Genomic DNA, 70,282 nt, shown 5'->3' with positions numbered 1-70,282 from the left:
TGCCACGTGCAAATATGACCAACCCTGGCTCCTTCACCATGCCATCGCCAATATGCTGGTTGTCACAGGCCATCCCCATACAGGCAGGACAGCCACTCTCCACCGGGAACACCGGATGACTGTGTAGTCGCAGGCAAGCTACAGCTTTGATGGCATGTTGCCCTTGACCCCAGGTCCCGGGAGCAGGCCGGCCACCACCACTGTGCTAGGTCCCCCGAGAGAACCGCTGGGAGACACAGGCTTTGCTCTCAGTGAGGCACCTCCGCTGGCTCCTGCGGGACCCCACAGCGAGTAAGACAGGTAAGGTCTCGGTTAACGTGCCCCTGGAAGCGCGTTCCATGATAAGAGGCCTCATAACTGACACCCAGGTCCTCCCAGGAGTGGGGGGCAGGTTCCCTGTTCCCAAGGCTCCCCACTTAGGGCCACTCAGAGCACAGACACTCCTGGTAACCCATCTTGTTGGCTATTCACCAACTGAGTCTTCCTTCCTAGTGACGAGCTCCATCGCCAAGGCGATGGGTGTGAGGTCACAGTTGGGAGAACTGGCCCTGGAAGACTTTGGAGTCTCCCTCCCGCAGCCTGGCTGCAGTAGAGGCCACCACGGCCCTGGGTCAGCCCCGGTGCCGAGTCCCAGCCTTTCCTCGCTACTCCAGGTTTTTCTTTCCTGCCCCGACCTCTCGGTCTCCAGGCCCGGGTATTGATCTGTAGTGGGACGTTCTTTGTTCCTCTTATCCTGGGTTTCCTCAGATTCCCCAAGCTAATCTCCTAAGTTTTCTGAATTACTTTGACTTTCTTTGGCTCCTCAGTTTGGCCCTGATATTCTTAAATGTCTTTTGAGATTTTATTTATTTATTTTTAGAGAGAGAACGAGGGAGGGAGAAAGAGAGGGAGAGAAACACCAATCGGTTGCCTCTGGTATGTATCCCATCCGGGACTGAACTCACAACCCAGGCACTTGCCCTCATTGGGAATTGAACCGTCGACCTTTTTCGCTTTGCAGAAGGACGTCCTACAAACCAAGCCACACCAGTCAGGGCTGATGTTCTTAAATTTGGTTTGTTCTCCCAATGTAAAATGTTGATCTACCTGAAACTAATGTAAAATAATATTGAATGTCAACTGTAATGGCACACTTTCTCTAAATTTTTATAGGAGTTTATCTGAGCGAAATGACGACATGCGCCAGGGAGCGAGATCTCAAATGCTCCCGGTGTCAACTACAATTGAAAAAAAATTGATCCAACTGCTTTCCACGGGCATAACTGGGTGTTCTGATCCTGCTCAGCCGGGTTCTTCCTCTTGGCCATGTTTGAAGTTATCTGGGTTCCTGGGGTCCAGTCTGAGGTGGGATTATATCCACTCTGCTTAGGGGCTGGCTTTGAATTTAGGCCATGCTATCAGAGACTGTGACCTGCTACTAGGAGATCGTGTGTGTGGGGGCTCCAGGCAACACTCAAGTCGGATGAATAACCTGGCCAAGTAGTTCCGTTGGTTAGAGCATCGTCCCCATACGGCAAATGTGTGGGTTTGGTCCCTGGTCAGGGCGCATGCAAGAGTCAACCAATGAATGCATCAATAAGTGGAATAACAAAGCGATGTTTTTCCCACTACTTCTCTCTCAAAAAAAAAAAAAAAAAATCAGTAAAAAAGATAAGGTCAGAAAAGTAACTAGGGAATAACCACAAAGTGGATGCCAATGCTGGGTGAGCCTCTTAGCTTCATATGAGGACGCATAATTTTGATTTGCTTTGCCCAGATACACTCTTTAATCCAACTCTGCTGCTCCTGATATGGGAGCCACTTGGAAGTGAAGATAAAGCTGATGGCATGGATGTCTGAAACTAGTCCTTGGAGGCAATCACTGACGTTTCTCAGCTAAAGTCTCCCTACCGGTTCCTACCACATTCCATTTACCATCAGTTTCTACATTTACACGCTGTTGAATTTGGTAAGAGATAGGATGATGGGAAAACATATATAGTTAGTCCCTGGTTACTTCTGAAACCAAGCATCCTTATGATTTAGATTAAATTTAGTTTCAAATTTTAGCTGTAGAAATCACCTCTCTCCTCTCTCCTCCTCTCCCTCTCTCCCCTCCAGGTTACCTGCTTTTCCCCTAGATAATCAGCAATCCCTGGGGCAGTAGAAGATAACGGTCAGACTGACTAATGGTCATGTGGTCTGAACCTCCAACAAGCTAAGGGTAACACTTAGACTTAAGTGTGTGTCAGCTCCTGAGCCCTATGGTGGAATGACCCTCTGGCTACTCTCCCATGAGTCCTGAGAGGAGGGCACTGGAACAGATCTTAGCGCTTATCTTCAAGACCTAAAGAATGGTTCACACCCTTACCTCACCTCCAACCGATCAGCCCCCAGCATGACTCTGAACCCCTAACCTTGGGATTTTGCCCTATAGAATCTGTAACCTATGCCATCGGGGGCCCGGGCTTTTTGAACGTTAACTTCCCATCCCCTGGGTGACATCATTTATAATAAAATGGCCAGTCTTCCTCCATATTTATTCTCAGTTGGCTCTGGTAGCTCCTGGTGGACAAACTCTTTCTGTTCTGTAACAGTTCTGGTCTAAACTTGTGATTCTTTCTGCGAACCTGACCCTTTATGAGTCAAAGGAGGCCATCTGCTTTAGTTGGTGAATGAACTGAACAGCATGCTTGTTTTTTTTTTTTTAAAGATTTTATTTATTTTTAGAGAGAGAGCAAGGGAGGGAGACAGAGAGGGAGAGAAACATTAATGTGAGGTTGCCTCTCGTGGGCCCACAACTGGGGACCTGACGTGCAACCTAGTCATGTGCCCTGACTGGGAATCAGACCAGTGACCTTTCAGTTTGCAGGCTGGTGCTCAATCCGCTGAGCCACACCAGCCAGGGTTAGCATGCTTGATTTAAAAAACCAAGAGTATTTAGTCTATTTGATTGGTTTTTAAATTAAAGTTATTGGTGTGACTGGTTACTAAATGTATATAGGTTTCAAATGTACAATTGTGTGATCATACATCGTCCGCATATTGCATTGTGTGCACACCACCCAAAGCCCCTTCCTTCACCATATATTTGACCCCCTTTACCTTCTTTGTCCTCCCCCCGACCCCCTTCCCCTCTGGTTGATTTTGTTTTCTATTTTTAAAAAATTTACTGATTTTAGAGAGGAAGGAGAGAGAGAGAGAGAGAGAGAGAGAGAGAGATGTTCATTAGTTGTTCCACTTACTTATGTGCTCATTGGTTGATTCTTGTATGTGCCCTGACCAGGGATCAAACCCACAACTTTGGTGTATTCAGATGACTCTAACCAACTGAGTTATCTGGCCACGACCTGATTTTGTTTTTCTTAAAGATCAGGTTTGAGTACCTTTTGTTGTGACATGACAGCTGTGTGATATATTCCATGCAGAATGTGAAAGTTTACAGACCGTGATTAATGTGAGTCAACGCCGCAGCAAGAATTCTCTTGATGCCAAAAAGCTTGTTCAGACAAAAATTCTCAAAACTTGTCCGGCAAGAAAACACAGCCCTCTCTTGCATCTCAGTCTCTTTTTTTTTAAATTTTATTTTTCTGAGGAAAACTCGTGATGCAGAAGTAGGACTGGTCTCAGAAAGACTGGGAGATTTCTGTTCAGCCTGCTTCAAAGTCCCACCCCATGAGACCTTGTGGATGGAGACTTTGGGGTTGCTGTCACTTTGCTGCATTTTCAAGACTTTTCTGGAATCTCTGTTACCACGAGGAGCAAACACATCCACATCGTCACACCATCCTGGTGTTTGGCCAGGGAGAGCATGTTTTGCTGAATGGAGTACCCTAGACTGCAAAAAAAAAAAAAAAAAAAAAAAAATCAGGCCCAACTGACATCGACATATAGTCCTGCCAAATTTTGAGGAAAGAAATTATTTTATGCCCTGGCTGGTGTGGCTCAGCGGATTAAGTGTTGCAAACCAAAGGGTCGCTGGTTCGATTCCCAGTCAGGGCACAGGCCTGGGTTGCGGGCCAGGTCCCCAGCTGGGGGCGTGTGAGAAGCAACCACACATCAATGTTTCTCTCCCTCCCTCCCTTTTCCTCTCTCTAAAAATAAATAAAATCTTTAAACAAAAAAAAAAAAAAAGAAAAAAGAAGAAAGAAATCATTTTACGCCTCCAGAATCACTTTTGTAAGAAAAGTACCATTTCTCCCCCTTGGGAAGGGAGACTGGGAGCCGCAAGTGGGCAAGTGGTCTTTGCAGTGTTATTCACTGATGCATTGTGATTTTTTGACATTGAGCTCTGATTCATGTAACATAAAATTAAGCATCTTAAAGTGAACAATTTAGTGCCATTCGGCACATTTTTCCTGTTGTGCCACAACCACCCCTGTCTAGCTCTAAAGGGGTTTCATCACCCCCAACCTCATCAAGCTTTCAGTTTAGATTAGCCAGAGAAGGACAAACACGAACCCGCCATCAACGACACGGGAGGCCTCACCTCTGCTCCGCCCTCTCCAGGTCCCCATTGCCCCTGTAAGGCTGTCCCTCTCCTCTGCCTGCCCTTGAGACTCGGCCCCCAATGCAGGGAGCGGTGGCGGACACTCTCGTTACTGCAAACTGAATGCGCACCCTTTGCCGGTCCTTATTTGGTGGTCTCTGTTTACTCCCACGGCCCAGAGAGCGAAGGGGACCGGCTCAGGTGCACACAGCTTGTTAGTGGTCATGCTGCGATTTAAAGCCAGATCTGAGGCCAGAAATCCTTTAGCGTCGTTCTGAGAAGGTCCCCAGATGGGGTCCTTGGTGCCCCATCCCTTCCCCCATCTGAGCTGTAGATTCCCTTTTTTTAATTTTTGAAGATTTTATTTATTTATTTAAATTTTATTTTTTTATTTCTTTTAAAGATTTTATTTTGAGAGTGAGAGGAAGGGAGAGAGAAAGAGAGGGAGAGAAACATCAGTGTGTGGTTGCCTCTTGCACACCCCCAACTGAGGACCTGGCTTGCAACCCAGGCATGGGCCCTGACTGGGAATAGAACCGGTGACCTTTTGGTTTACAGGCTGATACTCAATCCACTGAGCCACACCAGCCAGGGGAGATTCCCTTTTAAAAAAAAAAAAAAATTATTTATTTGTCTTTAAAGAGAGGGGAAGGGAGGGAGAAAGACAAGGAGTGAAACATCTATCTATTATCTTTCATACATGTCCAGACCAGGACCAAACCTGCAACCCAGGAATGTGCCCTGACCAGCAACTGGACCGGCTACCTTGTGGTTTGTGGGACAGTGCCCACGCCAGCCAGGGCCTTTTTTTGTTTTGTTTTGCTTTAATTTATTGAACTGAGAGACAGAGAAACGTTGCTTTGTTGTTCCAGTTATTTATGTGTTCATTGATTGATTCTTGCATGTGCTCTGACCGGGGACGGAACCTGCAACATTGGTGTATTAGACCAACACTCTAACCAGCTGAGCTACCTGGACGGGGCCTCCAGATCCCCTTTGAGTTCTCTCTCTGTCTCTTTCTCTTTCTCTCCCCTAGTGCTCAAATGTGTTCATAAAAAAGAGATCAACCTTTTAACCAGACTTATTTTCTGGAAGGCAAGAGAGTGGGGGGAATGAGAGGAAGTGCCTAGACAAACTGACATCACAGGATTAAACCTGAGGTTCATTGTCTTCATCATCTCTTTTTTTTTTTTTTTTAAATATATTTTATTGATTATGCTGTTACAGTAGTTCCAATTTTTTCCCCTTTACTCCCCTCCACCCAGTATCTCCCTCCCCCAGCATCCCCCCCCAAGTCCATACCCATGGTTCGTAAAAAATAACTATCCCTCCCTCTCAGATATTAAGACCCTTTGTAATCTTGTAAAGGACAATGGGCGAAGGTCTCAAGCTCCTCTAGCTGCTTCAAGCTGGACATGGTCGTCGTCCTACCTACCCTTGGGTCCAGAAATCCCTAATAAGAGTGGGGGTGTGGAGGGGAGGGTGGCCTTCCCACATGGGGAAGGATCATGCAGACTCCAGGTCAGTTGGCTGTCTCCGGACAACGGCGTGCTTGGTTTAGCAGGCTGGCATCCTTGTTGTGTTCTGGGGGCAACAGATTTGGCAAAAAGGGTTAAAAAGCATCGTTCAATCCATAACTACTAGGTGGCAAAAGGCAGGGATTAATTTTTCAATGTTCCACATTAGGAGAAAAAAAAAAAAAAAAAAAAAAGGGCTTCTTTGGAGGAAGGTGTGCTAGGCACATCTCTCCTGTCCAAAACCCTTTTGCCCATTTTATTTAGTTTGGGCTGAGGGAAATAGTTTATGTTTCCCCCCTCTCAGACCTCTGGGCCCTTTCTGTCCAAGCCATTAGGATAGAAAAGAGAATTCAGTTTTAAAGTGAAGCCCACAGACCACCCCATTCTTCACCAACTCAGCCATTTAGTTCAGTCTTCATCATCTCTTAAAGACTTTGTACACTGCCTGAATGCTGGTCCTTTCAGGATTCTCTTGACGTCTCAGAAACCATCTTTTCCGGCAGATCGTGACATCATCCCATCCTGTACATGGGGAAACTGAGGCTCTAGGAGAAAAAGTCTTGTCCAAGCCTGATAACTGAAGCCTTCTTCAAGAGTTCAGGGCTTAGCTTTTCTTTAGGCTCTGGGCCACATGTTTGTGATATCTAATACAAGAGAAAATGTTGTATATTCACACAACAGAGTATTACACAGCCTTAAAAAAGAAGGAAACCAAGCTTTGGCCAGGTAGATCAGCTGGTTAGAGTGTCTTCCCAACATGCCAAGGTTGCAGGTTCGATCCCAGGTCAAGAAACATATAAGAATCAACTAGAGAATGCATTAGTAAGTGGAAAAACAAATCAATGTTACTCTCTTTCTAAAAAATGAATTAAAAAATACAACGGTACAAATCAACCCTGGCTGGTGTGGCTCAGTGAATTGAACACCTGCCTGCGAACCAAAGTGTCACTGGTTCAATTCCCAGTCAGGGCACATGCGTGGGTTGGGGGCCAGAACCCCAATTGGGGGCATGTGAGAAGCAAACACACATTGCTGTTTCTCTCCCTCTCTTTCTCCTTCCCTTCTCCTCTCTCTAAAAATAAATAAATAAAATCTTTTAAAAAAATTTAAAAAGTAGTACAAATCAAAGAGGGAACAGATTGAATTCTCAAGTCATTATCCAGAAATGGTACCTGGAACACAGGTGAAGAGAGCCTGCAGGTGGGGTGACTAACCCGATGTCCCTCTCTCCTCAGCCTAACCACAGAGGAACAGCCGAGGACACGCCTCCATTCACCACCTCTGAAAAGGCAGAGCTGGGAGCGCCGTTTAGTTTGACTCAGTTTGCAGGTTTTGTCAGGAGTGCTTGGTGTTAAAATCCAATTACAATCTGCCGTAGTGCAGGTCTGATCGTTGCAGGTGTGTCCCGTGTGAGACACGCATGTCCTCCGCTGTCCACATCCTTCTCACTAGTGCTTCCTCCTCTTCCATCCCTCTGCCCCTTGGCCAGATAACCTCCAGGATATCCCTGCCTCCTTTATTGAGCAGGAATCAGATGACTCAACTCTTGTGCTGGACACGTGTTGTGCTTGCACCCTGGCCAGGTGGCTCAGTTGGTTAGAGCATTGTTCTGATACGCCAAGGTTGTGGGTTTGATTCCTGGTCAGGGCACACAGGAGAGTCAACCAATGAGTGCATGAATAACTGGAACAGTAAACTAATGTTTCCCTTTCTCTCTCTGTAGGAACGATGAATAAATAAAAATGAAAAAGAAATACAGTACTCACTTCGGCAGCACACATACTAAAATTGGAACAATACAAGGTTGATTAGCATGGCCCCTGCGTGAGGATGACATGAAAATTCATGAAGCGCTCCATGTTTTTAAAATGGTGGTACATTTACACAATGGAATACTACGCAGCAGGGAAAAAGAAGGAGCTCCTACCTTTTGCAACAGCAAAGATGGAACTGGAGAGTGTTATGCCTAGTGAAATAAGGTAGGAGGCAAAAATCATATACCATATGATCTCATCTAATACAGGAACCTAATGAACAAAACAAGCGAATGAGCAAAATAGAAGCAGAGGCATAGAAAAAAGGAGCAGACTGACAGTGACTAGAGGGGTGGGGGAGAGGGGAAGGGGAGAAAGAACGGGAAGGGTTTAGTCAAGGAAATAGTACAAATTACCTATGGTCATGGACAACAGGGTGGGGACTGACTGTGGGAGAGGGGGAAGGTGGACAGGGCAGGGGAGAGCAATGAGGGGGGGAATATGGGACAACTGTAATAAACCAACAATAAAAAAAATTAAAAAAATACAAACTCACTTTACATATGTGATAAACTGAGGCACAAAAGGACAAGATAATTTCCCCAGGGTTCCAAAACTTATAAGTTGTGAAAAGGGAATTCCGACCGAGGTCTACCAAGTGTAGTTCCCCGTTCTAAACTGTGCCTCACACAAAAGCCCATGGGAGCCTAATGGGAACCCAGTGGGAACACGTGGCCCTTTAGCTTCAGGCACAACGTCGTTTGCTTAAGTGTGTCCCTGGCACTTGCTCAGCAAGGGCATGAAGAGACCACCCGGAGGTCCTCAGCAGCAACCCCACCCAGGGCACATCCGATCCCTTCTGGAATACTCCTTTCTTTGGTGGGCCCATGAAAGAAGCTTCCAAAAATGCTTCTCAAGGACCTTCCAGGCCAGACTCTGAGGCCCCATCCTACCGAGCTCTTTCTCCCAGAGACCCCTGGGGTGTGTGGCCAGCTTCCTCCCCACTCCTGATCCAGTGTCTGAGTCTTGTCTCAGTTCTTTCTTTCTTCTTTCTCCGTCATTGCCACCCTCTGCCTTCTGGACTCCCTGAGCTGTGGACAGGGACACAGCCCCACCGTGCCTTGGATCCAGTGGGAAGAAACCCCCTCTTGCCTCCCAGAAGCAGCCTCATTCCTGGGGGTGGGGACCAATGAGCATCACCCCAGGTCCTTTCCCTTTCACACTTTCCTCCCCTCCCCTCTTTACTCCACAGGTCCGGTTGAAGAACCACCGAGCTGAATGGAGAACTAGTGAGTGGACAGAGCAAGGAGGACTCCCAGCCCCTGCGGGCCCCAGACAGTGTGCCAATAGAGGCCCTGTTTCTCCAAGACTTTTGGATCCCCAAGGCACACCTCTGCCCTGTCCCCCAAAAGCCTTCGTGGGGATCCCTGACTGGACCTCTCTATGGCGTGACTCCGAACTGGATCGCCCGGTGGCCACAGCCCCTGACTTGTTTCCCACTCATTATGAGCAGCCCAGGTCATAGAAGCCTGTGGGCGTTTGCACGGAAGCAAGCTGAGAATTCCCAGAAGCCTTCAGGATGGATAATCCCACAGATTTCAAAACCTGTGGCTTTGGTCACACCAGAATTTAGAGAGGAAATTTCTGCCCACCCCCCCTTTTTTCTTTTACAAGTCTTCCTCTGGGTATGTTTCCAAAGCCAGTCCTGTTTTTTTCCTGGTAGGAAATATGTTACAGAAATCAGAATCTGTGGACCCTTTGGACCCAAACTGACAATTTTTAAAAAAAGACTTCATTTATTCAGAGAGAGGGGAAAGGAGGGAGAAAGAGAGGGAGAGAAAGAGAAATCAGTTGCCCCTCTCACACCCCCAACCGGGGACCCGGCCGGCAACTCAGGCATGTGGCTCTCACCAGGACCAGCAACCCTTTGCTCCGCAGGCCTCCACTCAATCCACTGAGCCACACCAGCCAGGGCTGACTTTTTTTTTTTTCTATGAGAAGAAACTAAGCAGCCCTGGCCAGGTAGCATAGTTGATTAGAGAATCATCCTGATTCTCCAAGGTTGTGGGTTTGATTCCCAGTCAGGGTATATACAAAAATCAACCACTGGATGCATCAATAAGTGGAACAACAGCCCTGGCTGGGCTGGCTCTGTGGATTGAGCACTGACCTGTGATCCAAGGGGTCACCGGTTTGGTCCCCAGTCGGGGCGCAAGCGTGGGCTACAGGCTGGGTCCCCACTTGGGGGTGTGTGAGAGGCAACCACACATGGACGTTTCTCTCCCCCTCTTTCTCCCTTCCTTCCCTTCTCTCTGAAAATAAATAAATAAAATCTTTAAAAAGAAAAACAAAATCAACTCATCCTTGTATTTAAAAAAATAAAATAAGTGGAACAACAAATCAATGTCTCTCTCCCTCTTTTCTTCTCTCTCAAAATGAACAAGTGAGTCACCCCCAGCCACCCCCCTGTGGTATGCAGAATATTCTGAGCTGAAAATCTTGAAGACCCAGAAGGCTCAGAAAGAACCTTTGGTCTTTCCCACCTACTGTCTAAAAGAATGTAAGATAGAAGGCCTGCTCCAGGAAGGAGAGATCAGCAGAGATAAAATATCATTTACTATAAACAAGTGTGTGATAGGGAGGAACCTAGCAAGGCCCTTTGGTCACAATGTTCCCTGTTTCCCATAGTTTCAAGATGACCCAGCAAACATTTCACTAAACATCAACTCTTTTCATCCCCTATAAATGGCCTTACTTCACTTTGAAGACCTCAACCCCCGCTTCCCCTTTCTTGGTCCAGAGTGACATACATACCTTATGTTGTCTTTCTGCTTTTGGAATTTTCACGCTTATGTGAATCCCCCATGCACACGTATTAAAACTTGATGTTCTCTTGTTCATCTGTCTCATGTCATTTTATTACTTTTTTATTTTTTATTTTTTTACTAACTGATTTTAGACAGAGGGAGAGAGAGGGAGAGGGGAAGAGAGAGAGAGAAACATCGATTTGTTGTTCCACTTAATTATGTATTTATTGATTGATCCTTGTTTGTATGCTGACTCAATGGAACCTCCAACCTTGACGTACTGGGATGCTCTAACCAACTGAGGTACTGAAACCAGAAAAGCCAGCATTCATGCTGCCTGTCACCTCCCAGCCCCAATAAGCAGAGACAGGGACTGAATCTCTATGGGCGCTTTACTCAGATGGTTGGAGATCTGAGAAGACAGCAGATTTGTACCCTAACAGGCTCTCTTCAGTTCCATTGTAAACGGACCTTTTAATAAGGAGGAGAAAAGTGTAGGTAAGGGGTTTGGAATTCAGGGAAAAGGTTGATCAGATAAAAGCTGCAGCATTCCTTCATCCGAGTCCTGGGCAGTGGTTGGTCGTCACCTGTCCTTGGAGCACAAGGGCTCAGATACCGTCCTGATTGCCTCTAGGCCTCCTGGGGCTCAAGGTGGGACCGCTTATGGTCTCCTGGAGTCAAGGTGGGACCTACCTCCAGTTCCTGAAACAACAGCTTTTTATCTACATTGGTTACTAAGCTTATTAGCTGTTACCTGAAACTAAAATTTTCCAACATTTGAGTCCCTTGTCAGTACCTGGCCAGGGCTGTGCCTTGTTTCATTTTAATTATTGGACCGGTTAGAAGAACTAAGAGGAAGAGGGAGAAAGTTTCCCCATCCCTGACGAGTGTAAGAATATGGGGAGAGCAGGGTTGCAAGCAGGGTCCCAGGTTGTACAGCCTTCCTGCCACGGTCCTTCATGTAATGGCTTCATGAATTAAAAAAAAAAATATCTTGGAATCATGTCACCCAGCAATTCTATTCCTGAGTTTATACCCCAAAGAATGGAAAGCAGGGCGGCCCAGAGGTATGTGTACACCCACATTCATAGCAGCATTACTGACAACAGTCAGAAGGGGGCAGCCACACAAGTGTCCACTGAGGGGGGAATGGATAAACACACGGCCCATCCACACGGGGCATTGAATTTGGCCTTAAAAAGGAAGGAGACTGTGACACAGGCCACAGCATGAATGAGCCTCGAGGACCTTACGCTCAGTGCGATAAGCCTGACCCAAAGGGATGAGTATTGTATGACTCCATTTCCATGAAGTACACACAGCGGTCAGATCCTTAGAGACAGAGAGGAGATGGTGGGCCCCAGAGGCTGGGTGGGGGTTAGTGTTTAACAGCGACAGAGTCTCAGTGTTGCAAGATGAGAATTCTGGAGTGTGAGGGCACGGTAGTGTGCATGGACTTAACACTACCAAACACAACACTTTAAAATGGTTCCAATGGAGAAACACCAATTCAGAAGAATCTGTGCACCCCTACAATCATAGCAGCGCTACTCACAATGGCCAAGTGCTGGGAAGAGCCTAAGTGCCCATCAGTGGACAAGTGGATCACAAAACTGTGGTACATTTACACACTGGAGTACTACATAGGCAGAAAGAAGGAACTCCTCCTTTTTGCGACAGCGTGGATGGGACTAGAGAGTATTATGCTGAGTGAAATAAGCCAGGTGGTGAAAGACAAATACCATATGACGTCACCTAATACAGGAACAAATGAACGAAACTAACAAATATGCAAAATAGAACCAGAGGCAGGGAAACAAGGAACAGACTGAGAGTGGCCAGGGGAGATGGGGGAGGGGGAGAAGGTGGGAAAGAAGGGGAAGAGTTTAGTAAAGGAACATGTATAAATGACTCATGGTCAGGGACAACAGGGTGGGGGATTGACTATGGGAAGGAGGGGGAGGTGGGCAGGGCAGGGGAGAGCAATGGGGGAAAGATGGGACAAGTGTAATAGAAAAACAAAAAAATGGAAAAATAAATAAAACGGTTGAGACGAAAAATTTTGTGTCGTGTGTATTTTACCAAAATTAAAAAAAAAAATCTTCAGCAGAGTGGTGCCTTGAGGGGAAACAGAGAAGCTTCCTGATCTGATCCCATCACGGCAGAGGCCCCTGGCCCCGCCCTGCCTACCCAGGGGAAGAGCAGTTCTTTTCTGTTTCCAGCTCTGGTTTTACAGATATCATCAGCTCAAGCCAACCTGGCTTGGCTCAAACTCCCTGACTCCGGCCCGGTGATCCAGGATCTGCTCCCGCAAGCCAGTAAGTCTAACCCCCTCCTGTCGGAGACAGGGAGCGTGTGTTCTGATAGTGCTAGAGACCTTGGCAGTCGGAGTGGGCACGTAGTTACTCAGCCTGGCTCCATTTCAAGGGTGGAAAAGACCCATTTTCCAGAGGAAAGAAGGAGGTGGGTGTGTGTGAGACAGAGAGAGAGAGGGAGAAGGGGTGGTGGTCAGGGAGATAGCTGTGTCCATAGGTTCTGAGGCTGGTTGTTGTTTTTTTCACTTTTAAAAATTTTCTTGATTTTTGCCCTGGCTGGTGTGGCTCAGTGGGTTGAGTGCTGGCCTGTGAACCAAAAGGTCACCAGTTCAATTCCCAGTCAGGGCACAGGCCTGGGTTTCAGGCCAGGTCCCCAGTTGGTGGGGGTGTTTGAGAGGCAACCAATCTTCCCTCTCACATTGCTGTTTCTGTCATTCACTTTCTCCCTCCCTTCCCCTCTCTCTAAAAGTAAATAAATAATATCTTTAAAAAATTTTTTTAATGTATTGATTTTAAAGAGAGAGGAAGAGGGAGAGAGAAATATTGATCTGTTGTTCAACTTATTGATGCATTCATTGGTTGTTTCTTGTATGTGCCCTGATCTGGGATCGAACCCATAACCTTGGCGTTTCAGGACCACACTCTAACCAACTGAGCTACCCAGCCAGGGCGAGGGGGCTGGTTGTTTTGATTCATGCAAGCAATATTAAATGCTAAAAGGTATTCAGGGTTTAGGATGGGTGAGTCACCAATTTAGGCCCTTATATATGCTGATTTGTTATGCCCAGCAACCCTATGAAGTTGGCTCTATTATTGCCATCAGCACATTTTTAAAAAAATGGTGCTAAAGTGTCCTGGCTTGTGTGGCTCAGTGCATTGAGTGCCGGCCTGCAAACCAGAGTTGCCAGTTCGATTCCCAGTCAGGGCCCATGCGTGGGTCATAGGCCAGGTCCCCAGTTGGGGGTGCACAAGAGGCAACCACACATTGATGTTTTTCCTCCCTCTCTTCCCTCCTATCTAAAAATAAGTAAATAAAATCTTAAAAAAAAAAAAAAAGTAAACATGAACCCCATCCTGGCTGGTGTGGCTCAGTGGATTGAGCCTTGGCCTGTGAATCAAAAGGTTGCTAGTTCGATTCCCAGTCAGGGAACATGCCTGGGTTGTGGGCCAGGTCCCCAGTTGGGGGCATGTGAGACACAACCAATCAATGTAGCTCTAGCACATTGATAGTTCTCTCTCTTTCCCTCTCCCTTCCCCTCTCTCTAAAAAATAAATAAATAAGATATTTTAAAAATATAAATAAAGTAAACATGCAGATCTGAACCTCTTGATTTGCATGATTTTGTGGGGTTTTCTGGGTCAAGTGAGTAACAAACCATTTTCAGAGGCTGCCTCCGGCTGCTTTCGGGAAGAGGAAGCGGGACACCCGCGATGACTTTCTGTCTTGTTTTCTCCACAGAGCTCAGCCTCCTGCTCAGCTCCATCTAGGATGCTGTGTCAACAGGTCCGCCGCTTCGGGCAGAAGCTGGTTCGCAGGCTGCCCCTGGAGACGAGGGAGGGCTCTGACGACCGCCTGGCCCGTTGCCTGAGCACCCTAGATCTGGTGGCCTTCGGCGTGGGCAGCACCCTGGGGGCAGGCGTGTACGTCCTGGCCGGTGAGGTGGCCAAGGACAAAGCTGGGCCGGCAATCATCCTCTGCTTCTTGGTGGCTGCCCTGACTTCTGTGCTGTCTGGGCTCTGCTATGCGGAGTTCGGGGCCCGGGTACCGTGCTCCGGTTCTGCATACCTCTACAGCTACGTCACGGTGGGACAACTGTGTGCCTTCACCACTGGGTGGACGCTCATCCTCTCCTATGTCATTGGTGAGAGGACGCGGCCGGTGTGAGGGAAACAAAGGGCTTATAGATCAGGAAAACAGGGGTGGGAAGTGGGGTCTCATCCTCATTCATGAACACTTTGTTATCCACCTCGTGAGGGGAAGTGGGTGATAGCGTCAGGAAAAGCCCCCAAACTTCAATCTACTCAGCTCTATCCTGCTTTTCCTTAAATGACCGAACTAAGAACCAGGAAGAATTGGGAACTACAGGAACTGGGGAAGAATTCCTGTGGGTGAGACACACATTCCCAAAGCTCCTTCCTGCACCATTGTGACATCTTTGCTCAGCCGTTGGCTTCATGAGATTGTCCCCTGACCACCCACACCCCTGTTTTTTTGTATAACACTGCTCTCCTTCTAACATACGATGTAGTCTACCTGTGTTATGAAACACCTGTGTCTGCTCTCTTTACCCCATGAAAAGAAGAAAAGAAACTCTTTGAGGTTATGTATTTGGTATGTTTGTTCGTTTTTCCCAACAATATATCGTATGATGCCTAGCAGGAGCGCAGACTGTTTGCAAATGAAGGTGACTTCCTGTGCCTTGCAGGGAGCGCCAGTGTGGCCAGAGCCTGGAGCTCCGCCGTGGACAACCTGGCTGGGAACCGCATCTCTCAGGTGCTGCAGGAAATCTTGTCTCCGCAGGTGCCCCACCTGGCCAAGTATCTAGACTTTTTCTCGCTGGGCCTGGTGCTGCTGCTCACCGGTGAGGCAGGGGCTGAGGCTGGATGGGAAGAGTGGGGCATGGAGGGGAAGCTGGGAGGGAAAAGGCTTGGAGGTGGTGAAGGGGTGGGGGAATTAGAGACCAGAAAGGAGGGTTTGCGGTGGGAGAGACAGAAGGCAAGGCAAAGACCGTTGTTTCCTACCGTTGGAACTCTTGACATTTTGAGCTGGATCATTCTTTGGTGTGCGGCGATCATTATAGGACATTGAGTGATTCTCCAATGATCTAGTCACTAGGTGTCAGTGGCACCCACCCCCAAATGTCCCACGGGGGACAGACTCACCTCCAGCTGAGAACTGTTGACTTAGACAAGTTGCTTCCTCTGTACTGAGACTGAAGCTTTAAAAATATTTTGTTTAAATCAAAACAACTGAAGTGAAATTCAGATAAGGTAAGATTAGCCATTTTATTTTATTATTTCCCCCTGCTTTAGTGAGATATAATTGACATATCACATTGTGTAAGTTTAAGGTGGTGATGTGATACTTGTGTATACTGTGAGATGGTTACCACGATAAGGGATCAACCATTTTATTTCATTTTAATTTTTATTTATTGACTTGGGAGAGAGAGAGGAAGGGGGATAGAGAGAAAAATATCAATTTATTGTTCCACTTATGGATGTATCCATTGGTTGTTTCTTGTATATGCTCTGGCCGGGGATCAAACCCGCAATCTTGCTGTATCAGGACAACGCTCTAACCAACTGAGATACCCGGCCAGGCAAAATAATTCAATTGAAAGTGTACAATTCAGTGCCCTTAGTACTTTCACAAGGTTGTGTAACCATCTATTTCATCTAGTTCCAAGCATTTTCATCACCTCAAAAGGTGACCCTGTCACCATTAAGTGTCCCTGCCCATCCTCCCCGCTCCCCTCCCCCAGCCACTGGAAATAGTCTGTTTTCTGTCTGTATGGATTCAGTGATTTTTATTAATTGAATTTTTTTCGAGAGAAAGAGGGAGAAGCATCGATTTGCTGTCCCATTTATTGATGCATTTATTGGTTGATTCTTGCATGTGTTCTGACCAGTGATGGGACCCGACCCACAACATTGGCATATCAGGACGAGGCTCTAGCCAAATGGGCTACCGTCCAGGGCTGGACCCAATGACTGTGGATGTTTCCTCTTCCATCTTCCCCACAGGTCTACTGGTTCTGGGAGCTAGAGAGTCGGCCCTGGTTACCAAGGTGCTCACAGGCCTGAACCTTTTGGTTCTCAGCGTCATCACCCTCTGCGGCCTCATTAAGGGAGATGTGCGCCACTGGCAGCTCACAGAGGAGGACTATGAACGGGCCAAATCTGGACTGAATGACACCTCCAGGTCAGGAGGGCGCTCCCGGCCACGGTCCTGTGTGTGGAGTGCAGAGCTGGGAACCTGGTGGGGAACAGAGAGCTGGGCAGGTGGCTCTGCGTGATGGGGCGGGGCGATGGAGTCCAGGGCTGTGGTTATTTGTTTGTTTTTAAATTGATTTGAGAGAGAGATATCCATTCTTCCACTTATTTATGCACTTACTGGTGTATTCTTCAGTGTGCCCTGACCCGGGATCTGAACCCACAACCTTCAAGTGTGGGGATGACGCTCTAACCAACTGCACTACGGCCCCAGGGCCAGGGCGGGACTGCGGTCTCCACCGCCCTCCAGCAGAGATGGCTCCCTCACCCCGCTCTTCCTCATACCTTCTCTCGCCGCAGCTTGGGCCCTCTGGGATCTGGAGGGTTTGTGCCTTTTGGCTTTGATGGGATCCTCCGCGGAGCAGCCACGTGTTTCTATGCGTTTGTGGGTTTTGACTGCATCGCCACGGCAGGTAACACGGCCATTCTCGCCCATTCGGGGTCTGGGCACCGTTTGGGCTGCCCCCAGGCACAGGGTTGGAAGAAGGCTGGCCGGCTCTTGGAAGAGCACCCTGTGCCTTCCCTCGGCCTGTTTCCTGAGCCAGCACGTCCACGCTTCCCGCAGGGGGAGAAGCCCGCAATCCTCAGCGCTCCATCCCCCTGGGCACGGTGATCTCGCTCTTCATCTGCTTTCTGGCGTATTTCGGGGTCTCCGCCGCGCTCACCCTCATGGTGCCCTACTACCAGATTCACTCCGACAGCCCCTTGCCGCAGGCTTTTCTCTACGTCGGATGGGCCCCTGCCAGATACGTCGTGGCTGCCGGGACCCTCTGTGCTCTTTCATCCAGGTCAGTGCCTAAAGCTTTCTCCCAGTCTGTTCCAGTCCTCAGGCCTAGCCTCAGACGGAGAGGTGAGAGGGAGAGAGAGCTTACTTACTCCGTGCAGGCTAGGGAGCAGAAGCCCGGGTCTGTCCTGCTCTTTGCAGCCTCACACACTTCGTTTTTCTTTTCTTTTTTCCTTCTCTTAAGATTTTATTTATTTTTAGAGAGGGGGGAAGGGAGGGAGAAAGAGAGGGAGAGAAACATCTCTGTGTGGTTGACTCTTGTGCATCCCCAGCTGGGGACCTGGCCAGCAACCCAGGCACGTGCCCTGACTGGGAATCGAACCTGCAACCCTCTGGTTCACAGACTGGCGCTCAATCCACTGAGCCACACCAGCCAAGGCTGTATCCTCATAGACTTTTCCATGTTCTCTTCCAGCCTCCTGGGAGCCATGTTCCCCATGCCTCGAGTGATCCTCGCGATGGCGGAGGATGGGCTCCTTTTCCGCGGGCTTGCCAGGATCCACCCCCGCACACGCACCCCCATCAGAGCCACCCTCGTTTCTGGAACTCTTGCGGGTGAATAATAAGAACCGAGCCCTTTGTTGATCAGTGTGCTCAGCTGTGTTCTCATTCCTCCCCCGCCCCACATCCTTTGTGCCCTCATTGCAGCGCTCATGGCCTTCCTCTTTGAGCTCAGTGACCTTGTGGACCTCATGTCGATTGGGACCTTGCTTGCTTACTCCCTGGTGGCCTTCTCTGTGCTTGTCCTCAGGTGAGACTTCCCTACCGCTTTTTTAAAAAATTGGTTTGAGAGAGAGAGGCATGGATTGGTTGTTCCACTTATTTAAGCATTCATTAATTGATTCTCTTTAGTTTCAGATTTTATTTTTTTAATTTATTTTTAGAGATAGGGGAAGGGAGGGAGAAAGAGAGGAAGAGAAACATTGATGTGAGAGAGAAACGTCAATCAGTTGTCTCTCACATGTACCCCAACTGGGGACCGAACCCGCAATGAAGACATGTGCCCTGACCAGGAATCGAACCGAAGAACTTTCACTTTGCAGGATAACACCCAACCAACCAAGCCACACCAGTCAATGCATTGGTTGATTCTCGTTTGTACCCTGACTGGGGATAGAACCCACAACCTTGGTGTATTAGGACGATGCTCTAACCAATTGAACTACCTGGCCAGGGCTCCACTACCTTTTGAACAAGGGTCTTGAACTGATAGGTATTGATGGAGGCTAATGCTCTTCTCCTTCCATGTTGTCTCCTAAACATACTGTCACGCTCATGGTAGGGAAGAGGTGGATTAGGCTGTCTGAAGTTGGATGAGTAGAGGCTGATGTGAATGTTGCCATCATACCTCTACTTCAGGTACCAGCCAGACCAGAATGTAAGCGAGAACAAGGAAACGAAGGCAGAAATCACCAAGACAAAGTCTGAACTCGAAACAAGTTCTTTGGAATCTGTACCGGAAGCAGGAACCTCAAAGACTCTAAAAAGTCTGTGTAACCCTGTGAACACCGTCCCCACTCGGCAGTCCGGCCAGATCGTCTATGGGTGTGCCTTGCTGATGGGTGAGCACTGGGCTGTCCCTTTGGTGGCATTCTGAAGTTGACAGGGTGAGGTGGGATGGTGCGCCTTTGGGGTCATAGAGATACAACGGCTCACTTTGATGTGGGCAGTTTGTGGCTGGGATGTGAGCCAAGATCTTGACACATTCGGCTTCTGGAGTTACACCTGTTGTCTTCCAACCTGCCCCCACAGCTCTCCTGCTGACTATCCTGTGCCTGATACTGGCCCAATGGCCCAGCCATCTGGGGTCTGGAGACCCAGCGTTCACAACAGTGACGGTGCTGCTGCTTCTGCTCATTCTGGGGATCACGTTCATCATCTGGAGGCAGCCCCAGAACCCAGCTCCTCTTCATTTCAAGGTAGGTGACTTTAGGCCCCCAAACTATCTACCTTGAGAGAATGAACTCTGTAAACTTTGTTGGACCAGCAAAGACAAGGGGAGTTGCTAAAACCAACGGACCATCCCCTGAGCCACACTCTACTTGGGAACATCCATCAGGAGATATGAGCAGGCATCGAATGCTCTGCCCAAGTAGGAACAGGGCCTTCCTTCCTACCTAGTGGAGCAGGGGTCTCTCTTTTGAGCATCTGTGGTGTGTTCACAGATGTACTGACTCTGCCTATAGGTCCCTGCTTTGCCTGTCCTCCCACTGGTCAGCATCTTTGTGAACATTTACTTGACGATGCAGATGACCCCTACGACCTGGGCCCAGTTTGGCATTTGGATGGTGATTGGTAAGTGGCTTTCTGGGCAGAAGAGGCCTCCTGGGTGACTGAACCCAACCTTATTCCCATGACCTTTCCCCCCAAACTGTCTCAGATGCTGTAATTGGTGGGGAGAGTGTCCACTCTCCCTTCTCATTGTCTCATTTCCCTCCTAGGCTTTGCCATATACTTTGGATATGGGATCCGCCACAGCTTGGAGAAGACCAGTGACCAACAGCCACTAGCCTCAGGCTCTCAGTAGCTGTCTTGTGAATTAGCGTAGCCACAGAAAATAGATGCTGTGTGGATTCTCCATACACTGGAGATATCTTCTTGTTCAGCGGGGACTTGGGGCCTCTCTGGAGTGTGAGTGGGATGCATTTAGATGCAGTTAGCGCTCTGAACGTATTGCTGGGAAATGCCTTTAGTGGAATATCATTTTAAAGCAAACTTTTAAAAAGCACAATATATATACAGAAAAGGTACATACTTTCTAAGTGTGGAGAAAGATGAATTTTCACAAAGAAAGTACGACAGGTAATCAACCAGTAAACACAACAAGAAATAAAATGTTACCTGCACCTAAGACGTGCCCTCTTACTTGGGGTGGTGAATACACAATACAATATATAGAGGATGTATTGTAGAATTGTATACTTGAAACATGTACAATTTTATTAACCGATAGCACCCAATATATTCAATTAAAAATAAATTTAAAGAGAAGTGCCCTCTTGTGCCTATTTCCAGGGAAAACAGAGATCACCACATGGGAAGAAAAGACGTGTTCCAACTATATATTGTGTGGAGAGTTGTGATTTATTTTATAAATTTTTAATTTTTTTTCTATTTTTCACATTATAGTTGACATTCAATATAAGATTCATTTCAGGTGTACAGCATAGTGGTTAGACACTTATATAACTTGTGAAGTGATCCCCCGGCACCGTACATAGTTATTATAATATTATCAACTATATTTCTTATGCTGCACTTTACTTCCCCGTGACTATTCTGTAACTACCAATGTGTACGTAATTCCTCCACCCTGTTCACTCAGTCCCCTATCTCCCTCTCATCTGGCGACCATCAGTTTGTTCTCTGTATCTATGAATATGTTTGTTTTCTTCATCGTACATTTTGTTCATTAAATCCCACATATACGTGAGATCATACGGTGCTTGTCTTTCTCTGACTTATTTCCCTGAGCATAGTACCCTCTAGGTCCATCCATGTTATTGCAACATTCTTTGTGTTAACAGTCGCACTTTAAATATTGGACGTACATAGATTACAAGTAAAAGGGAGGGAAAAGATGGATCACACCGAGAATAACATATGAAGGCTGGCACGGCTGTATTATTATCAAAGTAGACTCTAAGAAAAAGAGAATGACAATAGATAAAGTGGATTGGTCCATACTGACAGAGAGAAATGATCAGCTTTATTCTCCCCCAGCTTTATTGAGATGTAATTGACAGCATTGTATCAGTGACCATTTTTCTTTACATTTCTGCCCCAGACTCTTAGTTACACAATGCAATTGAGTTCTTCACTGAAAAATGGCAGCTTTGCTAGAGGTGGGGGGCGGGACATGAGAAATACTGGTGTGCTGGTTAAATGCCTGTAGTTGGGCATAATTAAAAGCAAGTTCAGCCCTGGCTGGTGTGGCTCAGTGGATTGAGTGCCGCCTGTGAACCAAAGAGTCACTGGTTCGATTCCCAGTCAGGGCACATGCCCAGGTTGCAGGCCATGTCTCCAGTTCAGGGCATGCAAGAGGCAACCACACATTGATGTTTCTCTCCCTCTTTCTCCTTCCCTTCCCCCTCTCTAAAAATAAATAAAAAAAATATTTTTAAAATAAATAAATAAAAGCAAGTTCAACTGGAAAGAAAGGCAGGATGGTGATGTTACCGCATTTCAGAAATTTGAAATTGGGACTTATGCATGTTGAAGGTGTTGGTAAGAAGTGCAGGCTTGTCTGTGGGAACGAGTCACTGTGGTAGGGTGAAGAACATAACCGTTGGTGGGACGAAGGTCAAGAAAGTGAGCAGCAAAGTTATTAGACAAATTATGGAAAATGGGGGAGGATTAATGGAATTAGAAACCCTGGTGAAATTAGGGGGTTAGGAAACATTAATTAAGGGTGACTGAAACTTTAGGTGGAAGTTTATGGAAGAGGCTGCCATCGCCCTAGTCATCATTCTTAGCACCCAGATGTGGGAACAGCCCTGCTGGGTTATGACAGACAATACAGAACACTACCCATAAAACATTCTTGAAAAGTTGAATCACAGTCTAATTAGCCTCTAGATAAACTATCAGCTCATAGAAGAAGTAAGGGGCAGAGTCACTTATCAGCTGAAAACACAGTCAGTCAAACCTAGAATGTGAGCAGTTCTCCAGGAAAAAAAACTTACTTTTTTAAAAAAATTGACTTGAGAGAAACATCAATTTGTTGTTCCACTTATTGATGCATTCATTGGTTGGTTCTGATATGTGCCCTGACCAAGGATCTGCAACCTTGACATGTGGGGACGATGTTCTAACCAACTGAGTACCTGGCCAGGGTGATTTTTATTTTTAAAAGGTTATAAACTAACAAAAGGAACACGTGACACACAGCATATGAGACCCGCAAAACTGAACTATTTACTATTTGGCCCTAAACAGAAAAGCCTGGCAACCCCTGATCTGGTGTAACTGGATGTACTCAACTTCAGTCTCTTCATCCGCTATGTTGATGTGTTCAAATTTGCCTTGTTTTTTGATGTTTTACGTTGGTCACACATGCCTAGAAAAGATTGGAATGGTCTCTAGTGATCTTTGGTTTTTCTGTTGTGTTTACTTTCTTTCATAGTCAATCTGGCTAAAGGTTTGTCAGTTTTGCTGATCTTTTTTCTTTTTTTTTTGAATTTATTTATTTATTTTTATAGAGGGGAAGGGAGGGAGAAAGAGAGGGAGAAGAACATCAATGTGTGTCTGCCTTTCACGTGCCACCAACTGGGGACCTGGCCTGCAACCCAGGCATGTGCGCTGACTGGGATTATGTACGGATGCTTCATCGGTCAGTGAGAAGAAACTTTTCCTGTATAGGGAATGGAGGTCTGAGGCAGGAATACAGGAAAGGCTGAACTCCTGGCAGGAGACTGTCTACCAGGCACCAAAAATGGAAACGCAGGTTGAGTAGCATGGTGCTGGACATGTCAGCAATTTTTCTGGCAAGCAATGCCAACCGTTGGAAAAATTGAATTCTGTGCAGATGCTAATGAAATAATAGTATGCTGAAGCCCCAGAAATGAGGGCTTCAAAAGTATATAGAAAGTATGGTATTAATATGAACTGTTCTGTGTAATTTAATTTTTTTATTTTTAGAGAGAAGGGAAGGAAGGGAAAAGGAGAGGGAGAGAAACATCAATGTGTAAGAGACACACTGATTGGTTGCTTCTCACACGCCCCTAACAGGGGACCTGGTTTGCAACCTAGGTATGTGTCCTGACTGGGAATCGAACCAGCGGCCCTTGGGTTCTAATGCTGGCACTCAGTCCACTGAGCCACACCAGCCAGGGCTATTTTGTGTAATTTTAAAACTGAAAAGAAGAGAAACACTCAAAGGACTGGAAGGCTCAAGACGCACACACACAGGCGGGGTGCTCCTCTTCTGAAACTGCCCTCATCTGAGCATAGGCATGTCCTGGTACTGCTCTGCCATGGCTGGCTGCGCATTCTGTCTGTCCAGGGTCTGGTCAACTCACGAGCGAACTCCTTGTGTTCTTCGTTAAACACCTCAGCCCCATCCTCTGTCTGTGAGCCTCACGTGAACTCCAGGGTGCTTATGAGGCTCCACTGGCATCGGAGATGTTCTGATGCCACCTTGCCATGGGGACAGTGTCCAGGATAGACTTCTGAGCCAGTGGGTCTGGGAGACTCCACTCTGCAGAGCCTGGGGCAGTGTTTGGGAAGCTTTCTCTTCCTGATCCCGCACGCTGGACAATGTGTGTTCAGGGATCCTACATGCAGCCTCTGCTTAAAATCTTACGAAAGCAGAGCCCTGTCTGGGTGGTTCAGTTGGTTAGAGTGTTGACCCAATATGCCAAGGTTGCAGGTTCGATCCCCAGTCAGGGCACATAGAAGAGTCAATCAGTGAATGCACAAATAAGTGGTGCAACAGATTCATGTTTCTCTCACTCGAATACGTTTTAAAAATGTCTTAGAAGTTTAGTGTGAAACCTGGGCCCACCAGGGGCTAAACCAGTGGTCCCTCTGTAGGGGTCAGTCACTTATCCTCCCGCCTGACTTTGAGTTGGGTTTTTGCTCCTGACGGACACTTCCCTCCCATTTCCTGCTGTTGAGGAGCCGTGCCCGCTACTCTGCCGTGTTCACCAGGGGCCTGCCCAGTACCAGCTGTCTGCACAGCTTCACTTCTCAGTATTGTCCCCGCCACCGTCCCCAGGTCCCGCCTCCCCCCTCACACTGTTCGTCCTTTTTATGGCCCTCCTCCCTCTCCCTCACAGGCATCTTCCGATGCCTTCTCCTCACACATCTCTCCCACCTCATACCCCTGTCCTTGCCCTTCTCTCCCTGCCCCACCATCTCGGCTTATGCAGAACAGTTTGGAAGGGCAGCGCCCGCCTATGCCCACAGCCTGAAGCAGCAGGGCCTTCTGCTGATCTTGGCATAGCGCCCGCAGGAGCTGGGGGACTAAGAAGGACGCTAACTCCAAGAGGGTGATTATCAGGGGTACTGGAGCCGAATCCAGAAAGACACCTTCATGTGCCCTCATTCCCTCCTTCCAGATGATTTGAATCCTTAACCTGAACCCAACACAGAAGTATATGGAACCCAAGGACAAACTGGCTTTAATTGACCCTGACCCTGAGGTAAACCAATCATAAGCCCTATTCACTTCGATTCTGGATCCTTTGTCGACTGTTACTATTATTCCATTTTTAATTTTTTTTCAATTACAGTTGAAACTTATGTTAGTTTCAGGCATATGTCAGCCTTCATAGTACACTCCTCTGGGCCGTGCCCACCCCGCATCCAGGCTCTCCCCCCACTGGCTTTAGTAGCCCCCCCTGGACTCCCCGGGCCCCACTCACAAACACTCAAGTCCTCCTCCAGCTCTCCAAGGTGCCTCCTAGACTCTCCTTTCCTTCTGGCTCCCAGGACCTGTCTCTCCTCAAGCCTTCAGCCTATTTGCTCCTCCCCCAGCCTTTCAAGCTCACTCCCATGAGCCCCAGCCCTCCCCACCGGTGTTCTGATTCCCACCATGGCTCTGGTTCTTTCCCCAACATAAACCTTCACTCCAGGGCTGACTGTCTAAGATGGCTCAGGTCCCTCCTAAGATGGAACTGCTCCTTCAGCTCTCCCAGGACTCCACCCAGGGCCCTGGCCCCTTACTCAGCACAAGTCCACTGCCTTCTCTTGAGTATCACCTCCCTGTCCCTGTTGCAAGATCTCCAGGTCGTGTAAGGGCTATTGTGGGCTGGCTCAGTTCCTTCCTGAACAGGTCACGAGTGAATATCCAACAGAGACGAGCTGACATCCAATTTTAATTTTAGCCGTTCTGTTGAGCGTTTAGTGACTTCACATGGTTGTTTACTTGGCATTTCCTTGATGGGAAATGATGTTGAACGCAACTTCACTTACTTGCTGGCCAGTCTTCCCCACCACTCTTCGACTGATTTGTTTTATTCACTTGAGGCGTTCTTTAAATATATACATATTTTTTATTTTAGAGAGAAGGGAAGGAGGGAGGGAGGGGATAAGAGAGAAGGAAACACTGGTTTGCTGTTCCACCCATTTATCCATTCATTCATTGATTCTTCAGGTGCCGTCACCAGGAATTGAACCCACAACCTTGGCATATTGGGATGATCCTCTAACCAACTGCGCTACCTGGCCAGGGCTTTATATTTTCCATGTGAGTCCTTTGTCAGGTACATGCAAATATCTTCTGCCAGTCTGCTTCTTGCCTTTTCACTTTGTTCATGGTGTCACCGATGAACAGAACTTTGTACTTTTGGTGAAGTTCAACTTATTAACCTTATTTTATGGTTAGTGGCTCCAAAGTTGTGAAAACTAGATTTTCTTCTAGAAATCTGATAGCCTCTTCTAAACTTGTCATCCCCACACAGGGTCTTCCTGTAATAATAATTCACTAATAGCAACACTGATGGTAATGACAATAAGAACGACAGCAGCTACTATTTATTGAGCTTACACAATATTCCAGGTACACTTTCAAGGAGTTTACACATACCAAACTCGTTCAGTCACCACGACAGCAGTATTAGGTAGGTGCAATTACCCCCTTTTCACAAACAGTGCACGGGAGGGGTAACAGCTGATTTTGCCAGTGTCTCACGGGGATCAAGAGGTGGGATTGTGATGACACCTGGCAGGTAGGGTATGTACCGTGATGAAAGGCTTTTGCGTGTATGTTACATTAGCAGTCATCCCCCAGAATGAATCTGAAAGGAGACTGAAAGGTTCTGGAAAGCTTCTGTGCATCCATTAAACTAACCTATCCAGTAGAAAAGTTGTCTGCACAGAGTGTGCTGTGATCATGGACGAAAAGTGACCTCTCCAGTCTCCAAATCAGCTTCTAGCAGGACTATCCTGATGTTCTATAGGCAGAAGAGAGACCAGTGAAGACTTTCTGTTGTTAAATCATATCACGAATTTCCCTCATGTTGGGGAAGAAATGGATGCTGTTTAGAGGCCTCTGCACAGTCTTTGTAGTCAAAAGGTTTGCCAACGGTGTGAATTCTCTGCTGTTCTCTGAAATGGTTTACAGGGTTACAGGCCTTTCCACATTCCTTACACTCCTGGGGTTTCTCACTGGTGTGGACTTTCTGATGCTGTGTAAGTTGATGGCCGTGACTAAAGGCCTTCCCACACTCTTTACACTCATAGGGTTTCTCCCCTGTATGAATTCTCTCATGTTTAACAAGGCTTGACCCGTAAATAAAGGCCTTCCCACACTCCCTGCATTTATAAGGCGTTTCGCCAGTGTGAATTCGCTCATGTTGAGTAAGGTGGTAGCCACAATTAAAGCCCTTCCCACATTCTGTGCATTTATATGGCTTCTCACCCGTATGGATTCTCTCGTGTTTAACAAGGCTTGAACCCCAACGAAAGGCCTTCCCACATTCCTTACACTCATGAGGCTTCTCGCCAGTGTGAATTTTCTGATGCTGAGTAAGGTAATTGACGCGCGTGAAGGCCTTCCCACATTCTTGACATTCATAGGGCTTCTCACCGGTGTGAATTCTTTTATGTTGAGCAAGGCTTGAACCACAGATAAAGGCCTTCCCACAGTCTTGACATTCATAGGGCTTATCACCGCTGTGGATTCGCTTGTGCTGAATTAGTTTATACACGCGGCTGAAGGTCTTCCCACAGTCTTTGCATTCGTAGTCTTTCTCGCCAGTGTGAAACCTCTGATGCTGAGTGAGCTCATCGCCACGCCTGAATGCCTTGCCACAGTCTCTGCACTCGTAGGGCTTCTCGCCTGTATGAATTCGCTTGTGAATAACGAGACTCGAGCCCCATCGAAAGGCCTTCCCGCAGTCCTTACACTCATAGGGTTTCTCACCAGTGTGAATTTTCTGGTGTTGAGTCAGTTGGTTACCCCAACGGAAGGCCTTCTTACATTCTTTACACTCATAGGGTTTCTCACCAGTGTGAATTTTCTGGTGTTGAGTAAGTTGATAGCCGCGACTAAAGGCCTTCCCACATTCCTTACATTCATAGGAATTCTCCCTGTTAGAAAGTCTCTGGTGTGGTCGTGCAGAGGGATTGTCTCTAGCAGAGGGCTTTTTTGCACAGCTGGTTTTCATTTGGCTGAGATATCTCACTCGAGGGCCCTGTGCTCCTTCCAAGTCACCGTCACACATCCAGTCAAGGCCAAGGGATTTACCTTTCCCATCTGAGTTCCATTTGGATATACGTATTTCATAAATGCCCTTTTCTGTGGGTAAATTCTTTGTCTCATATGGTGACTCCAAATCTGGGGAAAAAACCATATTTTGTTTCCTCTTAGAAAAAACAAAACAAATAAACAAACCTAATTACAAACCACAAACTTCTCTAGTAGAATAAATATGAATCAACTAGACCTTTGTTAAAATGCAAAGTTCCTATCTGACGTGACCACATTTAATGAAGAAACACTGAAGACTATCAGCCCTACAATTTTGTACCAGCTGACACAATGAAGCCAAAGACTGTAGAGCGGTAAATCTCAACAATGAAGATGAAAAAGAACACAATTTATAGATGTTGTGATGACAAACCTGGAAAATCCACTGAGCCACACCAGTAAGGGCTTGACTCGTTTCTCGAAAGACAGGCCTAAAGTTCACAGTGGAGGTGGCTGACATTGCAGGAGCAGAGTCTTCAGTTATACAGTGCCGACAACTTACCCAGGGAGACCAAGTTACTGTAGTTTTCCAACATCACATCCCAGTACAGGTCCCTCTGCGTCGAGTCCAGGCAGGCCCACTCCTCCTGAGAGAAGTCTATGGCCACATCTGAGAACGTCACCAGACCCTGAAACACAAACCCACACGTCCCTGATGACATGGAAGGGCAGTTTCAAGAGGAAGGAGAGGAGAGGAAGGCCTATGCTCTGGGCAGTGGATAGTGCACAGACTGAAAGCCTGTGTTATGGGCAGGGGACAGTGAGGACAGGGCTGTGACAAGAAGAATCCCTCTGTGTCACTGAAGAAATTCCCATGCATCCCACCCTGCCAGAGCACAGATAAAACAATCCCAGATTCGCCCCCACTCACAAGCGCGGAGCCTGCCACGTGGCTGCCTCACATTCCCACACATTCTCACCCGGAGAGCATTCCTGTGGCACCCTTTGCCCTTCCAGGGGAAAGAAGACAATTCCTACGGTTTTGTTTCAGATATGTAATGTATGATCCTTTTTTTTTTTTTTAACTTCATTTCTGATTTTCTCTTTATTTTTTATCTTTAATTTAATTTGGCTTATCTCTCAATTAAAAATAGAAACATTATCTGCTATCCTATTAGAATAACTTATCATGAAATTTAATTTTAATTTGCTGACCAGCTTCATCTTAACTCTTTGTTCCAAGATAAAGCCTCTGAATTCTATATCCAAATATCTTTTCAACCTTAAACGTCATTGAGCATTGAAAGCTTTATCTAGTTCTCTAACCCTGTCCAGCTTATCCTATCTCAGGTTACTAGAGCCTTTAAAGTCTTTACATTCATGCCATGTCTTTTGACATTTATAACAGGTGCAGTAGAATGAGCTTAAAATCAAACGAATTACACTTATATGCTAGCTATAAAACCTCCCTCTGACAAGGTTCTTATCTTTTTAATAAACCACAGTATTAATTGCCTATGTTGCTTCTGTAACATACGATCTTTTATCTCCGAAAATAGCGTTTGCATGTTTGAATGTTTTAAAGCCTCAAGTTCATCATTTTGCCAGGTTATCTTTTAATCAGTCTTCCTTCTTGATGACAAAGACATTTTTTATATTCCATCATGCAGAGGGATTAGACTTTAGTTACTATATTTATACACTTAGGTTGGACAGAACGACTAAGGTTTCCCCCAGTTCCGGGAGCATATGACCATCTACTTCTCTGTCCCGGACGATGTTAGCTGTTACCCTGCCGCCCCTGCCCGTCCTTGGTTCCTGATTTGGAGAACACTGGTATCAAATGATGCAGAAGCACAGAGGTCTGGCTCTTCGGTTTAACCGCCACACTGACTTCTCGGGTTCCCTGGCAAGAGCATGATGGCTGAGCCCATTGACCCATCACAGGCCTATCCAATTCTAGAAGCCTCATGAAGCTTGGGCTGTCACCACACACTAAGCCCAAGACCAGAAAAAAGGTGAGTGCAGAATTTCCATTTTCTCCTGTGGGCAAATGGGTCTACCATCTCTCACTCATCAAACCATAGACCCCACTCAAATCTTTCGCTCCAGACTCTCTTCCTCCACTGCTCCAACATTCCCCTTCACAAAAAAACCTGAGCACAAGGGAGATACTGAATAGTTAGCTCCACGTTAGGTGAACATTAGCCACAAAGGCAGGCATGAGGCTACATGGCTTCACCAGTCACTGGAACAGGAAGAACTGGGGAGTAGGTAATGAGATGGGATGCGCTGGGGCAGGAGACCTCTGGATAATTTGTATAAACAGCCACAGGACCTGAATGTCACATTTCAAGAAGGAAAGAGAAATACACACTTACGTGGGCCATAGTTTTAGAATCAAGAACTGATCGGCTGGTTGTCTAGGGCTTTCCTTTACTGAAGGCACAGAATCCAGAGAAGCCAGAGCTAGACAAGGAGAGAAAGACATCAAAGTAAGTGCACCTTAGTTCCCAAAATGACTGAATAAACCTTTGTGCTCCTCCATCTTTGCTTCCAGAGAACCCCCAGCTCCTTCCCCAATACCCACACACAAACACTACACATCTGGAACAGATTAAAGGGATTCTGGGGGAAAAAAACCCAAAAAACAGAAATAAGTTCTCTCTCAAACTCCAGGAAACCCAGTAGCACAGAATGGAACAGAGGAGTTTCTATTTATTTTTTGCCTTGACACCAGACCCAGACATTTTAGCAGGAGAATTTCTGACCAGTTCCCTGTTACGGGGTAAGTATTAAGAATCTGGCCTTGATCAAAGACAGGTCTGGCCTTTGTCCTCAGCTTCTGAGAGGTAATCTGCCTCATACTTGATAGGAAGGTCTTTGTTTTGGGTACCAACTAGCCATACTGCATCTTAGGATGGGACTGGTCATACCCAACAGTCTTGGGGGTGGGGATGGCCATTGCCAACAGTCTTCTGGGGGGCAGGGGGGGGCAATGCTGGCCATACCCAACAGTCTGAAGGTAGGAGCTGGTCATACTAGAAGGACAAACCAGGTGATTGAGGATAGGGGTTTCGGGTCATGGGGTATCAGCTGACCTGGAAACTGAGGTTAACATCTGAACAATGAATCAATCTATCAGTCATGTCTCTATATCTATATAATCAATCAGTCAACGGCGCCTACGCGATAAAGCCCCAGCAAACCCTGGACATTGGTGCTCAGGTGAGTGTCCCTGGTTGGCAGTGCTGTGTGTACTGTCACACACTGGTGCCATAAGAGCAATCAGTCCTGACTCCTTGGGGAGAGGACACTGGAAGCTTTCGTCATGAACACCCCTGGACCTCGCCTTCAATACCTTTTTCCTGGGCTGATGCTAGTCTGTATCCTTTCTGGGTAACAAACCACACCCCTGAGTAAAAGAGCTTCCAGTGAGTTTTGGGAGTCCTTCCAGTGCTGAATTATTGAAACTGAGGCTGGTTTCCGGGCACTCCCAAACCCACACTTGGTGTCAAACCTGAGGGTGTCATGGGTGGAGGCTGTGCCCTCAAACCTCCCAGTAGGGCTAGCTCCAGGCACTGGGGCTGTGATCTGGACCCGAGTGGGTGTGTTTAGGGTGCTTAGTGTCACTGAGTCCACGCTGCTCCTCCAGGTCACACCATCCAAGGTCAGAAGGGGCTGCATCATCTGAACTTGAATCTTTTCTGGCCTCTAGACAGAGTGATGTGGGTCAGGGCACGGCAGGTGGCCCGGACGGAAAAGGAAACGTCCGGGCAGCACCAGCGCTCTGTGTCCAGAAACGCTGACCGCAAAGCATTGACATTAGTGGCTGCTCAGTGCTAAGCTGGAAGGAATACTTAGCTACGAAAAGTATTTCAGATATGTTGTCAGCAGAAAAACCAGGGTACCAAACAAGACGATACATTTGTAAAATTCTATATATAAATACATATGCACACGTGTCCATATATATGAACACACACACATAAAAACACAGATACTGACAAACCAACCATAAAACATCAACAGAGAGACATACAAAGGGAAACAGAGGAACGGAAGGAGACGTCCTAGAAAGTTATACACCCCTTGCACAGAAGAGAGTGAACACAGCAGGTCTGAAACTGCTCTCCTTAAGCATGCCTCCAAGGCTGGCCTTTGGCGGGACTTCCAGTGTCCCCAGCATTCCCTAACAGGTCTCAGGCTTCCGGAATTTTGGTAGGTGCTAGGCGGAGGGTGCCTACGTGGCGGACCCCCGATAAAACCCTAGGCTACCAGGCTGTGAGCATCCTCGTGGACAGAACTGCATCCGCACGTGTAGTGGGGAACGCGATGGCGGAGGGATTAAGCACGTCCTGTGAGTTCGTCCTGACGGTGTTCTGTGCGCCTTTCCCTCTGCGGACTTTGCCGTGTACCCTTTGTATCCTTTTACTGTAATAAATCTTAGTCATGAGTAGGGAGGTGGCTTGAATCCCGAGTCCATGTAGACCAGTGGTTCTCAACCTTCCTAATGCCGCGACCCTTTAATACAGTTCCTCATGTTGTGGGGACCCCCAACCATAAAATTATTTTTGTTGCTATTTCATAACTGTAATTTTGCTACTGTTATGAATCATAATGTAAATATCTGATATGCAGGATATATTTTCATCATTACAAATTGAACATAATTAAAGCATAGTGATTAATCACAAAAACAATATGTAATTATATATGTGTTTTCTGATGGTCTTAGGCAACCCCTGTGAAAGGGTTGTTCGACCCCCAAAGGGGTCGCAACCCACAGGTTGAGAACCGCTGATCTAGAGAATCACTGAACCTGGTAGTGGCTGTGGGGAACCTGACACACTCTCTGATGTTGAGTTAGTTTCCTTCCTTCCTTCCTTCCTTCCTTCCTTCCTTCCTTCCTTCCTTCCTTCCTTCCTTCCTTCCTTCCTCCTTCTCTCCCTCCCTCTCTCCCTTCCCTCCTTCCTTCCTCCCTCCCTCCCTCCCTCCCTTCCCTCCTTCCTCCCTCCCTCCCTTTTTTAAAATATAAGTATACCTCACTGGCTGTTTGTAAACAATGACTAAAATCCCAAGTGATGCCTTAGTTACGGGCAGTTCTCTTGATGCTGCTTAGTTTTCTTTCTCTCTCTCTTTTTTAAAGATTTTATTTATTTATTTTTAGAGAGAGGAGAAAGGAGGGAGAAATTGAAAGAAACATCAATGTGTGGCTGCCTCTTGCACACCCCCAACTGGGGACCTGACCTGCAACCCAGGCCTGTGCCCTGACTGGGAATTGAACTGGCGACCCTTTGATCCGCAGGCCAGCAATCAATCCACTGAGCCACAGCAGCCAGGATCAGTTTTCTGTCTTGATGGGAGGGTGCATTGTACTTCTGAACTTGTCCGTTTGTCCAAGGTGTCCTCCAGACAACTGCTAAATCAACTGACCAATTAGCCTTCGCTTTGCACCTAACAGTATTAGAAAAAATATCTAAGGTATAAAACTTAGAAAATCAATTCTATTTCTCTTTGCCTAGAGCCTGTGCACTCAAAACTCTTTGGTCACGACTTGCCATCAGCGGCTACTGTGAGAATGATGCCTTGTTCCTCGTCCCTCTCAGGGCAGACCACCTGCAATTTGTCCCAGGCCTTGACCACCGGCTGCCTTGTGCTTCTTCCATTCAGTTTCCCTTCTTTGCTGGATTAAAAGCATTGGACAGGCAACCATGTCTCTTCAGTCACTCCAAGCACCAGATTACACTCTAAAATAAAGTGCAAACACTAACCTCCCAGTAGTATTCTTCTATACCATCAGATTCTTAAAAAGGGGAACATACAGGGGGATGTGGAAAACTGGCCCAACATATAGGTGAATGCTCCCCAGAGAGGGTGGGTCAGAGGGGAGTACATGGGGGACCACACCTGCACAGCCCGTTACACCTCTTGGGAAGGAATGACTGGGATAGGTCACTGTCAGGGAGGTCATTTCGGGTCAAGTAAAGCAAATATTCTTAAGCCCCATAAACAAGACATTTACTGAACAATAAAATGAATCTTAATTTTAATTAAGATGTATAAGGATTCTTCTCTCTCTTGGGGGTGCTTTTTCTGAAGGCTGGCTGGCCTGGGGGGAAAGAGAAAGATAGAATGAGACATTGGGGCTTTTCTGGAGCACAGACTACATCAGACCATACCCTCCAAGGCCACACCTGTCCCCATGTCATATTTAAAGCCAACCAGAAACAAGGGGGAACTAGGATCTGAGTATTTCAGACATTCCCAGGGATTAGGCTCTAGTGATCTGCTTTAGAAATATGTAGCCCCCCTGTGCAGGTGTAGCACCCCCCCCCCCCCACTCCTCACTGACCCACCCTCTCCCGGGAACATTCACCTACTCATTTGGCCAATTTTCCACCCCCCCCCATGTGTTCCCCTTTTCTAAGAATCTGGTGGTATTGAAGAATAGTTCTGGGAGGTTAGTGTTTGTGCTTTCTTTTAGAGTGGGATCTGGTGAAGAGGATATTCGCTTTTAGGCGGAATCAAACACTAATCAGAGACCCTTCCCTCGGAAACAGGACTCTTGTTCCTGAGGCCCTTCCATCCTGCCACTCAGGAAGTCTGCATGAAGAGCACTTTTAGCTCTGAAATTGCCACCTCGGGACTAGGCCCCTCTTTGTTGGTCATCTCAGTACAGGGCGCAGGCTCTGACCTCCCTCTGGGGCCGCTGCATCTGGCAGGTGCCCGCTGGCCGGCAGGCGAGGGCAGAGGAGCGGCAGAGACATGCCGGCTATGGGTTACACTGCAGCCACGGCGGCGCTCCCTCAGCGGTGGCCACTCACCCGCTCACCTGAGCACGATCCCGCACTGGCCACAACGGCTGAACAGTCGCCCCGTCGGGAGACACACCTTGGCGCTGTCACACCCACCGACACCCACGTCAGAGTCACGGTGCCGGGCCCTGACCACCCCACAGAGAAGCGAAGGCACATCCGGGCCCTGTCACCCCCGCAGAGCCCACACGCAGGTAACTCTGACAGCGCGGCGTCACCGAGTCACGGCCCGGCCGTGTCCCCCTACAGATTCCCCCGCGCGCGCGTCACAGTCACGGGGAAGGGGCCCGCCGCGTCACCCCCCCCCACACACAATCACGCTCAAGTGCGTCACAGCCATGGGGACAGGGCCTGTCACCCTCACCGACGCTCGCACGCACACCAGTCCTGGGGACGTGCCCGGTCCCTGACACACACACACTTCTCTCTGCAGCCGCTCCTGCAGCCACAGGCCGAGGCTCCGCTTCAGGCCTCCTCGCCCGGGGCGTCTCGCTCCCCGCCATCCCTCGCAGCATCCCGCGACAGTTTCCACCTGAGATGCTAACAACCTACCGCTTGGAGCTCAACGACCAACAGGGCGTCGGGAGGCGGCGCAGGGTTGAACTTAACTCTGGATGGCGTCCCGGGAAGCCAGAGCCTAAAAAACCCTGAGCGCTGGAAGCGCACCTCCCAGCATGCAACTCGGAGCGCTCCTAATACAGCCGTGCCTCAGAGATTTCTGGGAAATGTAGTCCAGAATCCGGGAATCCACGGGGATGGAAGCGGGGGACTCGCTTCCTCAGCGTGCGACTATACAAGGCTTTAATGAGCTTTGCTGCACAGACTTCTGGGAAATGCTGTTCACAGCCCGGGAGCTCTCACGGCTGGAAGCACCGCCTTCAGAAGGCATCTTGCCCCGCCCCCTAAAGGACCTGTGCCTTCAGAATCTTTGGGGTGGGGGTGAGGGGGACGTGTTAGAGTTGCAGAATCTACAAACGAGGGGAGCCCTGCCCGCCCTTCAGATTTCTCCTATATGAATTTCGGCCCACTGCTAAGGACAGTGATCCATCAACTCCTGGAAAATGTAGTTCAGCGTCAAGGAAAGACTCAACAATCGTAAATCATGTTGACACTTTGTACTCTCTGTCTGTGATCTTGTACCCCCAAACCCAGGCATGTGCCCCCACCAGGAATCCAACTGGCGACCCTTCGGTTCACAGGCTGGCGCTCAACCCACTGAGCCACACCAGCCACGGCCCCTTCAACTTCTTGCTGAGCTGATGTGGATTGTCTTTGTATTTACCAGATGGGCTTCAACCTAAAGCCATGATGATCGCTTTGTTTTTGCCCCAAAACACCCGGTTTTGCTTCCAGGTGTTCTGTGTGTCCTTCAATTTGCTGTTCCTCATACTGGCCCGGAGAAGATGGAAAGGTACTAGTACGTGCCCATACATTTTCGAAACTCTTCTATCAGGATCGTATCAGTTCTAAGCCTTTCTTAGCAGTTTTGGTTAAGGAAATTTTCTTGTCACGCTTGGATTTAGGAATCACTCTGCAGGCACATGTGGGCAGGTGATGCTGCCTGTTAAATAACCGATTTTAATATACAGATTAAAAGGCATCAGAGGGCTCTAAATCCTACCAAAGTCTGATTCGTTTTAAGCAAGATATAGCTGCAGTGTGATGTAAACTCTTCGAAGGAAGAACAATAAATTTGCTATTAGTATACATTAGACTTAAAAAAATGAATAAAATGAAAACAGAAAAGAAAATTAATGAGTCTCCATGAAATGCATAATGTAAAGGTAAAAATATGACTCTAGCCGTTAACATTAAGCCAGTTAGCAATCAATATTCGTCAATTCAATTTATTCTGTTAATTTAGAAAAGATTCAATTTAGGACATCATTTTATGTTATACATGAAAATAACAGATTTGAACAGAAAAAGATATTTAAGCATTGCAATACATTCTTGAATAAGACAATTGAGAATTAAATCATGCCAAATATGAAATTTTTTAAATTCTTTTTAAGCCAGAAAGTTTCATCATATATTGTGATCAGCAATAATACTGGGATCATTTCCATAAAAGTGAGGCCGAGATGAGGGGCCATCAGGGCTCCTGTCATTCACCACCGTACAGGACCCAGAGAAAAAGAAAGAGGAGAAAACAAGAAAGAAAATCAAATAGCAAGAACTGTTATCATCCACAGATGACGTGATTACAAACCTGAAAGAGCAGAGGATTTATTTTAACTGTTAAGGCCAATAAGAGAATTGAGAGCATGGGGCAAATCCTTAACATACTAACATCAATCTTTCTTCTTTACTACTGTAGCAGTGAGTAAAAGAACAACACAAACAAAAAGAGAAACAGTTCACATTCCCAATAGGAAATATACTGTGACCTCTTCTTACAAGGCATTTCCAGATTTGTGTGAAGACATAAAACTACATTAAAGGATATAACAAAGACATGATTAAAGACTGAAAAATATTTACATTTTAACAGACAACACAGGAGAATAACTAGAGCTGTGATCTAGTTAGTTTTTTTTTTTTTTAATCCTCACCTGAGTACATGTTTATTGAATTTAGAGAGAGAGAGCCACCTGGCCATGGCTAGTTAAACTAGTTTCTGACAGTTAATATAAAAGATAACCACTAGCCTTACTATTATGTGTTATATTGTGTGCCCTCCAAAGAAGATATGTTTAAGTTCTAACCCTCAATATTTTAGAGTGTGATCTGGCTTGGAAATAGGGTCGTTGAGGGTGGAATTAGCTAGAATGGGATTATACCGGAGTAGATCAGGTCTCTAATTCAAAGACTGGTGTCCCTGTAAAAATAACATCATATAAGAGACAGGCAAGGGAAGAATACCTTGTAAAAGATTGGGGTGACACACTTAGAAGCCAACGCACCTCAAAGATTGCCAGCAAGCAGCAGAAGCTAGAAGAGGCTAGGAAGAATTCTCTGTTAAAGGTTTTTAGATGGAATATGGCCCTGCCCACACAGTGGCTTCACGGAACATTTAGCCTCCAAAACTGAGTCAATGGATGTGTTATTTTAAGCCACCCAAATTGTGGTACTTTGTGATGGCACCCCTGCACTTACCAAATGCACAGTGAAATAGTGTTACATTACTTACCTGGCTGGTTTGGCTCAGTGGATTGAGCGTCGGCCTGCGAGCTAAGTGTCGCTGGTTCGATCTTCCAGTCAGGGCACATCAGAGAAGGAAAACTCTGACTCCAAAAAACCTCCGCTGCCTTGCGGCATACCTCTTCAGGGGAAAGGCTAAGGGAGTAAACCCCGACAGAAAATCCGGAGCCGGAGTCCCTAAGGCGGTTTGACGTTGTAGTCAACACCGGCAACTCCTGCGGCGCACCTGAAGCCAAGCTGTATTGACTCCGTCTTTCCCTTGGGCCCTTCAGCTGCGAAGAGAGGGGGGGGTCTGCTGCATGGGCAACAGCAGACCTCCATATCACCCTGCCCAGGCTCTGTAGCTTCAGCTTCACTGGAGAGGACACTCCAGCGTCATTGCAAGATGTCGATTCAACACGGGAGGAGACAGATACCGTGTCACTCCCGAGTCGGACTGCACAACCATTCTCGGCGGTGCAGATAGACTCTTAAGAAGCTACACCATCGTCTCTCGAGACGGACGGCTGCCACCGCCGCCGCTGACTTACCAGACATTGAAGAACAGTTTCAATTTATTGATTAGAAAGCCATTGACTTGACTTGGGTGATTAATACACACTACAGTTCACAGATGGTGTATTACAGAGTCGTACACCTGAAACCTGTATAATTTTGTTAACCAACGTCACCCCAATACAGTCAATAAATTAAAAAAGGCATGGAGACCGCATCTAATTCTGATACTATATTAAAAAGGAAAAAGTAATTTGGAAATTAAAAAGAAACGTTTAATAAATGTGGTGAAATTGAAGCCAAACTTGAGGGTACAGGAATGGAATAAAGATGCCCCCTGCATGGGAAGAACACAGTCCAGGGGAGGGGATTGGGGCTTTAAGCACACCACCACTACCCCTGTCATGGGATGAGCCTTGGAATGAAAGAAAACAGGTTTCACAGGACAAGGCGCCTGTCTCCTCGCCCAGGTCAAAGGGGAAGAGAGGGGAGTGGCAGATCCCAGCGGAGGAGAATGCGATGAGAGAGAGAGAGTGTGTGTGTGTGTGTGTGTGTGTGTGTGTGTGTGTGTGTGTGTGTGTGTGTGTGTGTGTGTGTCAGGGCAGGATGAGGTCTTCAGAGTCCCAGGACCAGGGAGAAGATGCAAGGGGCTGACACCCAGGAGAGAGGCGAGAACCCACATACCGAGTGAGGGCTTTACAAGGCATAGGTGTGGGTGAGGAGGGTCATCAAAGGGTTTTAGGCAGGAAAACGTTGAGGCAGGTGGTGTCCACACCACCCGAAGTCAGAAAGGGAACAGGAGTCGGCCTCAGAGTGATTTTAACCGATAACGCACGTGGATCTCAGGATTTGGAAGGTTTCACGGCGACATGGGGACTCACCATGGGAAGGAGGAGTGGGTGCAACAGTTTTTCTATATTTTATTTATTTTTAGAAAGAGGGGAAGTGAGGGAGAAAGAAAGGGAGAGAAATGGCAATGTGTGGTTGCCTCTAGAGCGCCCTCAAGTGGGGACCTGGCCCTCAACCCAGGCATGTACCCTGATTGGGAATTGAAGAAGTGACCGTTTGGTTCGCAGGCCTTGGCTCAATCCACTGAGTCACACCAGCCAGAGCGGAAGTTTTAACGTCTGTAGCGACCCCTAAACCTGAGCTGTGGATGTCTGGGGACCAGAAAGCCACCAAGCACAGATTTGAACCAGAAAGACTGACGCTCAACAGAACATGACCTTTGGAACTTGATCGTCTGTGCGTTTGTTTTTCTTTCTTTTTTCCTTCCTTCCTTCCTTCCTTCCTTCCTTCCTTCCTTCCTTCCTTCCTTCCTCACTCCCTCCCTTCCTTCATCCCCTCCTCCCCTCCTTTCTAAAGATTTTACTCCTTTAGAGAGATGGGAAGGGAGAGAGAAAGGAAGAGAAACATCTATGGGTTGCCTCTGGTACTGCCACAGGACACCAAACACACAACCCAGGCATGTGCCAGGACCAGGAGTCGAACTGGAGATCTTTTGCTTTGCAGAATGAGGCCCAACCAACTGAGTCACACCACTCAGGTCTGCGCTTGAATTTCTTTGGTGTGATGTAGGGCACGGTTGCTTCCTATTTTAAGTAACTGTTTTCAACAATGTAAGGTACAAATTTAGGACAATGCGGACCACTTATATTTGGAAGCTGAGGTGTTTTCCTTTTAATAAGCTGAAAACCATTTAAGTCAAAAAGCTGCTTTTGCTGGTGAGTGGAGACACTGTGAGTTCAGTGGAGGCGCTGGGATCTTGGTGGGATAGATACAGAGCAGTTGTTGAGGTAGGAATGTTCAGACTTGTAGGGAATTTTAATGAAAATGTAATTGAACCAAACAGGATATGCTCAGAAGCAAGTTCTCAACAGAATGAGAAAAATGCTTCATAGAGTGACACATTGCAACTTTTATGCACTTGGAATTAAGGAGGGAAAGTAAAATGAGTTACCTGAAGGCAGGAGAAAGCAAGGTGGCAATTGAATTACCAGATTAACAAGATTGTGTGCTCTCTTGAGAGTGATTGTTCTTATTTCAATGGTGTGTTAACCTATCAACAGATGGCATAGAGACAATCAACAGGGATTGCTTAAGGCAAAGATAAGTCTTTTATGAAAGAAATTAAAGGCCTAGGATGTGATTATCCACTGTGATCCGCTCAGTTAGGAATTTATGATCAAAACGGTTTCCTTAGAACCCCCTTTTCTTTCACAGTGGTTTGATCTGGGAGTATCTATGGACCAAACAATTAGACCAGGCCATTTAATTGATCAAGGACTGGAACTATCTGTAGGAGGATAGAAACTGGAAGGGGAAATGCAAAACTTTGCCAGTGCAGAATGTTCAATTTTATTTTTTAAAATCTTCACCTGAGGATATGTTTATTGGTTGTAGAGAGAGAGGAAGGAAGGGAAGGAGGGAGAAAGAGAGAGACAAACATCAATATGAGGGAGAAACATCCAACCTTGCATACCTGCCCTGACTGGGACCAGGGATCTAATCCACAACCTTTCAGTGAACAGGATGACGCTCCAACCAACTGAACCACTAGGCCAGGGAGGAATGTGAAATTTTATATTTATTTCCACCAGTACTTAATTTATATTTCTCTGTGCACTATAAGGCAGAGAAGCAACCCTGGAGCCTCGGACCTGGACGTTGTGGGTGGAGAGGAATCTAATAATTTAGGTCACCAATGCATTGCTTTAAAATAGCAACTTAAAAACTTTAACAATAGATATTAATTCCTTGGTTCCTCTTTATCTTCAGTTTCTTGACCTATTACATGCTGGAGAAGAACTGTAAGTCCATATATTTGAAATAATGTTGGCTAGCACCTACTTTTTTTCAGTTTGTTGAAATTTTCTTTTGCCCTACTCTAATTTTTTTGATGGATGTTCTAGGTGTGCATTGAAGAGAAATAAAGAGCACGTCTTAGGTAATGATTTCATTTGTGTTTACTAGTTTAGATATACTAAATCTTCAGTGTGGACTTCACTGCAGGGTTACATTTAGAACTTCTAGTAGGTAAGGTAAGAGTTTGGAGGTAATTTCAAGTTCAACATCTATTTGTACTCCCTTATACCCAATCTGAATGAGAAATCCCTTGAAGTTTTTTTTCCCAGCTCTGAGGAAATGATAGTTCCTTCTCCACTTTAATAAAAAAAAAACCCAACAATTTTTTTCTTATCTGTCTCCCAATCTTAAAATGTTGCTTTGATTGCTAAGACATTAAAAGAGAGACTTTGATCTCAGTAGATACTTTTATTGAAGGCACTTAAGTCCATATCTATCCCATTCAGAGTTATATTTATAACCCACTTGCAGTTTCCATGTTTAACAATTATTTACCAGTATGTGTGATAGATTGCTTTTATTATTTGTGCATTCAGAATTAATATTAACAGTCATAGCTTAAAAACATTGTTTATCAAATTGTAAGAATAACATTTAAACATATACTTTGTTGTAGAGAAAAATCCTAAGCTATTAAGTAAAAGTATTTCACCAGAGAAAAAAGTTATTAGTCCATAGTTCTTTGGAGGAGAAAATTGTTCCCTAATTTCCAGAGAGGAAAATGTACTATATTCATTACTCCTAGGATGCCAGAATTCCACTGGAAGGAAACCAACATATTTCTCACTAATTTGAGTCTTTCACAAGTTTTCCTGACAATCTGGTGAGATATTGGAGTTTTAAATATCTTTAAAATAATTAACTATACTCAAAAGAAAACATATTGTATAAATACAAAGGCATGAAAACAGATGGAAAGTATAATTCATATTAATGAAGCGGTCCCAGTTCTTAGTAGCAGAAACATTTCCCATGTGACAACTGCTATGAAAGCCACATCCTAAAACTTTTAAAACTTCAGTGTAAGAGGAATCCCCAGAGAAAATATGACAAGATATGTTTGAACTTGACAAGCACCGAAGTCCATAGGAGTTTTAAAATTGTACTTTTAAATGTATTGGGGTGACATTGGCTAATAATAACATATGAGTTTCAAGTGTACAATTCTGTACACTCCATTGTGTGTTCACTACCCAGAGTCTCATCTCCTTCTGTCACTATATACTTTACCCCCTTTACCCTCTTCATCCCACCCCAACCCCCTTCCTCTGGTAACCACACTGTTTTTTGTGTCCATGAGTTTGTTTTGTTTGTTCTTTAGTTGCTTTCTGTTTTATATCCCATATATGAGTGCAGTTATATGGGTCTTGTCCTTTTCCATGTGGAAGTCCATAGGATTTTTGATATGGTCACCTAGGGCAGTACATCTCAAAACCCCCCAATACCAACCACATAGAGCAATTTCTTCAGAGTCTCTGGTAATTTTTTTAAACTTCCGATTGAGAAATAGCACTTAGGCTGCCTTAAAGAAGATTCAGTTAAGGACTAAGCTTGTTTCTTGTGGAAACCACTTGAATATAACTGTTGGTGCATAGGAAGCCCTGGGACACTCCTCTCAGTCTGGGACCACATATGGTCCACACAGAAATGTGAAAGCCTGTTCTATCAGGTTGCTCATGTCTACATCAGGAGCTGTAGATAATCCAGAGACTAGGGAACTCTGAGTGATTGGGTGAGAAGGCCTATCTTCCTGCTTCCATGTAAAAGGGCATCATCAGGGATTACCTCCAACTGTGGTGAGGGTTAATACCTGGTACTGAGGGAGAGGGTATGGGGACAGAGGAGAGGATTCTGTATTTGGAAGGCAGATTGAGGCCTGTCCAGGTTTAGTTTCTTATGACTTTGTCCTTCACACCCAAGAGTGACCTTTTAGGATTTCCAAAAGCTTAGGAGGAAGGAAACTAGATTCTTTCCAAAAACTGCAGGCTTGATGATTTGGTGGTTTTCCCTCCTTCCAAATGTTATCTTCCAGACAACTTGAGAGCTGGTCCATTTAATCCAAAACTCATGGCTCTGGCTGGGTAGCTAAGTGGGTTAGAGTGTTGTCACCATACACCAAGGTTGCAGATTCAATTGTGGTCAGGGCACATACAGGAACAAATGAATGCATAGGTGAGTGGAACACGTTGATGTTTCTATTTCTCTCTCCTTTTCATTGTCTCTTTCTCTCCCTTCCTCTCTCTACAATCAATAAAAATAAAAATAAAAATCTCATCACCTTTCACACTTGCATTTCTCTCAGCATGTAACCAAGTCAACAGAAAACACTTTGGATATCCTCTTATTATGTACCTTGTTCAAACTTCCTAATATTTTTCCCAGTCTATTCCAGTAGTGTCCTAATGGATCATTCTTCTGTAAGCTTCACTTCACTTGGCAGTCCTAGGGAAGCCTTCTACAAACACAAACTTCATATTGTCACTTTCCTGCTTGATTCCCCTCCAACCCATGGTCTCTGATTGTTCTTAGTTTGAAATCCAGATTTTACCAAAGTGGCTTTCTATATTCTGGTCCATGAACCCCTGTCAGTTTTCTTCACATACATTTCCTTTCCATGCACACACACTCCTGGCTCACACAACACATTTCTCTTCTTCCAACACACCTTGTCCTTCTTCCTGGCAGGGACTTTGCATAGTTCTGCTGTGTTTGGAATGACCAGCTACTTCCTCTTGCCTGTGGTTGGCTCTGGCTCATTTAGCTTGTCTCAGCTCCAGTATTGTCTCCTAACAGAGACTCTAAAGGATATCTTTATGCAACCCCTTAGGTACTCCAGGAGAACCACCTCCTGGTCATTTTTGTGAAATTTATTTATAGATTTTTCATTTTTGTTTTATCCTTTGGCAGTTGTAGTCTACGTTCCATCATAACCAGTAAATATTGATTTTCCATGTGAAGACTTGTCTTCTCTGCGCTGATGACATAGTCTATTACTTTTGGAGTAGTATCTGTTTCCCTCAATTCTTCTGTGCTTCCAGGTATATAATTTTGTTATCTAAAAACAGAGAGAGTCTTAACACCTTTGTTTCCAATTCTTATGATATTTGAAATAGCCTTGACTATATTTCCAATATAATGTTAACTAAATATAACAGGCACTCTTGTGCTACTTGCTGTTGCTTAGTAGGGCTTTCAAAAGGTCCATAAATTTTTAATTTTTTAAAGTTGCCATTTAACATGAATGCATGTTGAATTCTGCCAAATAGAGGTCTTTATTTTTATGAAGTCATATTTGTATTTACAAATATGATGAACTATATCTCTACAGTCACTCAAATTCTAAAAATAAACTGCACTTGGTTTTCATTTTTAATTTTTTAAAAAGAGGTGAATTTTTAAAAAAGATTTCTAAAATTTATTTTCAGAGAGGGGAGAAGGGAGGAAGAAAGAGAAGGAGAGAAACACTGTTTGGTTTCCTCTCACATGCCCCCAACTGGGGACCTGGCTGGCAATTGAACTGCCTACCTTTTGATTCCCAGGCCGGCGCTCACCCCACTGAGCCACACCAGCCAGAGCTGAGCTTACCTTTCAACACTTGACATCCCTGCTGAAGGCAGCCTAGGGCACACTTAAGTCTGCTACCACACTCAGGATTTTTAGGGTTCCAATAAAGTCTACCCTTCACCTTGAGTAGTGCTTAGGAGTGTGCTCTGAAATCACACTGCCTGATTTGAATCCTAAGCTGTGTGCCTTTGAGCAAGTTACTTAACTTACCTCTCTGTCTCATTGAATCTTTAAAATATTATCTGCCTCAGGTTTGTTGGGAGAAGTAGATGTAGTTTTAAAACAGTGCCTGCCAAACAGGCAATTAATTAAAGTATCATTATTGGTCCTAGTTAGGGAGGTATCCCTCTTCCCTCCCATCTTCTGAGTCATTTTCATCATCTTCAATTATCGCTTTTCCAGGGAAGCCCGTGGGCCTTGATTTTCAGAGACTGGCCCTCACCATTCGTTCCGCCCCTAAAACTGGCGTCCGATGAAGGTCGTTCAGGCCGGCCTTTCTCAGTTCCCCCTCCGCGGCACTCCTTTCCCAAATGTGACCGCGGCTGAAGTTCTCCTGTGTTTTGGCCGCAGTCTCACGGCTGCCCCTGAGGTCGCGGCTCCACCCAATTCATTGTTCGCAGGCTCCTCAAGACCTCCGCTCCCCGGGTGTTCTCGGCGTGGTGACCGCACTTCCTGTAAGATGGCCGCCCCCCCACGGGGCTCCTCGGACAGAGCCACGGGCGCCGCCATCTTCCCGTTTCCCCAGGGCCTAAAGAGAACACAACCTGTTCACCTCGGCCTTAATAGGCTCCCGCCTCTGAAAACTCGGCACACAGTTGTCGACCAAGCGGGAGGCTACCACGAGTCCAAAAAGGGACTTCAGTTTCTACTGGCTGTCCCGAAAGGTGGGGGCCCTGATGGCCGTTAGGTCTCCGTCGAGGTTGTGGGCGTGGTCACACGAGCGTGGCCACGTTACGTCATAGAGCGACGCCGCCACGCCCGCAGCCCGAACTTCAACCGTTCAGAACCTTCTGCAGTGACAGCCAGCGAGGGGATATGGGTGCCGGGGCACCGGGATGGGACTCATTTGGAAGAGAGGGGCGTCTTCGGCAGCTGCCAAGAGTCTTGAGAAGCTCGGCAGCAGGTGGGTCGGCGTCTGCGCGGGGCTGCGGACGAGGGGCCTGTGAGGCGAGAGAAGGGCCCCTTCTGGGGAGTTTTAGTTCGGTCACTGGGATGTCTTGGCTTCGGTGACACGACCTTCGGCGGTGACTGTGATGAAGAATACGAAGACAGTGACGACCGAGGGCCCGACTGTCAGGTGTGTTGTCGGATGGGTGGTGTTGTGCGGCTCAGTGATTAAGACCTAGGGTGGCAGGTGTGAGTCATTGAACGTGGTGCTGTCTTGGCCGAAATAGCGATTTACTGGGAGTGTGGGGTTTGTTATTAGATGGGAGTTTCTGGTTCAGATTTCACATTTAATTTGGAATCAGGTCAGCGATGGAGGGATTGTGGGGTCAGCTATGGCATGGTGAGTCTGGGGTCAAAACCAGAGGCCTGGGGGGCAGTGCTGAGGATTGGAGAGGTCACTGATCGGAGCTCCTGTGTGGTCATGGAAAGGGCTGTGGGGTTAGGGACGGGGCGCCCCGAGGTCAGTGAAGGGAGAGGCTGTGGGGTATTCATAATGTGGAGGTTGTGGGAATCTAGGAGGAGGTATTAGGGGACTGGGGTGGTGTCATTGGGGGTTACAGGGGTTGGGAGAGCTAACTGGTGGGTGTGGTGAGGAGTACTTATGGCTGTTACTGGCGCAGGTCTGGAACGGAGTTACATGAGCCACTGAGTGGGCGCTGGGACCTGGTCGGGACTGGGAGACCTAAGTTTAGGCATCTGACTGGTGCGCTGATGGGAGCTGTTGCTTTGGGAGGCCTGTGGAGACAGTGGTGGGAAGGGCTCTGGGGGATCCTTGCTGTGGGTCTCCAATCTGTTCACAGGAAGGAACTTCATCCGGGGATACCTCCGCCTCGCCCCCAACACTATACCAGCAGTCCCCACCAAGCCAGGGCTCCAACCCATTCCTCTGTCCAAGTTGCCCCTTCCCTTGATAATTCATTCACGAGTGAAATGTTTTTAAATGGTAAGAGCTGAAGGAAATCCAAACTAATACACCTAAACATATTTGCTTGTATATGCATAGAATGTGACTGGAAGGAGTCACCAAAGTCTAGGGAAATTGCTTCCTGGGAGAGGACCTGGGTGGCTGAAGGATCACTCAGTTCCTCTGGGTGAAGATGGAGACTTCATCCCATGTCCTTTGTAGGTTGTGACTGTTGAACCATGTGAACTTACTTGTTTTTAAAAATATTAACTGGTATGCTTATTAGAGATTTTGTCTGTTATTACATTAAAACTAAAAGTTACTTTGAGAAGATAAGACATGTATAAAGCACTGAATTATTTTTTCTTTTTTTTTAAATTTTCATGTAGAACAGACGATACCTTTGTTCACACCTAATCTTTTTCCATCCTGTAATCACATAAATAATCACAATTATTCTGATTATGTTCATACTTTTCCACCATATGTTTTAATTTTTAAATATTTACTTTTACTTTACAAACATGCAGTAATTGCCTAGTCTACACATAATAGGCATTTAGGATAAATTTTAAATTTTGTATTTTATGATTTGTTTGGAATTTTTTGGTTGTTATGTTTCTTGTTATTTGTAATTCTACCTAGAGAAATTTATTAAGCTTTTATTGTGGCTTAACATATGATCTTTTTTAAAAAGGTACACATGAATATTTGAAAATAATGTATATTTTCATTATGTAGACTATGAATTTATCCACTGTAGATATTAATAAGATTCCAATCACATAGGAATTAACATGGTAATCTTATATTTTATTCACAGTTGATATTCAACTTACTGATTATTTAGGAACTGAAACTATCTTGTTCACTACTCTCTTATAACTGTTTCAGAAATGTGCTTAAACTCTGAGATGATTAATGGATAGACAACTAAACATTGTGAAGATACATACAAGTTACATTTTTCTGGTGATTGCAGGGGATTTTGTGTTCCTTCTCCAGGCAAAGCAGGGCCACAGCCCTCTGGAGTCACAGCTCATGAGAATGTAGGAGCTGACAGCTGGGAAGCACACAGCAATCAGGACACTGCTGTTCACCAGCCACACACAGGGCCTGTAAAAGAGCCAAACAATTGTGAAAGCTGGAGGAGACAGAATAGAAAGACACAAAGGTGCTCACCAGGACAACGACGTTCTGGGTGCCTCTGGATGCAGAGGATCTGGGGGAGAGACTGTTACTATGGATCTGTTGGACCCACTGCTTGTGCCTGTACAGAATGAAGACCGTGGAGACACTAGCTCAGATCAGAAACCCCAAACAGAAAACGTCATGGAACACTTCCAGTGCCAAATACGCTATATACAGTGACTTTGTGATTCTTTCATGAAGGACAGAGAAACAATAGCCATAATCTCTTCTCTTTGTGATATTTTTGTGGTTTGGATTGCCAGCCACATACACAGGAACCATACTATTTATTATCACATACAGAACCCAGCAGAGGGAGGTGGAAGTGCCGATGTGCTCAGCTGCTTTCCCTTTAAGCCTGGCCCACCTGTAGTTCATGGGGCTGATGGTGATGGCCTGGGAGATGCTCAGGAGGCAGGTGGCGCCCACAGACACATCCCTGCTCATGCTGTGAATATAGAAAACTGTTAGGTCCCACGAGAGTGAGAGGAGAAATGACAGGAGAACAGGCCATGCGTCTAAAAGATTTACTTGGCCGGCCGCACGGGCGGGCTGAGATCAGGAAGGTGGGAAGGTTTCAGCAGCAGCGGACAAAAGAAAGGGAGGGTTTTTTAGAAGGGTAAGGGTAAGGGAGAAGGGAGTTGAAGGGACTCTTTGTTGATGGCTTTGCAGGGGAGTCTGAGAACAGAGATACTTACTAACACAGGGAAGCTATTAAGTTCTTGCTGGCAGGCTACGGTATCTTTGAGGGATACAGGCCTCGCCAGCAGGCTGAGTTATCTTAGAAGGTCACGGGCCTTCACTGGTGTCATCAGTTACTGCGGGGACAACAGATTTATTGGGTGTCAGGCAGCCCCTGACATCAGCAGTTACTGTGGGGGCTTGCTAAAACCAGACCTGGATTCCCAGAGCTTGGGTCTTATGCCTAAGATTCCTGCCTTTGTTTTATTGATTGTGTGGAGTTGGGCTGAAGATCAGTTCTTCTGAAACTTCTTCAAGCTGAGATTTAGGGCGTAGCGCTGTCCCTGTATTTCTTATTGAGATATTGGTTGCCATGGCAGGATAGGAGCATGTCACTAGACAGCTTGATTCGGGGCAGCCTGTAGTGTCCTGCAGACAAAACTTATGAGAAGGCTTGGGAGACAGGGGCCTACTAAGAGAAAAAAGCAGATGATTATTACTGGGGTTATGAAGGGTATTAGCATGGCTCAGAGGAGAGAGAAGAAATAGAAGATGATCTCAAGCCAGGGGGAGTCCCTGGCAGTATCTGTTTCTGCATGTTTTATGATGCCAGTGTTTCCTTTTAAAACTTTTAAATCTTCTACAACCTGCTTATTAGTCTTGGTATAAGAACAGCACATCTCATTTAACAGAGCACATGTTTCGCCTGCCTCAGCAGCTAAGGAGGAGAGGCAGGCTATCTATAAAAATTCCAGTGGGGGGAGGTGGGCTTGGAAGTAGGCTGTTCTGTGCAGAACAGGGGTGGAGACGAAACAGCCCCTGGCTGTTTCTGCAGCCAGGAATGAGTTTGAGTAGCAAGTTAATTGCCCTAGGTCTAGAAGTTACAGTGTTTCAAAGACTTATTTGCTTACTTTTCCTTCTTTCTTCTTTTCTACTTCTGATGTCCTTCCTTCCTGTGTCACACACATGGATGTGGCATATGTCTCTTTATTTCTTCACCTTCTTATTCCCTTTCTTTTCCTGCTTCCTCACAATCTTTTTCAACTTATACAGACCATCTGCGACTTACACAAACCCTCTTCAGCATGCTCAGATGCTCTGCAGCATATGCAGCCCTGCAATATAATACTCTAAAATAATTATTAGAATTATAAATGAAAGTACATTAGAACTTTGTGGATGTTGAGATTCTTTTATAATGCCCTTATTTGACAAAGCTTTGCAAGCATTTCAAAATGTATTAAACAAGCCTGATTAATCTAAAATTTTCTTTTGTGTAAGAGGAAAAGAATAATTCTTGAGATATTTCCAGGGCCCTTTGAAATACCTCAAAGCCATAAGGAAAAGTCTTTAAAATTTAAAAACCTGGTAATCTTGTCAAACATTTGATTTAAAGAATATATATTATGAAATGATATTTGACTATTTAAAGTTATAAAAGGCATGTGACATCAACATGAGCTGACAAAACTTCAGTTCTTTGCATTGAGAGACATGAATTTTTTGAAAGTTGGTTAAGTATTTGAGTAACATACCATGACACATGATTATTTTACTAAACAGAAAGCAGATAGACATGGGAGTGGTAGAGATGTAAATGGAGTGGTCAGAGAAAAAGGAAAAAGACTTATGAATGAGGTGATTTGAACGAGGAGGCCTATTTAGGAGAACAGGACCTGGAAAAGCCAGGACTTCTCACTGCAGACTAAAATCTTGCTTCAGCACCATGTCTTCCTTTATGGCGAGTGCCCTAGTGGCTTTTAAATGCTCAACCCATGCTGGTGAGGTGCAACTGTTACCCGAGGAGAGAGATCAAGATATTTACCTGACAATATTAATTTGCCAGTTGGGTTGCTAGAAGTCACCTGGGGTGGAGAGAAATGCTTCAAGCTCCCAATGATTTAAACTGGCTGGAGACAAAAAGTGGAATCTGAGTCACAGCACCATTTATGGTAAATAACGGAGGGAAGAGAGTGGGAAGTGGTGGGTGTTTGAGGCAGAGAGAGGAGAAAAATACCATGTGAGCTCTGAGAAGAGGGAAGTGTAACAGAGCACAGTGGGGGAGGGACCCCCAAATTCCCTATAGCCTATGTTTTTGGGGATGGGGGAAGGAGACAGTACAAATTTCAAGGCAACTTTCATAACAATGACGTATAGTGCTCCAGGTCAGCAGTTACAATTAGGGGGAGACCATGAAAGGGGGCCATGTGGTTTTGAGTTAAAGCCAGAGTAAGAAAGAGGAGACCCACTGGGACATCTGCCTGGAGAACATGGCAGCATGGCTGATGGGGCTGGAATTGCGGGGACCTGCTTAACCAAGCATGGATTAGTGGGAGATGCCTGAAATGCTGAACTGTGACCAGGGATGCTGAGCCATGGACTTCTGCTTTTCTGAAAGACAGTACCTCTGACTGGCATATTCTGAAACTGGCCTGGTTTGGCAGGAGGGGGCAGTTAAAACTTTTAAATAAACCTCCTTTTCCCAAACTTTTTATTGACAGTTGCGCTTCTTGGAGGCGGGCAGTTGGACCCCACAGCTGTTCAGAACAGCATAGGCTGGGCTTCCGTAATTGTATCAGTATCTGGGCTTAAAGCTTGACTAGAATATCTCGTCCAGATATTGAATGGCATTGGACAGTGAGGGAGGACTAGAAATGAGTGGGCAAAAACATGTTTTTCTAAGGAGCATGGAGGAAGGGGAGTAGTGATGGTTGTAGGACTATGCTGTCAGCCCCAACAATTGAGACTGAGGAATTAGTAAATGGCTCAGCATATGAATAAGAAAAGATATCGGCTTACCTGCTTCTACAGGAGTTACCCGAGGCTCTGTCCTGGAGACAGACCTGAAGGCTTGTGTGATCTCTGGGCAGCTGCAGTCTTCCACTGCAAGTCCCAGAAGCTCTGGGAAGTCAAAGCCATGGGGTCCATTCTGGGTGGGGAGCCGATATCTCCGAGCCTGGAGGGGCCCGGAGACAGTTGACCTTCCTGTGCCCTCTAGTTTGCACAGCAGGCACAGTGCCAGAGAGGCTTGTGGCTCTGGGCACTGTTTAGCCCGATGCCTGGGCTTGCCATACTTGAAGCAGTTCTCTGGGGGTGGGGGGCAGTCTGACTTTTGCCTTTTGACAGGTTAGGTTTGCCAGATTCTTTGAGAGCAGAAGCCGGTAATGGGAAAGCCCAGGTTCGTGGCTGGGCATGTTCCTCATCTCGATTGTTGAAGACCTGGAAGGCCGGGGTAACTATTGGTATTGGGTCTGACTGGTTGGAGGGCCTGTCTCTGGTTTTTGGAGTTTGCAGCATAGTTGGGAGCTGGCCGGGAAATAAGATGCCATGGAGAAGAAGGATGCCCTCTGGGGAATCAGGACTTAGGTTAGTGAAACGCTGGAGGGCTTCTCCCAATCTAGCTGGAAAGGCGGGCCACAGCGTTTTCATGGATTCCCTGCTGTGGCGTCTGGGCCGCCAGCCAGCCTGCTGGGCGGGTTGGGGGTGAGAAGCACAGGGAGGGCCGCCTGCCGAGCGAGTTAGGGAACCGAGAGAGAGCCCCTCAGGCGGACCGGTCTGCGGGGCGCTGCGTACGAGGAGGGCCAGAAGGGACGGAGAGGAGGCGGCCCTCCGCAGGATCTGAAGGCGTCGAGAGAGGGAGTCAGAGCGGAAGCAGTCGGGGAGGAGGCCGGGGGCGGAGGAGGGAGGAGGACTGGCACAGAGAGAGGAGCGCCCGTGCAGCTCACACAGGGAGGCGTGCACTACGGGGCCTCACTCCGTCCGCCCCGACGGCGACGATAACTGTCAAGGTCTGTCAGGATGTGTGTGTACCGTGCCCGAGCCGTATTACTGCAGTTCAGACAGACGTGTCCTGGGCCCTGAAATGTGCACGGTACGGAACGGCTTGGACAGATCGCTCCCCGTGATTGACAGCGAGTCGGGAGTCAGGCGGTCCTCTCCCCGCTAAAGGGGACTCACTCGGGGCGTCCCACCCGAGAGGTTCGTAAGCCGGCGGGGGTTTGGGAGAGAGGAGGGAGGCGGCCCACTGTCCTCAGTTCCCGAAGGCCCTGGACCCGGCCGCCACTCTCACCCAGCGCTGGGACTTCCCGGCGGAAGCGTCCTGGACGTTGTCACCGCACCTCGTACCGAGCGGACCGAGTGCTCTTGGGAGAGGGCAGGCTCCTTACCCGCTAGCTTTCGATGGTGGCGATGCAAAGGTCAGGCCGAGGAAGGCGGGCCCTGGCTTCTTGGCTGCTCCTTCTCACTCTCCTGAGTTTCAGCACCAGAATGTTAGGTCCGCGAGAGTGAGAGCAGAGATGACAGGAGAACAGGCCATGCGTCTAGAAGATTTGCTTGGCCGGCCGCACGGGCGGGCTGAGATCAGGAAGGCGGGAAGGTTTCAGCAGCTCGGACAAAAGAAAGGCAGGGTTTTTAAAAGGCCACGGCAGAAGGGTCTGATGCGTAAGCAAAACAAGTTTGCATCCAATATCCCCGAGATGTGAAATCTTGTGTGTTTTATAAATTGAAATAGTATAGCTTGTAATTGATATTACTTTTTAAATCTTAGGGTTCTTATTAGCATTTAATTTTACTTTTAAAAATTTATAATTTAATCACAGTTGACATACAATATTATATTAGTTTCAAGCATACAACATAGTGATTAGATATTTATACACCTTGCAAAGTCATCATTCTGAAAAATCTAGTACATGCCTGGCACCATACATACCTATTACAATACCATTGACTATATTCCCGATGCTGGGCTTTACATTTCCATGACTTTTTATAACTACCTATTTGTACTTCTTAATACCAGACCCCCTTTCACCCATCCCCCCAATGTGAGAATATTTTTAAATCAGAGAATATCTCTCAAGCGATATCTGTGCCTACAACCGATATTGGAAGCTCATTTTTGTAATGTGTCCTTTTCCTTAAATGCTGCTTCTCTAAACTGATGGCAAAGAGCCTCGCCAGAATCAGCACACCATGGGTGTTCCAGGAGGAAACAATTACTGTCTCCACAAGCACTCTATACTCATGGGTAGATAAAACATTCCCATTCCAGCAATTGCCATTGGTCAATTAATACAGTCAGGGGTCCGCAACCTCCGCCTGGACCCAACCGGTCTGGGCCTGTTTGGAACCAGGCTCCACAGCAGGAGGTGAGCTTGAATGTAATGTGCTTTAATCATCCCGAACCCATCCCTCCCTACCCCATCTGTGGGAAAATTGTCTTCCACAAAACCGGTCCCTCGTGCCAGAAAGGTTGGAGACCGCTGATATTTCTGCAGAGGATTACATGATGTCTGCAGATTGATTTTACACTTTTTTTTTTTTTTTTAACCAGGTGAGATGATATACATGCACCTGTGGTAAGCCTGGAAATTCAGCCTCTGGTTGCTGTAAGGTAGATTGGCAGAACTACAGATTCCAGAGCGAGTCCAGACCTGCAGCCCTCAGGCGGTAATCAGGTCTTGTTACCACTGGCACTGAACGCCAACTACCACTATCAGTGAGGGTTCCAGTACTGTGTGCGGGGGCCATCAGGGTTGGTGTGGGGCTGGGGCCTCCCCTATTCACTGGCTCAGCTCAGCCTTCAGGTATTATGCTGCCTCCTTGTATTGCTGTAGCGCTGAACCAGTTTCAAACCCAGAAGGCTCCTTTTTTCCAATAGAATCGCTAATTATCCTGACTCCTGCTACCCTTCCTTACTTTGCCTTTCACACTGAGGTAAAAAATACCCGTGACTTCTTCCAGCTGCCAGGGTGACGGTCAGTGTGGTGATCCCCACAGCTGGTGGGTATTGTGGGAGAGGGAGGCACGAGATAGGGGTCGTGATTCTGCGACCTCCCCTCCCACCAGGACAGCAATGATCTTCTCATCTGTAGTGGCAATAAGAGGACAGGCTGGGGATGCTGAGGATATTTGTGAAAAGCATTTTCCTCAGTTGCTAGTTACCGAAAAGAAAACAAACCCAGTTGCATGTATGTAGTTACCTCCAGAGACTGTTGCGTTGTTTGGGGGAGGCACTTGCTCTTTCTTGGTCTGTTGAGGCACAAAGGGAGTCATATGGCGACAACAAGAAACACTGAGGCCTAACATATGAGGGATTTTCAGGGAAGCACGTAGGTGTCTCATTGAACTTTTTGCTTTCCTGAATTTTTCTATCCCAGAATGAGTTCTTTCCTAATATTTCTTGATGGCTATTTGGAGAACTGTGTGAGGTACCAAGGTGCCTACTTTGAAGGGGAGAGAAGCATCATGGTCCTATGTACAATGCTTCTTATATCTTGTATTTTCTTCTATAAATGTATTTTTCATATTAAATGACTGGATATCTCTGGACAGACCTTGTATTTCCTGAACTGGGATGTCTTGATCAAATGGTTTTTCCTTTTCAAATATTTTGTGGAACTTTTGCAGTTATTTATAGTGGCTTCGCCAATTTACGTCCCCAACACCAGCGTGCTAGGATTGCCATTTTCCATCATCTTGCTTACAGTTGGTGTCTCTGCTGTGTTTGAGGGCAGACATTCTAAGGGGTGGGAAGTAATATTTCACTGTGATTTGGATTTGAATTTTCTCCAAAGGAAGAGCAGGGAATTGGGAAGCCCTCTTCTGTTGTATCTCACTGCAGTGTCCTGAGCAGGGCAAAGTCAAATGTGAGCAAATTGCCTTCAACTTGCCTATAATTTTTGTTTAGTGTGTTGAGTGCTGCAGCTTCTTACCCGGATTTTAGAATTTTCCCCAAGGTTTTTAGGTTGTTTTGAACTTGGTGTGTTCACAGGGTCATCAGTGGACCAGAGACCTCTGGATACTTCCTTTTTCTTTTCTGAATGGCAAAGTTTATTGAGGTGTTAGTGTTGTGTTCTATCATAATATACTATGTGAGGAAGAATCTACTTAGGGCTTTGAATCAGAGGAGTCTCAGTAGATGCCTATATTCATTTCTTAATAACACACAAGGAAAAAAATCCTGAATACCAGACACTACATTTCCAGGGTCTGGTTCAGTACTTCTTCACTCTAGTTGGAAGAGTGCACGGAATGAATTCATTCAAGGCGTCCTACCCTGGGCAGGCTGCTGTCCATGGACGGGGCATGCATGGTGGGAAGAAAACCCATATAAAGATTTTCTGGTTTACTATTATCAATATTTTGGAAAAAGTTCCTTTTCATAAAAGAGCTGATAATTTACCTGTTTTTCTAAGATGAATCTTTCTGAAGTAGGGCATAGAATAAATTAATTAAATAAGTGTACTGGAAAAAAAGCTCAAGTGTGTTTTGTGTGAACAAAAGCCGGAATAACTTCTGATGGAAGCTGCGCTGTCATATTCAATATGATTTACAATTATCAATGTCCTGTGTGGGTTATACATCTGTGCCCATTGATATTAAGCTTGACTTAGGTTTAAGATATAAGAGACATAGTTATAGCATGTGGAAGAAATAAAGTTTTGTAGTGGTAAGCCAAAGAAAATTTAAGTATATGCTTTATCAGTGAAAGTTTTTTCTTACTTTTTCTTGTTTCTTTTTTTCCAATGAGATTTTCTTTTTTTCCATACCTACCTGAACCTCCCAAAGTCAAGGCTGAAAATGGGAGCACTATATCCTGGGTAATTTTACCATCTTTGAAATCTCGATTTCAAGTATTTTCTTTTGATACTATTAACCTTGTTTCTTCTATTTTGAATTCTCTATCCATTATAATAGCCATTTATTTTTATACAGAAAATCAAAGCAAACAAAATGAAAATAAAAGAATCTTTATAGGTGTTTTGCTAAATTGCTATCGTTTCTTGATGTTTGCTATTGTAAATCTTTTCCTGATGCAGAGGCAAATTATAAATGTTGATATGTTCTCTTTTCATTTTTATTTTATTTAGAATACATTCCAACTCCCCCTTTAATTTTTTTTCTTTGTCCCATGCTTATTCATCCGCATGTTATTTTTGTAATGTTTAAGAATTTCCAAGAGATTTTTCTGTTACTGATTTTTATCTTCAATCCATTGGGGTCATAGATATACTTTGTTTGACTTTAAAATTTATCAAGAATCGCTTGAGAGCCCAGGAAATGATTTTGTCCACTCTAGGTTCGAACACCAGGTTTATTGAGAATAAACGGAAGAAAGACGGAGTGGGATGAAAAAAATGAAGAAACTCCCGCACTAACCCAAAGTCCAGAAGATCCGTAAGAACAAGAAAAAGCATAAGAGTAACTGCCGGTCCACCTCGCGGGGTTGTTGGAACAAAAGAAAAATGGGAACAGGAATGAACAAGAAAAAAAAAAAAAACGGGAGAAAAAAGTGAGTAAAGATTACTTAGCGCCCGGTCGTGTCCATAAGAAATTCCTGTTCACGCTGTTGCAGACTCCAGCTCCACATCTTTCCAAACGTTCATTACGGTTAGGGTGAGTTTACCCATCAATGCTTTCGGCAGGTTAATTTGCATACAGGTCGTTTGCATATGGTTCGTTTGCGTACATCAAAAGTCGGGACGGGCAGTCCAGCCGTCGCCGTGTTCCGACAGACTTGCCTTGCTATAGTATCATATATGAGTATTTAAAGATTGTGTATCGTTCTTTTGATAGATGGGGTGTTCTTATGAAGAAAAACGCGGTTTTCCTTCTCTTTTGTAGGGAGAAAGTTTCTAGAGCGTTTTCTTTCCTCTGTGTCCTTTTTCACTCTCACACCAGTGTTACGAGGCTGCACTTCTGAGACTTCTGGGCGTCGGATTGTGGGGTTTTCCACCACTCCAAGCGACTCTCTGGGGCACCAGGTGGGTATTAATGGATGCGGGACCGTATTTAGCTGAGATTCAAACAGTACCGAACATCAGTCAATATAAATCTAAGTGTATCTTACAAAGACAATGTATCAAATATTTCACTTAAAAATTTAAGTTTTAGAGGCGCATCATACTAATTTTTGACGGAAATCTCAGATTTTGTAATTATGTCAAAGCCGTACAACATTACCGAACTCAAACGCAGTGATTAAGGAAAGGATAGAACCCACGAGAGCCCCCGTGGACAGGAGTCCCGGCGCAAGCCCCGACTCGACTCTCCGGGTCTCCGCCCACGCGGGGGTCTACAGACAGAAGCCCCGCCCACCGCGGGGAGTGCTCCGCGCAGGCTCCTCCCCCCGCGCGGGTTCGGGCGCCAGCGCGCAGGCGCAGCGGCAGATGCGCAGGGAGGCGGGCGCGGAGCAGCGCCAGGGGTCCGACTTGTCCTGCTTTCGGTCTTTCTGTTCCAGCCTGACGGTCGCAGCCCACGCTCCTGCGCACCGGGGCCCCTGGGCCAGTGCGGGGTTCGAAGCGCTCGCTGCCGCGCGTCCGACAGCCGTGAGACCTACAGGTGAGACGCCCCCAAAGCCTGAGCGGGTTTCCTTGCGGCGGGTCCATTTCCGCGGACACCCTGAGGCTGTCCCGCCTGAGGTTGCTCCTCTCCCCCGTGGGACACCAATCGTTTGCGCCCTCCTCGGCGCCTCGCGGCTCTGGACCCATACAGCGCGGCTTGTTTCCCGGTCTGGGTATCTGCAGGGACCCCCTTTAAAGACCCCTCTTTCCCCGTTTAGTAAGAATCGCTTCAAATGGAGGGGTTCGGAGGGACGGGGGTGAAGGAGCCACTGCAGGAACAGAAAGGGGATTTGGGGGAATGGAGCAGAGGGAGAAACTGCACTGAGAGCCAGCTGGGGGGGTGACAGGAACGACTCACAGGGGCTGCCGAGGGGACACAGGTGCGGGGGGTGGGGAGGCACGCAGACGCGTATGGAGATGGGAGGGGCGCGATCAGAAAGTTCTTGAAGGAAGAGCCAGTGAAGGTGAAATAGGTTTCAAGACTTGCGGGGAAACAGGGAAAAGGGGGAACGAGCAGGGAGGGGGGACGGGAAACACAGGGAAGGACAAAAGTGCAGAGGAACGGGGACGAGACAAACGCATCCGTACACAGAAACACAGAGCGGGGAGCAGGGGAACCCAGATGTACTTGACTATGAAGTTGTGAGATACAGCCGTCCGTCTCTATCGGGGTTCACTTATCGCGGCCTCACTGTGTCGCGGGATTTTAAAAAATATTTATTTATCGCGCACTGTTCGCTATATCGCGGGATTTTGCGGTACTGTATACGTGTGGTAAAGTGACGTAGGTTTAAGACTACAGAATATGTTTAAGAACATAAGTAGTGTTTATAAAAGTGTGGAAAAGGTTAATAAGGGACGGGGAACGGTTTATAAGTGTGTGGGGAGGGTTTATAAAGCCTTAAAATATAAATAAATACTAAAATAAATGTAAGGTGCCTACTTCACGGATTTTCACCTATCGCGGGGGGTCTAGATAGTAATACCCGCGGTAAGTGAGGGAAGACTGTGTCGCCTTGTGGCTTTATATATTTAATTAAAATTTGCCGAATTGTTTCACTTAGTCTCCAGTTCATCAGGCTTGTAAATCTTACAACTATTTGATTCCACTGGCAACCCTTGGTCGCTCAGAGGAGAAAACCTGTTTGTCAGCCATTCCATTCATATTTCCTGGGAAGGCAAGAGGGAGGTGGCCTGGGGCAAGAAACGACCGAGCCTGTCAGGACATGATTCTTTTTCAGGAATATTCAGAACATTGAGTCTTTTTTTTCTCTCCTATGACTTGACTTTTTTCTTTCTCTCACATTTCGTTCATTTTTTAAAAACGTACTGAGACAAATCCTAATTGGTTAAATATCTGCTTTTCTTTCTTTTTTCTTTTTTTCTTCTTATTTTACTACAGTTGTCCCATTTTTCTCCCATTGTTCTCCCAAATATCTACTTTTCTGTAGATAGTCATGAACTTCTGAAAAAACATTGGTGACATCTCATGGCTAGCTCTTATCATGCTTTTCTAAGTGTAAGGTGGTCTTACCCTTTTAAAATCTTTAAATCTAGAAGTCATTAAATTTTTTAAAAACCAAAACTTATGTTCATCAGTTTTTTTTCCTTCCCTTTATGTGATTTGTTGAATCGGTGTCTGTGAGCCCCAGAGCAGCGGCTCCCCTCAAGTCCCTCTTGTCCTTCTCTGAAAGTATAGAAGGAAGCACTGGATTGATCTGACGTGGTCCCCAGAGAACCCATCTATTTATGGTGAAGTGGTTTAACAGGCATATTTCAATAGCTAACTTTTTTCAAAGGTTTCAGCATAAATATCTCTATTCTTTGTAACTTTCTGGAAAAGAGGAAGGCAATCCGCCTAGGGTGCCCCACTTCTAGAAGTTCCTGCTTCAACACCTCATGGTCTCAGGTGTGCTGGGTCTGTTTTCTGTCCCAGTGCTACTGAAACAGGCACCACAAGGCAACTAGATAAAGATGCCATTGCACGGGCCCCATAGCTGACCTGCAGAATTATAACTCAGAGAGGGGCCCGTTCCCCAAGGGATCTGCATGCTTATTAAAGCTAAACTGTTCCCCTCTGGGTTCCTACTAGGTCACTTGAGTTTTAAGAAATTACATCAGGCCCTGGCTGGTGTGGCTCAGTGGGTTGAGCGCCGGCCTGGGAACCAAAAGGTCCCTGGTTCGATTCCCAGTCGGGGCACATGCCTGGGTTACAGGCCACGCCCCCAGTTGGTGGCATGTGAGAGCCAACTGAATGGTTCTCTTGCTTCCTTCCCCCTTTCTAAAAATAAATAAATCTTAAAAAAAAAAGAAAAAATGTTATATCAGCTGTGTGCTCCCCCATAGAGTTGGTCAGGTGTTCTGGTGGGGCATCTTTGTTAATGAGGTGCCCAAATGATGCTAAGGTGAGCCCAGGGATTAGCAGGAGGGTTTCCACACGCATCTGTAAGAGTGGGGAGCAAGCTTTGGTCAATGGAGGTAATATGGTGCTCTGTGGGTTTGGGGTTCAGGAGAGAAGCACATATTCTAATTGCACTATGAGTTTGTAGCTGTCTGTCAGGGGGAGAGAGCCCCTGAAAAGAAGAAGGAAAAATCTCACAGTGTGGTCTCCATGTGAGAGCTTATTGTTCCTGACTCTCCTGTGACAAAGGACGGGGGGGGTGGAGGTGACCTTTCTGGCATTTTCAGGTCCCTCTGCTTGTCATTGTGCTGGAAGCATATTCAAGGGCTGTGTGAACACCTTTGAAGGCACATTCTCAACATGCCAGTGTGACTCCTCAGCATATTATCACCTGAGAAAACAGCCCGGAGCAGGAGCAGGACCAGGACGCCATGGCTGCTTCTCGAGTAAACGATGTGTCCTGGGTCAGCAGCTGTGTTTGCTTTTCATCCGAACGTCAGTGGCTTAGAACCTGCAACCTGTATTTCTCTGCCTTTGATGTTCTTGCCTAGTGTGGTTGTTGTGTACTTACTTTTTTTCCTTTTTTTTTTTTTTTTTATGTCACAGCAGTTTACATACTTCCCTTTGTCTCAGAGCCTTCTCTGCGTTATCTTTACCCAGGCTCCCCAAGCTCAAGAATTTTTGCCTTTAGTTAATAACCTTCAACTACTGAACACATCCCCTCTGTGATGGGTCAACCTGGGAAGACACCCATGTCCATCATCCCTGTTGGGATGAGCTCAGAGGCCCAGGTATCTGTGAAGAAGGGACGTGTAAATTTAGGTTCATGTGGCTGCAGCATGAGCTCTGTAGAACAGGGGTAAGAAAATGCACATTTACTGGTTAGGATGGCTCAGTAAGTTCTAGAGAGAAGCAAAGTTAGAATAGACTTGCTAACCAGATTTGTAAGAAAGTCCATTTAAATGTACTATTAGCACACAGAACATCAGAGGTACATGTGGATTTGTATTTGCAAAAATTAATGTTTCTTTATGATCATTTTCCCAAATTGCCTATTTATGTACGTTTGCCAGTAACGTCATAGCACTGGTGACATGTCCATGTCCTCAGTCACCGCATGTCCATTATTTCAGTCCACATGTTATTTACTTGGCTGAGGTGCTCTCTTCGCTATAGAGTTAATAGTTTCCCTTCATCATTAATAAGGGTCTAGCAGGGAATTATTGAGAAATGTGAAAAACTATCAAATTTCATCTGGAAACTTGTGTTGTCTTTATTTTCTCTTCGCTTTTGAAAATGAAGGCACTGTGTTTATTTCCTAGAGAATGTTGGATTTTGATATGGACGACTTAATCGATCAAGCCTTGTTCCTGTTAAATTTTTATTATGTTCCACACTCATGTCACAGACATACTCTACATTATAACTTCATGTATTTTCAAGAAAGTTTACAAGAATCGTATTAATGTATGTTCAATTCAGTTAAATTTCTAAGATCTAGATCTTCACTAATGATACAGAAACATTTTCAAAGAAATAGAAGATTAAGAAACAATAGCTCTGACTTTTTTATCACAGTGTGCGTTTCTCTCCTTATTGTGTTTATAAAACACAAAGGGTATCATTCACACGTAGACTGATGAGATTTACAAAATTGCATAATTTAATTTCATTGAAATGACAATTTTTCTCTCACTTATTAGTTGTACCTAGTTTCCATTTCTTTCTGTGTGCATACAATGTTACCATATTTGAGCTATTTTTTCTTACTCTTAAGATGTTCCTGTTACTCTTCTCAGTTACAGAAACTACAATGAACATCTCTGAGGTCTCTGTATGCATTTCTGCTTGTGTTTTGTTTTGTTTTTTAATTGTAGATCAATTCTGGAATAAAACTCAATGTCTGCTCTTTATGTTTCAGAAAATATTCTCATAACAAGAAAAAAAATCTTAGATTATTAATACAAAATTTTCAGATTGTGACTGCTATGTTTCTTACTCCTTGAGAACTGTTAAATTTTATAAAACTTTTCAGCTCAGTGTCATGTATGAATTATTTTCTGTGTTTTCTTTTTCTATGCTATTCAGAGGTATGGCACGTGGACCAGAGACCGTGGTGTCACAAGTAAAACATGAGCCTGTTAAAGATGTGGAAACACAGGCCCCATCCCCTGAACTTCTGAATCGGAATCTGCATTTTTACAAAAATGCAGGTCTTTGTTATCTGCATTAAACTTGAAGAAGTCCTTACACTTCCAACTCACCATGCCCTTTGCAGCTGAGAAATAAGCACAGTTGGTCATGAGTGATACAGATATAACACTCACCAATTCATAATGCCTGTATCGATGGCTTAATTTTAAACTTTATTTTCCTGAAAAGCCTCTGCAGTGGATTTGTGGACAGGTGTCTCTCATTTCTCAGTGTTAGAAAGTACATTAGGGAATATCACTGGATGAGTCAGTGTACTCTCCTACGCCCAACCCACTTCTAACACTGTTTTCACGTTGGGTTACATTATTAAGCCTTGGTGGCCTTCTAATAAATGTGCCTTATTTTTCAGGGACGTTTTACGTTCAGGGACGTGTCAGTAGATTTCTCTCAGGAGGAGTGGGAGACCCTGGACACAGCTCAGCGTAAATTGTACGTGGATGTGATGTCGGAGAACTACAGGAACCTGGCCTCCGTGTGTGAGGGTGACCTCCTTCCAAAGTTCCAGCTCCACCCGCAGGGTTTGTTTTTGATATTCGTTTAACATAATTTGGGGACTTCTGCTTTGTGTGGCAGACTTTCAGATTCTTGCTCTCAAGGAACGTATTGGGGATTTTCTATGTAGAAAAAAAGTTTTGTGATATATGTGAAATGGGAACTCAGGGTCTGAATACTTTACATGTTGTCTGCACTAAGTAAGGTGCTCTCAGAAAACAGTTTTATGGAAAATCATTCTCTGCATATTCAAATATTTTACCATGTCTTCTCACCTGTTCGTTCACAAACTGAACTGAAATTGTGAATCTGTATCAAAACTAATCTTTCTTTTTCTGATAAACAGATCTTGGTGTCTCTGAGCCTGTCCTAGAAAACTGTTCTGAGCAAATGAAGGAGCGCTGGGATGTGAGCAGAGAACAGACAGTATCTACCCAGCCAGGTGATGGGAAGGGGACCACAGATGACACAGGTGAGAGGCCCAAAGGTCACAGAGGACACCGGACATAAAGTGTGGTTTGTGAACTGTGCTTCAGTACAAGGATTTTGAAAAGCCCAGGTTGATTTCTTTTGCTGTCATAGAGGGCCAGCTGGTCTCCAGCATGTCCCATGCTCCATCATCCCCTCATGATTCTGTTTCTACTTTAGTGACTTCTGTCATCACATTAGCAGTGGGGGTGAGGTTCTCCTCTTTGACCTTGGGGGCTGCCATGGTCTGGCTCCTCTTCCATTGATTTAGGGACCTGGGAAATTTTGTGCACTTGCAAGTTTTGCTTTTGTCTCATGAAAGGAATTTATGAAGGAAGTGGTTGAGGTCCTAGAATTTGTTGCAGAAATCTCAGGAACCCTGGAGACAGGTGTTGTGTTTTCTGGTGTATAATTTCTAGTTTTTTGGAGACTTCACACAAAACCCGACAAAGGTCAGACTCAGCGATTACATCACGGCACAAGGTATCTATAACCTCATAGAATTCTTCAATAAGTTACTGCCATAGGCGACCTGAGGACAGTGCCTACCACATAGGAAAGTCTCTATCACTACCTGAGTTCTTCATCTCTTATCATTTTCTTATTCTCTCTTGTTCAGTACAAAGCTGCCCGGAATTGTGACCTTAATGTTTTCACTTTCTGGGTAGACCTTTGTCACATTTGTACTTGTAGATTCAAAAGTACTGATACACGATCAGATGTTCTCCTTTGGTAAGAAGTGCGTTACAGAATTGGTAGGGAGTCCTTATTTAGTGGGGCTTTGTTGCCCAATGAGTCTGACCCATGAGATTTTGCTTGTAGTCATAGGGTCTAATCTCGTGGTCTTAAGCTGTCCATGGGGTGCACTGGCTCTGGGTCTTCCCTGATGTGCAAGGTCAGCCACTACCTGTGACCTGCCAGGGCCACCTGGCACCAGTTACGGAGTGATCTTCAGGTGGTTCCTACTTGTGCTGGTTCAGAGGTGCCTAGGTAAAGCCAAGATGCGATCTAAGTCCAGCTGTCGTTAGTGCTGTGCATGAGGCCACTGAGTGAGAGGTATGGGGCATGCAGAGGTGAGATGTGACTTGTTTGAATGATTTAGGAGATGCCATTTGCATAGAAAAGCCACTTAACATGGCTTGGGTGGGCTGTCAAGTTGAGAGGGGTGAGGTCTCAGGGAATCTCTAGGACAGGGCTACCGCACTAGTCAGGTAGATGGGGACCCTGATGTGCCCACCTGCTAGGCTGTGGATGAGAGGGCTCAGCAAATGAATAATGACCTTTTCCAGGCCTGCTGTGGGAGAGGAAGCTGCCCCTCCGGCCTTTGTCCTGAAGCCAGACTATGGCGGAGGTGCCGCACACACCCTAAGCTGGACTGGAAGCTGCTCTGTCCAGCAGAGGCTTCGTGACCACAGTGGAACAAACTTTTCACCCAGGACACTTTGTTATGTCTGGGGGAAGGAAGGTGGCCACCTCTCTAGTGGAGACCAGCAGCCAAACCTTCATCCCTCATGTCTTTTATTGAGGAGGACACATGCAAGAGATACAAGGCTAAAATTCATAAACCGTCTGTCGCATTCAGGTGTTTGACAGTGACAGATAACATAAACTAATTCGGGAGTCACACTGACCGATTAGAGTCAAGGTCTGTAAAACATTCGGACCAGGTGCAGGATCCCATACACTCCCTGCTAGAGATGGCTTACACCACATTGCTGATAAGGAAAGCAGAGCAAGCTCTAAAGCATAATGAGCTTAACAAGCGCCCTTTGATCCAATTCCCATGGCAACCCTCTGAGTGGCTGTGAGTCATGTTCCTCAGCCTTATGTTGAGACTTAGAGGCAGGCGCGGCCAGGATGCTGGCGGCTCGTCACGCTCAGGCCGGGTCTACAATTCCCTAAACCACGAGGAGTGGTTCCCCACATCTCCCCTTTTTTCTTTTTTGTGATGCCTATAGTAGATAGGCCTACGAGACTTGCTACTTGCTTTTCTATAATACGATCACTGGTAAATAACTTGTAGACACATTGAAGGATACAGAGTATAATAATGATCAATAAACATTTGGCTACTTCCATTATCCAAATACATAAATTTAGACCTTGAAACCAATTTTGAGGGTTAAGCCATTGAAGGTTATCATTTAGGGTTTGAAACACTTTTTGTTTAGCAAGCTGCTTAATGTCCGTAAATTGCTGATGAAGTTCAAATTGTAGCCAATCAATTTGGCCTTTCAGGCTGGTGGGAAAGGTATCCTATAGATGATGTATTGTCAGCCTAAGACTACTGACTAGAGTTCTATTTAAAGGGGGTAACATATATTCTTACGAATCCAGGGTTGCAGGCAAGCTGTTGTCAGGTGACCAGGGCATTCTGTCATTCCCCCAGTCACAGTATGGCTGATTTCATGGCTGAGAGTTGGGCCAGGATTTCCTGATTAATACAGGTTTGTAGCAGGACATCATAGGGACCAGTCTGTTGTTTAGTCATCAGCTGTTTAGGGCCTTGAGTTTCCCAGGTCTTCATTAAGATATGGTTTTCTGGTTGGAGTGGATTTAGGAGCTTGTCAGGCGGACAGATAAACCTGTAATGAGTAAACTTGTACAAAATGGTTGATTTATATAATAACTTACAAACCGGACTTTGAGTCTGTAAGACTGTGGAGACGCCCAGTCGCAGGGTCTTTGTTGGAATGACAGCATTTTTGATGATGTTACAAACCTGTGATTTTTTTGCATGTAAAGCAGAGACAAGCCTATTTCTGTAATTAAGGGGTTAAACAGGGACAGCTATATCCTGGGAGGGTGTTGGGAGTGTAGAGTGCCCCCTATTCCTGCTTTGAAGCTAGAGAAAGAGAAACAATTTTATTTTGGTGATTACTGCATTTACAGACCTTGCAAGTTTCCACAGAGGCTAGAGAAGGCAGAGGAGGCAGCAGGCTTGGCACGGCCTGTTCCTGGGACTGCAGCTTCTAGGTTTAAAATTTACAATGTTTTAAAGACTTACATGCTTACTTTTCCTTCTTATTTCTTTTTTACTTTCACCTCTATTCTTGAGTTACCCACTCGAATGTCCTTTCTTTCCATGCCTTACACAATCTCCTTTCTTTATGCCTTCTTTTTCCTTCCTTTTTCCTTTATTTTTTGTTTCCTTTCCCAACACAATTCTTTTTCAACTTGCACAGTCTGTGACTTACTTGGACTTTCTGCAACATACACAATTCTCTTGACCCAACATTCTACAAGAAACAATAAAAATTTTAAAACTGAAGTCTAATTAGGTTGCTAGATTAGTTAGATTCTATGGGGAGGACTCCATACTCCCCCGTTTTTGTTTTTTGAGAAGTTCAAAGGCTTTAGCTAATTGCACCTGCGAAGAGGAGGCTATTAAAATATCATCCATATGACGAATCCCGCAGGGGCGGAGCCTCATCTTTCCCTGCTCCTTCTTCTTGACCGGGAGATTCCCCGTCTGTGTCTGATTTCTCCTGAACTGACAGTTTCTGTATATAAAGGAGCTAAAGCTGTTCTAACTATGCTTCAAGCTAATAAATTCTGAGAGCCAATAGGAGTTCCGTTTTCCTGAAGCGACTTCAATTTTTCTCCAACTTTTTCCCAAACCTGTAAATCTAATGTGCCCTTGTCTGGAAACCAGCGGCAATATTCCTTAACAGTTTGCAGTAATTTAATTGGGTGTTTTTTCTTAATTTGACATCCAGCCCCTTTTACCAGTTGCTGTAGCAACCGAGAATAAATCTCTTGTTCTTTAGATAACCCTGACCCTATTCTTTCGTGGGAAGTGGGTCCTTTTTGTTGGTTTTGATTTTTTCCCTTCTCTGCCTCTCATTCAAAGCAGACCAGCAATTGTTCTAACTCTAACTAGGGATTCATTAGTGTAGTGGGTCGGAGTGTGCTGCTTGTGAGGAGGGCTCCCAAGGGTGTCACGCCTTGGCCATCCCTACCTCTCTTAATGTGTCTCGGTTTCTCTCCCAGCCGTCTAGAACAACTGGAAGGGCTCAGAGTGCTGAATGACCAGTTCTTATTTTGCACATCCCTGGATGAGCCAATAATTATATTACTGTGAAGGAAATTTTCTATGAGGCCACTACACGTCTCGGGGGATGACCCCAGACACCTCTGCTAGGTCCCCACTCACGTAGGGACATCCGAGAATTCAGGCCAGAGGGAGGAAGTGCCTCTTATCTTCGGAGCTCGGTCATCGCCAGAGCCCTCATATAAATCCTATTTCTGGCCTAAAGCTTTTCTCGTTCTGATAAAATCCTATTCGGGGGGAGACGCCACGGGGTTGGACAGTGAGTGCTTGTGACTGTGCTCCTGATGTTGCATGGACTTTGATTTGTGGCTGACAGGTGTCTAGTGCTCTAACCTGGTCCGTGTACCAGCTTATCCTGTCACGGGAGACTTCAAGTGGCGAGTGCCCTAGCAGCTTTTAACTGCTCGACCTGTGCCCGCAGTTTGGTGGCGATTTATTGAACGAGAGAAGCCAAAATGGCCCTTTAGTGAGTGAGAGGAGACAAAGGCAAAACCAAAACCCCTGCCAGAGAGAGTGGCAGGAAGAAATCCTCCCTTCCCGAACTAAACCACACAGGCAGCCTTTTCCAGAAAGAGCCTGGGGCTGCAGCCCTTACCATGGGCGAGGCGCCAAAATTCCCATCTGTGCGGTGTGGTTGTCCGTGGTCTGGCTCTTGGCCCCACAGCCATTCCAGGTGTCACTTCTCTGAGTGCCCCACGTCTGGGCGCCAGATATGGCGGAGGTGCCACACACACCCTAAGCTGGACTGGAAGCTGCTCTGTCCAGCAGAGGCTTCGTGACCACAGTGGAACAAACTTTTACCCAGGACACTTTGTTATGTCTGGGGGAAGGAAGGTGACTGCCTCTCTAGTGGAGACCAGCAGCCAAACCTTCATCCCTCATGTCTTTTATTGAGGAGGACACATGCGAGAGATACAAGGCTAAAATTCATAAACCGTCTATCGCATTCAGTTGTTTGACAGTAACAGATAACATACACTAATTCAGGAATCACACTGACCGATTAGAGTCAAGGTCTATAAAACATTCGGACCAGGTGCAGGGTCCCATACACTCCCTGCTAGAGATGGCTTACACCACATTGCTGATAAGGAAAGCAGAGCAAGCTCTAAAGCACCATGAGCTTAACAAGCGCCCTTTGATCCAATTCCCACGGCAGTCCTCCGAGTGGTTGTCAGTCATGTTCCGTACGCAGCCTTATGTTGAGACTTGGAGACAAGCGCAGCCGGGACGCTGGTGGTTCATCATGCTCAGGCCGGGTCTACAATTCCTTAAACCACGAGGAGTGATTGCCCACACCAGACAGTGCTGTTCCTCCCGTTTGTCCCTAGGGCCTTTCAAGGTACTGTCCCAGGGCTGGAGGTCAGAGCAAGTGATTCCCAGTAAGACTGTGTATGGGACCTTTAAAAGAAAGACTGGGAGCCCAGCACCCCTCAGTCATACTCAGCCACAATCTCCACTGGTTTTCTAAGGGTTTTTTGTTTATTTGTTTTTTAACAGTATGTTCCCCAAATTTAGTTGATTTACTTTTTGGTTTTTATATTAGGAAAATGAGTGATAGTCTTCAACTCAGCACACTTAAGACATCGTGGGAATTAATTCAGATGTGAATCATTTATATGTCTATTGCCATTAAAATTATGTGCACATTTGTCTGGTTAACTTGACCCTATTTTGCTCATGACTGACTTTGTTTTTTACTGTTCTTGGTTAACCTGGTCAGTGTTTCTCTGGTCCTGTGTAGTTACGAATAGACTTAATTTTATATCTGTTCATGGATGAATTTATATTTCCTTTAAGTAAGATAAAAACTTCTAAGTTGATGGTAATTTTCAAAAAGTTTCTATCTTTCAGATTTTTTTTATTTTAAGATGTGATAAAAAACCATGTGAGTAAAAATCTACCATCTTAACCATCTGTAACTGTACAGTCAGGTTGTATTAAGTATATGCTCTTTGTTACGCATCTGATCTCTGGAAACTTCCACCTTGCAGAAATGTCTCATTGTCCATTAAACAGCCACGTCCTCATTTTCCTTAAAACCAAGGCCCGGGTAACTACCTTTTTTCCTATGAGGTGGACTCCATTAGGTTACTCACCAAAGTGGAATCCTATAGCGTTTGTCTGTGTGTGACTCATGTGCTTCATGTAGAAAGTATTCTCAGCATTTGCTGCTGTGCTATCAAGTCGCAAGATTGTTTTCTGTTTCCTGGCAGAGCAGTATCCCACTGTACGTATATACTACATTCAACGAAGTTATTTATTTATCCAGACATTTGAGTTGCTTCCAACTGTTACAGGCTTTTGTGAATAGTGCTACAATCGACACAGGTGTGCACCTGTCTCTTGTAGATCCTCCTCTGAGTTCTTTTTGATAAGTACCTAGAAGTAATAGGGCACAGTTACAAAACAATTTTTTAAAAACTTTTTGACAACTCCTCCCTTATAATTCATGCTGTTTGCACCAGTTTATCTTTTCATTCAACCATGGATAGGGTTCCGTTTCTCCGTTTTTGGAAACACTCAGTGTTGTTTGTTTCTTTCATACTGGTCATGCTCATTGTTGTGAGGTGACATATGGGGTATGTGTGTGTGTTAGTGGAGGACACAAACATTTGTTTCTTGGATGTACATAAAGAACCAGAGAAAAGACGCATAGACTGGAGTATAGATACTTCCCAGAAGTGGGTCAACGAGTTTT

General features: G+C 45.9%; 5 protein-coding genes and 1 non-coding gene across 7 annotated transcripts in view; 4 read left to right on the top strand and 2 right to left on the bottom strand.

The window, feature by feature from the left end:
* Positions 1-7,743: 7,743 nt before the first annotated feature.
* LOC149995366 (U6 spliceosomal RNA) lies at positions 7,744-7,850 on the top strand. The gene has a single exon (XR_016507985.1). It is a non-coding gene; the product is annotated as a U6 spliceosomal RNA (small nuclear RNA).
* Positions 7,851-14,350: 6,500 nt separating this feature from the next.
* Positions 14,351-20,168, top strand: LOC149995365 (cationic amino acid transporter 3-like). The gene is made up of 11 exons (XM_090259466.1): positions 14,351-14,723; positions 15,288-15,443; positions 16,609-16,786; positions 17,158-17,270; positions 17,423-17,645; positions 18,057-18,196; positions 18,290-18,392; positions 19,001-19,203; positions 19,394-19,560; positions 19,828-19,936; positions 20,083-20,168. The coding sequence occupies exons 1-11, from the start codon at positions 14,351-14,353 to the stop codon at positions 20,166-20,168; spliced, it is 1,851 nt and encodes a 616-aa protein (XP_090115592.1).
* Positions 20,169-26,535: 6,367 nt separating this feature from the next.
* ZNF331 (zinc finger protein 331) lies at positions 26,536-35,402 on the bottom strand. 2 transcript variants are annotated; one of them, XM_090259470.1, is made up of 4 exons: positions 35,147-35,399; positions 30,158-30,245; positions 28,339-28,465; positions 26,536-27,923 (listed from the first exon to the last, which is right to left on the bottom strand). In XM_090259470.1, the coding sequence occupies exons 2-4, from the start codon at positions 30,164-30,166 to the stop codon at positions 26,587-26,589; spliced, it is 1,473 nt and encodes a 490-aa protein (XP_090115596.1). In that variant the 5' UTR covers positions 30,167-30,245; positions 35,147-35,399; the 3' UTR covers positions 26,536-26,586. The 2 variants fall into 2 exon arrangements, 1 of the variants encoding a protein (XP_090115596.1); XR_016507626.1 differs by lacking the exons at positions 26,536-27,923; positions 28,339-28,465; positions 30,158-30,245 and adding an exon at positions 33,814-33,888 and having other exon boundaries at positions 35,147-35,402.
* Positions 34,554-36,328, top strand: LOC149995363 (uncharacterized). The gene is made up of 2 exons (XM_090259193.1): positions 34,554-34,788; positions 35,028-36,328. Exons 1-2 carry the CDS (start codon positions 34,554-34,556, stop codon positions 35,243-35,245), a joined length of 453 nt encoding a protein of 150 aa, XP_090115319.1. The 3' UTR covers positions 35,246-36,328.
* Positions 36,329-47,692: 11,364 nt separating this feature from the next.
* LOC149995362 (vomeronasal type-1 receptor 4-like) lies at positions 47,693-48,371 on the bottom strand. The gene is given in 2 exon segments (XM_090259192.1): positions 47,693-47,879; positions 47,881-48,371. Coding segments are annotated over 2 exon segments (678 nt in total).
* A 12,413-nt stretch (positions 48,372-60,784) lies between these two features.
* LOC149995361 (uncharacterized) overlaps positions 60,785-70,282 on the top strand; it is a 23,854-nt gene continuing 14,356 nt past the window's right edge. Inside the window, exons 1-2 of the mRNA XM_090259191.1 lie at positions 60,785-60,799; positions 62,917-63,085. Of these exons, the coding sequence (XP_090115317.1) occupies positions 60,785-60,799; positions 62,917-63,085 (184 nt within the window). The remainder of the gene's footprint in view (positions 60,800-62,916; positions 63,086-70,282) is intronic.

The sequence above is a fragment of the Furipterus horrens genome, unplaced genomic scaffold (genome assembly GCF_987537825.1).
Source record: "Furipterus horrens unplaced genomic scaffold, mFurHor1.1.pri manual_scaffold_13, whole genome shotgun sequence".
NCBI classification, from domain to species: Eukaryota; Metazoa; Chordata; class Mammalia; order Chiroptera; family Furipteridae; genus Furipterus; species Furipterus horrens.
The sequence above is the reverse complement of the archived record's forward strand: the minus strand, read 5'-3'. Positions and strand labels throughout refer to the sequence as shown.

Bases quoted from the DNA above. Each gene is read 5' to 3' on its own strand.
- LOC149995365 (XM_090259466.1), top strand. From the start codon at position 14,351: ATGCTGTGTCAACAGGTCCGCCGCTTCGGGCAGAAGCTGGTTCGCAGG. The intron at 17,271-17,422 runs GTAACACGGCCA...CGCTTCCCGCAG, and splicing joins TGACTGCATCGCCACGGCAG to GGGGAGAAGCCCGCAATCCT. The intron at 18,197-18,289 runs GTGAATAATAAG...CCCTCATTGCAG, and splicing joins CGTTTCTGGAACTCTTGCGG to CGCTCATGGCCTTCCTCTTT.
- ZNF331 (XM_090259470.1), bottom strand. The intron at 27,924-28,338 runs GTAAGTTGTCGG...TTTTTTCCCCAG, and splicing joins CAGTAACTTGGTCTCCCTGG to ATTTGGAGTCACCATATGAG.
- LOC149995363 (XM_090259193.1), top strand. From the start codon at position 34,554: ATGGGTTACACTGCAGCCACGGCGGCGCTCCCTCAGCGGTGGCCACTC. The intron at 34,789-35,027 runs GTAACTCTGACA...TTCTCTCTGCAG, and splicing joins CCCGCAGAGCCCACACGCAG to CCGCTCCTGCAGCCACAGGC.